Below are 72,089 nucleotides of genomic sequence, written 5' to 3' on the forward strand. Positions count from 1 at the left end.
GAGATCTTCGCCCACCCTGTCCAACGCTTGACGTCTCGTCACCCAATCTGGTCCCCTACGCCTACACTGAACTTCTCTGTTCCAGTCTCTTGGAAACAGAGCTGGCAGTCAGCTGAGGTCAAGAACAAACACCTCATCACAGACCCCTGCAAGCGTCAACCCGGCTTTGACCTAGCACGTTATGATCGGGCCCTCCTCAATCGCTATCGAACAGGCCATGGCCGGTGCGCCACTATGCTCCATCGCTGGGGAGCCAGAGATGACCCGAACTGCCCCTGTGGCTCCAGACAGACTATGACCCACATAGTCAACGACTGCCACCTCTCCAGATTCAAAGGAGGTCTCGAAACTTTACATCAGGCTCAACCTGACGCTGTTGACTGGCTACAGAAGAAGGGCAAATGCTAGAAGAAGAAGTGGATTTATACATGTTGAATTTATACATAGCTGATTGTGAACATTAGAAAAAATGTTTTTTCTGACTTTATTATTAGTATTATTATTACTCAGAGGATAAAGTAGGTATGGAATTAACATTGTAGACTGGCTGAATGATGTAAATTCATTTAACATGATATGATAAAAAATCTGTAAGAGCTGAATAAGTAGAATGTGAACATTCCCACTTATAGTTTTAGTGGTCTAGATATCTTTGCATTACTTTGTAAAGATGACTTTAGATTTTGCAGAAGTTATGTTCTTATGGAAGAAAATAACAAGAATCTGCTAGATAAATTATACATAATAACTTAATTTTTCTTTATTATGCTTTCCTTAGACTTAATATAAAAACTGCACCTACATTTTTTCCGATAGCAGATGAGCATTAGAGGAGAGAGAGGCAGGAGTGACACCGGAGAACCAGCCGACCACCTCTGAAATGTTTCTTTCCTGCATGACACACATGTGGTCATGAAGACTCAAACCCATGTCCTGCAAGGTGAGCTGTTTCCTGGTCCCATAGACCCCTGTCTTTAGAAGCAGCCCTGGTTCCAAATGCAACATCCAGACATTGTCTTACAGATAGCTCGATGTTTTTATCTATTCAAACATTAAAGTAATAGCTATCTGTTGTTTTTATGTGATAGTAACGTTTAGGATTTGACTAGGACATGAGTGCATGGCACACACATGTATACACACAATCACTTTTGGTGTATTTATTTATTTAACCAGAGCACTGTTCAGCTCTGGCTTATGGTGGTGTGAGGGATTGAACCTGGGACTTTGGAGCCTCAGGCATGAGAGTCCGTTTGCATTACCATTATGCTGTCTACCCTCCGCCCCTGGTGTATTTGTTTATACAGTAAATAAGAACTTCTGGAAGCCCAACAACAGTAGTGACAATAATGGCATGCACATGGCATTAACCCTACCTCAGGCACCTTTCAGATACTTTACTTCTATTTGCCATTTTAACTTTGTAAGTAGTCCTTTAAGACAGGATTCACACCTTTCAGAGGGAAGTAGCAGTTGAAGAGAGTGCTCACAACCACAGCAACTACCAAGGCAGGGGGTATATTGGGTCTCCACCCCGGGATTCACAGCATAGTTTGCTGAGTTTTCTTCTGGCATTGTACTCATCTACTTTTTTTTTAATATTTATTTATTGACTCCCTCTTGTTGTCCTTGTTGTTTTATTGTTGTAGTAATTATTGTTGTCGTTGTTGGATAGGACAGAGAGAAATGGAGAGAGGAGGGGAAGACAGAGAGGGGGAGAGAAAGACAGACACCTGCAGACCTGCTTCACTACCTGTGAAGCGACTCCCCTGCAGGTGAGGAGCTGGGGGCTCGAACCCGGATCCTTATGCCGGTCCTTGCCCTTTGCACCATATGCACTTAACCCACTGTGCTACCGCCTGACTCCTGTCATCTACCTTTTTTTTTTCCCTACCATGGGGCTGGGCGCTGGCACTACCAATCCATTGCTTCTGGCAGCCATTTATTTCCTTAATTGGGTAGACAAAAATAAATTGAGAGAGAAGGAGAAGATGAAAAGGGAGAGAGAAACACAGATACCTGCAGACCTGCTTCGCCACTTGAGAAGTGTCCCACCTGCATCTTTATTTCTTTCGTTCTTTATTTATTTTACAAAGGAGACATTAGCAAAACCGTAGGATAGGAGGAGTACAACTCCACACACCCACCTACATCTTTAAAGAAGATGAAGGAGAGATGCCACAGCAGGAGCCCTCCACCCAGCTCCACAGAATCTCCCTGTAGGACAGGGCTTTGAACTTAGGCCAGCGGCATGGCAAACCTGCCTGCCTCACCTATCCTCACAGACTTCTCTTTCAATCTTTGTGTTCTGTTTCATTTATGTACAAAATGAGGTGAATATGTGAATTTCTGACTGAATTTGCTGAATATTTTCTTCTTCTTTCTTCTGAATACATAAAATATACTAGAAACAAAATGTAGTTCATATATGAAAGCACGATTAAGAAAAACAGGATCTTCTGAAAGCGTAGCACTAGTGACCCTGAAATCATTCTAGGTGAGTTACCCAAATGACCCGCTGGAAACTATCCATACTATACTGTCTTCAGATACAGTGCCTAACTATTGTTCCAGATTTCATCTGAGAGAACATTTTCTGGAATCGTTTTCATCATATGATGAGTAATAATATTTAGATAGTCATGACAACAACAATAAAGTCAAAGGCTTCCTGTCAGATTCATCTACTGGTGGTCTTCCAGAGTCATAAATAACCAGGGAGTAACATTAACTTCTTTATAGAAAAAAAAAAAATCACCAATCTCTTACAGCTGAGAATTCTGAAGGAACTACACAGTCAGAGGAGAAGGGTACATTGTTTGTGGCCACTGAGTGGAAAGGGGGTCGGGAGAGTCCGTGTATTGAGGAAAGTTTGCTTGTCAGCTTGTGGCACTACCTTTAAGGATATGTCGTGGCTCACAGTGACATGCCAGCATAAAGACTCTCTGGGCTCTTAATCTCCGACTTCAAGAGAATCATGTGCCTACTTGTTCAAAAGACTTACATCTGTATGCCACACAACTAACTTGACCAAAAAATACCAATGAAGTCATGCAGTCAGGAAACTGTGCCCATGCAGTGACCAGGAAAGTGAACCTTGCGTCTTCATCAACTACACGGGAATAAAAATAAATTAATAAATAAATATTTAAAAATTTTTTTACACAGCAAGTCCATAGAAGTCTGGGTGCAAACCCCATACTTGTCAGATATCAACACAGTCAATCTACCTTGCTAGTAACACCCCTACCATCCCCCCCTCCCCACCCTCCTATGTTCAGAGTAGTATAGCTGTATAGACATAGTGCCCACTACAACTTTAATAAGGAAAATATGACTTTCTGAAATTATCCTAGGACTAACTCCATAGAAAGAATGGCTAAAGAGAATTCCAGGAATATACAGAAGTCGAAGACTTAGCACAGAGACGAATTTTAGGAAATATATTATGAGGACGATTCACGAATCTCAATTTGAAGAGGAGATGTAGTCAGGACTTAAGTGACTCAGTAAGGCCATAGAAAATATGCAAAAAAAATGCAAACTGAATTACATGGACACTTGGAATGCCTATCAGACTCAAATCACAAGCCTTAGAAGTACAGTCATTGAGACAGAGGAGAAAGTATCAGAACTAAAGTGTACACTGAATACATTCTGTGAGTTCAGAGATGATGGAGAAGGAAAGCTCAGGAAAATGAGGCAACACTAAAGGAAACAGAAGATTCCACTTGGACGATGAATAGGGAGTGACAGGTTACCAGAGGGAGAAGAGACCATTTTATTTAAGAAATCATAGCAGAAAAGTTTCCACACCTGGGAAATGTTCAAAAAATAAATATACAGGAATCTAAGAGAATACCTAAATTCCTGAGCTGAAAGTGGCCTACAGTAAGACAAATCACCTTAAAAGTATTAAAGCTCAAAATAAAAGAAAACATATTGTAGGCTGTCCGGAAAAAGAAAAACTAAGTGACACAGGACTACCAGGTTTTCTATAGAGAGTGGAGGGACTAAAAGATTTCTCCCATGAATACTCTATTTTGCAAAAGTTGAATTCAAGTCTGAGGGGAAAATACAGGTTTTCTTTAGTCCAGAAAAACTAAAGGAATGTTCCAACACCAGCTTGACCTGGAAAAAACTACTGAAAGATGCCTCTCAAGAAAAACGCAGCTAGACCACTATTTAGCACCATACACAAAACATTTAATTCAAAAGTGATTTACAATCTGGATACTAAACCTGAAACTATAAAAATACACACAAGAATGCCAGCAAAACACTTAGCAACCTTAATAGCAAAGATGGATTTGCAGACTCATTCCTGTGGGCAAGTCCAACTAAAGCAAGATTAAATAAAAGGGACACTGAATTGTAAATCTTCTAAGCTTCTGAAGAAAACTCCACAAAATAAACAGACAGCCCAATAATTGGGAGAACATGTTTGCACATAACGTGTCTGATAAGAGAATGGCATCAAACATCTATAGGGAAATCATATGACTTAACAACAAACAATAACAAATAGCTAAAATAAAAAGTGGGCAAAATATCTGAGTAGACATAAATTTCTGAGTAGTCTTTCTAAAGAAGACTCACAGGTATATGAAAAAAATGCTTCCTATCATTGGAGAAATACAAATGAAAAGCACAATGAGATACCACCTCACATCTGTGAGAATGACCGACCTCAACAAAACAGGGTCCATTAAGGGAAGAATTTAGAACTATGAAGGTTATTGTTGAGGAGGGGAGGGTACAGAACTTTGGCGAGGGGCGTTAAGAACTGTAGCCATATTATCTTATAATCTTCTAAATCACTATTAGAACACCACTAAGATAAATAATAATACAAATGTGAAGAAAAAACAGTACAATTAATCCTTAAATAAATCAAAATGAAAATGCTTTATGATCCAACATTACAACTCAGACATTTTTTGCAAAGGACGTGAAAATACTAAATTCAAGGGACATACGCACCACTGTGGTGACAGCAGCCTTATTCACAGTAGTCCAATATGGAAGCCACATAAATGCCCATTGACAGATGGCTGGATAGCCAAGCTATGGAACTTACACACAATAGAATGCTACTCTGTGGGGCCAGGTGGTGGTGCACCTGGTTGAGCACATGTGTTATCATGCATAAGGACCCAGGTTCAAACACCTGGTCCCCACCTGTGGGGAGGGGCACTTCACAAATGGTGAAACAGTGTTGCAGGTGTCTCTCTCTCCCTCTTAATCTCAAGTTCTCTGTGTCTCTATCCAAAATAAAGAGAAGGAGAAAGAAATAAAGGAAGGAAGGGAGGGAAGGAGGAAGGAAAAAATAAAGAATGCTATTCTGCAATTTAAAAAGTTGATATTGGAAGTCGGGCGGTGGCGCAGTGGGTTAAGCGCATGTGGCGCAAAGCGCAGGGACCGGCGTAAGGATCCCGGTTCGAGCCCCCGGTACCCCACCTGCAGGGGAGTCGCTTCACGGGGAGTCGCTTCACCGAGCCCAGCAATAACCCTGGAGGAAAAAAAAAGTTGATATTGTATCTTTTAGAACGAAATGAATAGAAGTGGAGGCAATGATGCCTAGTGAGGCAAATCAAGAAGTGAAAGGCAACTACTGAATGTTTTTGTTGTTGTTGTTAAATATTTTTTATTAATTTACTTTTTGGATAGGGACAGAGAAATTAAGAGGGAAGAGGGAGATAGAGAGGGAAAGAGACAGAGAGAGACACCTGCAGGCCTGCTTCACCACTCATGAAGTTTCCCCCTGCAGTTGGGGAGCGGGGCTTGAACCTGGTCCTTCTGCACTGTAATGTGAGTGCTTAACCAGGTGAACCACTGCCTGGCCCCCGAATGGTTTTAATCATATGTGGACTATAAGTAATTGACACTTAAGAACTTACCACAAACAGTGATGGAATTGTCTCTAAGTCTTTGTGAGAATGAACTACAGTGGTTTTTATTGGAGATAAGAAGACAGAACTTTGGTGATAGTGGGTCATGAAACTGTACTCCTGTATAATTATAGTCTTGTAAACCATCGTTAACTCACTATTAAAAATGAAAAAAGCAATCCAGTGTTGTTTATTCCCCAACCACAGCAATCACTTAAGACAGGAGCATACGATTTTAGGCCTACCATACTTTAGAAATTTCACAGTAGCCTTTTTTAATGAATTCTCTAGTTTAACTAGATGGAGAAGGTAGGGGATAATAACAGAGGGAAAAAAAAAAAACAGGAGATAAGTAAGGTTCATTATACTAACCATTCAGAAAATGAAATAAAAGTTTACAAATTAATAATGAAGTCTAGCAAATAGAGATTTACTCCTTTCTTTGAAAAAGAGAGAAAGAGGACACAGATGATTGAACTTCAGCAAGAAAGAAAATAACTGCACAATACCAGAGAGAATATTGTCACAAGGGCTGGAGGCAGAAATCTGAAAGTTTGAGTCCAGGTGGTGGTCCACCTGGTTGAGTGGACCCAGGTTCAAGTCCCCAGTCCACACCTGCTGGGGGAAAGCTTCACAATTGGTGAAACAATGATGCAGGTGTCTCTCTTTCTCTTTCCCTCTCTATCTTTCCCTTTCTTCCTGATTTCTCTCTCTGTTCTATCAAATAAATAAAATTTATATTATAAAGAAATCAATCTCCCCCCACACACACACACACACGGTGAATCTGGGCATTTATCCTCACCCTCCACCCAGAGGCTTTTACTTTGGTGCAATACTCCAGAATCAGTCAGATTCTGCTTTGAGTTTCCTTTTCTGTTCTTCTTTCTCAACTTCTGTTTAGGAGATCCAGCTTTCTAGTCCTATTTCTAACTCTGACGACATCTTCCTAGATAATACCTTTGGTCCACCTGCATGTTAGCTGTCAGGCTCAGGCAAAACTTAGTCAAGCCATGAGCCCCTTGGAATAGACCTAAACTAGACCTACTAGCATTTTTCAAAATGGAGGCCCCAAATCTCACCTGCTCTATTCTTTCCTTTAGGTTCCTGATTATTAAACAATTTGTTCTGCTTTTTATCTTAATGCTTTTTCAGCCACCAAGTGGCAGATGCTACCATGACACCAACCTGTCTTTCCTGGGCAGACGACCCCACCAGTATGTCCTGGAATCCCACCTCCCCAGAGCTCTGCCCCACTAGGGAAAGAGAGACAGGCTGGGAGTATGGATCAACCTGCCAACACTCATGTTCAACAGAGAAGCAATTATAGGAACCGACCTTCCACGTTCTGCACCCCATAATGATCCTGAATCCATGCTCCCAGAGGGATAAAGAATAGGAAAGCTTGCAAGGGAGAAGATGGGATACAGAGCTCTGGTGGTAGGAATTGTGTGGAACTGTACTCCTCTCATCTATGGTTTTCTCAATATTTCCATTTTATAAATAAAATTTATAAAAAAGGAAATCTAAAAGTTTTCTTACCTGTGTAGTATGAGTACCTTTTCCATGTTGTAAAAGTAGATGGTGTACGAAGTATGTTAAATGGATTTCAAATAATATTTCAATTTCTTTTTAGACTCCATCTGGAAGTAAAATCATTTAGAGCAAATACTAAATGTTATTGAACATTTGAACATGCTATATGGAAACTCAAGGCCTTAATTCCCTTTGAAACTTAGGAGCTTGAGAAAACAAATGAGTCTTCATAGAAAATAATTTTGAATAATAGCTTTCTGGTCATTCATTAGGGGAAAGTGCTTAATGAACAATACCGCATATAAATTCAGGTCAGAGTGTGACTAAGCCTTCCTTGCTGTTTTTGATGACATAAGCCAGACAACACTTAAGTCTTGTCATTATCATGGCTCCTAAACTCATAGCATCAAAGGTTATAAATATCAAAACAGCAAGTATTTTAGAATCTCACCCCCTTACTAGGTTGACAGAAAAAAAACAAATCTTACAAGTAGACCTACAGCTAACAGGCCAAGATGAATCAAAGAGTAGACATCCCTAGAAGTGGCATCTGACACAGAAACGAAGCCCGAGCATGAAGGCTAACGGGAATGGAAAAACCAGCAACTCTCATCACCCTTCAAACGGACAGCAATGTCTCTATCAATACAACAGGCACTTCGCTCTGTCAGTTTCCCCCCATGTCCACTGGGGGGAAGACTTATCTGTACAATTCCTTCAACCCTTTTTCTTTATTAATTATTTTAAAAAGGAGATATTAACAAAACCGTAAGCGGGGTACAACTCCACACAATTCCCACCACCAGATCTCCATATCTCACCCCCTCCCCTGATAGCTTTCCTCTTCTTTATCCCTCTGGGAGCATGGACCCAGGGTCATTGTGGGGTGCAGAAGGTGGGAGGTCTGGCTTCTGTAATTGCTTCCCCACTGAACATGGGCATTGACTGGTCTCATTCGACACTTTTTTTTTCCCCCTCCAGTCACTGGGGCTTGGTGCTAGCGCTACGAATCCACCCCTCCTGGTGGACATATTTTTATATTTTTATTGGATAGGACAGAGAGAAATTGAGAGAGGATGGGGAGACATAGTGGGAGAAAGACACCTGCAGACCTGCTTCACTGCCTGTGAAGCATCCAGATGGGGATATTGGGGTTTGAACCTGGATTCTTGTGAGGGTCCTTGCACTTAGTACTATGTGCCATTAACCTGGGGCACCACTGTTTGGTCCCCTCCAACACTCTTTATTCCTTCTCTTTAATAGTAATGAGCTCATTTCATCACTTGGATCACAAATGAAGCTCTCTCATCACTTTGCAAATCACTAGAATAATCTATGTATAAGAGAAACTACCCTGCTTTTCATGGAAACCAGGTACTTAATGTAAAAGCTGTAAACAAAGGTCTTTGGTATTCAGTCTTCTAGGCAATGAAGAAACCAATATTTAATGGGGGCTGCCACTTGGGAGCACAGAATGTAAGCACTTGTCTTTCTAAGAAGCTTCAAGCTCAGACTGATAGAACTCAGGTCACACAGGCTCCAGTGATAAAGATGAATGGGTATGGGTCCTAGGTCAGATTTGTAGGGATAACAGTCAATGGTATTTGTGTGCTTTCCTCATATCTGGGAGCTACTCTCTGCCTTAATTCAGATTTTTAGGCCTATTCTCAGCTCTGACACTGTCTTCCCAGACAATACTTTTAGTCCACCTGCATGTTAGCTATTGGGCTCAGGCAAAAATTACTAAAGTCATGGGCCACATAGAACATATCTAAAATAGACTTCCTAGCTCCTTTCCACGTGAAGACTCCTACTTTCATTTGCTCTATTCCTACCTTTGGACTCCTGGTTGTTTTTTTTTTAAATTTTTTATTATCTTTAATAATTTATTTATTGGATAGAGACAGCCAGAAATTGAGAGGAAAGGGGGACATAGAGAGACACACCTGCAGCCCTGCTTCACCACTCATGAATCTTTCCCCCTGCAGGTGGGGGCCAGGAGCTCGAACCTGGGTCCTTGTGTACTATAACATGTACACTCAACCAGGTGTGTCACCACCTGGCCCCTGAGCTCCTGTTTATTGAACAAACTGCTTTATATCTGACAGCCCTTCACCCATCAAGTTGCAGACACTACCATAATGCCATCCCAGGCAGACAACCTCACCAATATGTCCCAGAACCCCACCTCTCCAGATCCTCACCCCACTAGGGAAAGAGAGAAACAGGTTGGGGGTATGGGTAGACCTGCCATTGTCTATGTCCAACAGAGAAGCAATTACAGAAGCCAGACCTTCCACCGTCTGCATCCCATAAATAATTTTGGTTTATACTCGCAGAGAGAGATAAAGAATGGGGAAGCTTCCAACGGAGGAGATGGGACATGGGTCTCCTGTGGTGGGAAGTGTGTGGAATTGTTATCTTAAAATCTTGTTAATTATTATTAAATCACTAATAATTTTTTTAAAAAGACACTAACAAAATAACTGAACAAAGCAATAACAATTACAAAACAAAAAATAAAGCAATGACACAAATGAAGTGAAAATAATAAATAAGAGGAAGCAAAAGTCTTAAGAGGTTTGCTCAAGGTCACCAGGTGACTCAACAAGGAAGCCTTTAATCCAGGAACTTTTCATGGGCTCTGATAAGTTAAAATTTTGTAGGATAGGTGATCATTAATTTAATTTGTGTCTCCTTTTTCAAAATCCCTTTAACTTACTGCCTCCCTAGATGGTGTTTATATAAGACTGATTATGTTACTTATTTTTTTCTGAAATTATTTTCTTATTTTTTTAAATATTCTTACTATTAAAGACATGCATGATAATATGCAAAAATGCAGCTGAGAGATAACTCAACTGGTAGAATGTTGAATTCACACATCTGAGCCTTCAGGTTCAATACCCAGAGTCAGATTACCAGAGTGATGCTCCGGCTTCTCCTTCTCCCTCTCTCATCTGAAACTCACACTCTGTCTCTCTACCTCATAAGTAAAGGAAGTAAATCTTAAAACATAAAAGTTTGGGGGCTGGGTGGTAGTGCACCAGGTTAAGCACACATTGTGTGAAGCACAAGGACCAGCACAAAGATCCAGGTTCAAGCCCCTGGTTCCTCACCTGGGCGGGGGCGGGGGGGGGGGTCGGTTCACAGGCGGCGAAGCAGGTCTGCAGGTGTCTGTCTTTCTCTATCCCTCTCTGTCTTCCCCTCTTCTTTCAATCTCTCTCTGTTCTATGCAAGAACAGCAACAGCAGCAACAACAACATGGATATACATATATTTATATTTATATGTGACTTTCAGGAGCAGTGGCTTCGTAGTGCAGGCACAGAGCCCCAGCAATAACTCTGGAAGTGAAATAAATAAAGTAAACTATTATGAAAGATTAATAAAATTCATTTTTCTTTTCTTGTTTTATTTTATTTATTTGATAGAGACAGAGAGAAATCAAGGAGGAGAGAGAGATAGAGAGGGAGAAAGACAGAGACTCACTTGCAATACAACTTCACTGTTGTGAGGCTTCCCTCCTGCAGGTGGGGAGTGGGGGATTGAACCCTGGTCTCTGTGCACTGTAACATGTACACTCAACCAGGTGTACCACCACCCAGCCCCCAAATTCATTTTTCTTAGGACTATTTGGAGAATTAAACTAGATAGCAGCTGTAGAAAACATGGTCTGTTGCTTAAGTCATGGAACAAATTTTTGCTAAACATGAGCTCCCTACCATCACTCTTTGGGTGTGGGTGACAAAGATGTCTTAAAGTAATGCAAGTGTAGATTACAATTCACTTAAACAGAGAATAAGAGGGAGGATAAACTAGGGACTTAAGTTTAACCTGATCACTTCACATCCTTGATAAGTAGGCTTATTTAATTGAAAATTAATTAAACAATTATAACTTCATCTCCACTTGTATTAGCATGACGTAGGCAAGATATTTCTGCTTATTTCCAACTCATCACTCTGACCTTCTGCTGTTTTGCTTGACCTTCATGATTACAAGTGATGGGACCCATGAGAATTCCCACCTAGGAGCCACCTAGTGGCTCTCCCTGTCTTTCTCTCTATATATATCTGAAAACAAAACAAAACAAAACAAACAAACAAAAAGACAGCCTGGAGCTATGAAGCCAAAGCAAAGACAATAAAACAAAAGAAACAACAGAAATGGATCACGACTCTCCCTGATCTCTGACTCAGTGTTTATATATCATCATAGGAGAAGACAACCATAGCTCTCTGGTACGTCAGCTTTAAGAACCCTCATGCAATTCTGATGGTCTTGTCATGAATAAATACAAGAAAGAAACTGGCAAGCGAAGGGCCTGGATAGGTAATGAACAGACCACTAACTCAACCATAATCTGATAGCCAGAGTGCTTAAACTTATCAGTTATTACATCAAATCACATTCAGAATTAAACTTTCATAGAGACTCTCCAACATTCCACGTGAATAGTGGAAGAGGCTGAGGAAAAAAGGAAAAAAAAAAAACTTCCCTGAATACCTTCCAAATAGGAAAAGAGAAATAGCATCTTGCAGGGAAACAAAATGTTACTACGCATTTTGATTTGGTATAAAACGCTTTCAGAGAGGCCTAATTTGTGCAAGCTGTCCATTTAGAACATGAATCAACACAGCTTAATGTGAAAACCCTGAGTTCTTATACGACAACTGTCTTACTCAGAACCAGGCATCACCCCCATCCTTGTTCCCACAGTGTCTGGCCTTTGTAGATGCAAAAAGGGTACCATTAAAGAGTCACAGAATCAAATAAAGTAATCTCTCAGCAGAAATACAAAATAATATAAAATAACAACTCTGGATAAAACCAACTAATGTTTCCCTTTATTCATGTGGCGATAGTCCTCTGAATAAGAAATCATTCAAAAGCTTACAGTAAAACTGGGAACATTTAAGCCTTTCCTAAAATATCTTGATCGACATCCACTTCCTTTGACAAGACTAAAAATATAGCATGAGAACACGTGTTCCAGAAAGAAAATTGTGCCAGTGATTTCTTTTTTTCTTTTCCTCTTTTTCTTTTTTCTGTCAGACTGCATAGACCACAGCACTATGTTATCAGCATTGCCAGACTCATTCAGTGGGCAGGCAGGTTCTCTCACACATGTGCTTATCAGTTTCCTGTAAGAAGTTTGTCAATTTAGGACACTATGGGTATTAGGATTGATTTCCTAGGAATAAATTCTACCAAGAATAAGAATTTAAAAATCAGCCTATAAAAGAAGAATGTTTTGATAGCTTCAAAATCCAAATGGTAAACATACAACTATAATCAGCCAGTGGTACTTTTTACAAATATATTTCACTGATTTATTTATTCACTAGTGACAGAGAGATATTGAGAGGGGAGGAGGAGGCGAGGAGAAAGGGAGACACTGCAACACTTCTTTGCCATGGGTGAAAATCTCCACCTACATGTGGGGCTCAGGGGCTTGAACCTGGATCCTTGCACACTGTAGTATGTCTGCTTCACAAAGTGCAGCAGCACTGGTCCCAGGAGGGGATTCTTTAAAAGGAACTGAGACGGGGCCTGGAAGACCTCATGCCTCAGTAAGCGTGAAGCCCTGGGTCTGGGCCTGGAAGCACATGAGAGCATCAGCGACAGACCAGGTAGAGCTGCATGGGTGATGATGCAGTCCGGGATGCTGCTTTCTTTCTGCACTTGGCAAATTCCATGTTTATCATTTCTATGAATCACTTTACTAGGGAAAACATCACATAGCAGTGTTGTCACATGTGCACCGTGTGCGTTTAACCTGCTGCATGACGGCCCGGCCCTGTCACATGTGTATAGTTACCTCCCACCAACGGCTGATACGTCTTCTCCCTAGGTCCCTGATGTAACCAGCCATCTCTTGTCCCTTCTTGCCTCCTCATTTCAAAGTCCTTCAGCTCCGATGCAACAGACCACAGTTAATCTGAGTTTCACTCAGTCACCTCCCGTCTTTGTGCCCTAAGTCCCTAAGTCCCACTTACAAGTCCGTTCATTCAGATTTGTCTTGTTCCTTCTGCTTTCTCTCTCTCATTATAATTCTCTCTCTCTCTCTCTCTTATAATTCTCTCTCATTATAATTCTCTCTCTTATTATAATTCTCTCTCTCTCTCTCTTATAATTCTCTCTCATTATAATTCTCTCTCTCTCTTATAATTCTCTCTCATTATAATTCTCTCTCTCTCTCTTATAATTCTCTCTCTTATTATAATTCTCTCTCTCTCTCTCTTATAATTCTCTCTCATTATAATTCTCTCTCTCTCTCTTATAATTCTCTCTCATTATAATTCTCTCTCTTATTATAATTCTCTCTTATAATTCTCTCTCTTATTATAATTCTCTCTCTCTCTCTTCTGCTGAAGCTCTAAGAAAATACTGAAAAACCTCAACAGGGGATACTGGTAAGGATGGGAATGAGAGGAGGAGGGCCCTTGCTGGAGGTACCCTGCCTGATGCCCTGCCTCTTCATAGCTAGGTCTTCATAGCTGCCTATCCTACGGTGCTAAATTTCAAGATATCAGCATCACGTTGAACCAAATCAATCATTCTGTTGATACCCGGAATGTCTAAACTGGATGGCACTTCTAGCTTGTGCGGTTTAAATATGATTATTTAATGTATCGTTTGTCAGTAAATGAAGACGGTGCCAAGTAGTCTAGATCTGAATGTGATAAAAGTTACATAAGTACATGAAGACAGAATATCAGAGAATCTGATCTGGGTGAGGGTAAGGAGCATCATATAGCTTTGGAATAAAATTTAACAAAGCATCAGACAGCTCAGTAATAAAATAAAATACTTTAATAGACTTTTAGAAAGAGTCTAAAATAAGGCCAAAAGAAAACCCAAATGAAGAAAAGATTAAGCATGTAAAGACAGACTGAATCTACTGACCCCCTCACTGCCTCAGGTGCTGAGACGGTGTGACACAGCAAGAACAATGGTTCAACATGGATTCGTGGCCTCATACTTTTAAAATACTACATTAAATAGTATTTGTCCTGACCACAGTTTTATTAGTTAACATTCCCTTAAATTTTGAGGCCCTCACCCCACCACAATCTGGTCTCAGATGCACATGTGAGCTCCAAGCTTCTGGTTTCAGACTAACTTCTTCCCACAGCTCAGGGAGAGGAGAATCGTGAAAAATGAGGGCTCCAGTATTGAAGAAACATCCCAAATCATCTAACGATTTAAGAGGGCAGTTAGAATGCGAACTCCGGCTTAGCCATGCCTGAGCCCCACAGCAAGTTGGTCTACTGCACTGTCACCCCCATTCTGCCCAGAGCTATCACTGCATCCATTCAATTCAACACCTAGTGCCTTCTCCACTTCAAGACACTGCGAGAAACTTTAAGACGCATAGGACACGTCTGCATCAGTTTATTCAGGACTTACTGAAGTATATTATAAACTTATTTGACTACACTAAATGTGATAGCTGCCTTTTTTCCCTGTCAAGACTTCATTCACATAAATTCAGACTGAGTAACAATTTCGTTAAAAGTTAACGTTTCTTTGGAGAAAGAGATGTTCACAACAACAGTGTTGAGCACATGGAGTATACTGTGTGCTGTGCTGGCAAGTGGGAGCTTTTTCTTTTTTTACTTATGTATTCATTTCACCGTCATAAAATTCTTGAATTATTTTGATGATCCTAATATTCTAATGAATAGGTTCTTGACCTCCTCAACATCACAAACATGAATGATGGGACTGAGAAACAAATTCAGCTCTCTCTGACTCCCCACACATTTTTTTTTTTTTGTCTCCAGGGTTATTGCTGGGGCTTAGTGCCTGTACCACAAATCCACTCCTAGAGGCTACTGTTTTTTTCCCTTTTATTGCTTTTTTTTTTTATCATTGTTGTGGCTATTATTATTTTTGTCACTGATGTCATTGTTGATGGATAGGACAGAGAGAAATTGAGAGAAGAGGGTAAGACAGAGAGGGGGAGAGAAAGACAGACACCTGCAGACCTGCTTCACCACCTGTGAAGCGACTCCCCTTCAGGTGGGGAGCCGGGGGCTCAAACCAGGATCCTTGCACCAGTCCTTGTGCTTAACCCGCCGCGCTACCACCCAACCCCCTCTTTGACTCTCCTTTTCCAAGCTTTCTCACAAAGAAATTTACAAGTTGCCCCCAAGTACTAAATGTAGCCCTACTGATTGGTCTGGAAAAGGCCAGGCCAGGCCACTGCGTTCTGAGCATCCTGTGCCTGTTAATGGCGTGACCAGACATGCTTTGGCAGTATAACAAAGCCCCTCAAAAAGCTCGAGAGAACAGCACTTCTCTGAAGGAGTTTCTCTTGCTTCAAAGTTCATTGTTTCCTTTGGCATATTTCAGATTTTAAACATATACAATTCACAGCAAATGGAATATATTGCCTCTGGCACAAATTATTCAAAAGACTTTTAATCAAACATTTTGTTCTCATTCCCAGTGTCCTGAAACCACATACCCAGTCTTGTCTGTACATTATCTCTGAATCTATCTACGCTGGACCATCCATGAGAAAAACAACTTTTGAATACCTCCCACTGTGCAAAAACTATGATCTGGAACTGTACAGCATCCGTGGTGACAGCATAATAAGACCATTTAGACTTTTTCTGTTTGATAATGCATAAAACCAACTTGCATCTAAGTAATTTTTTTAGCATTAAGCTTTTCCATGTCTGTGGTCATATGCTAATAAATGAAATGAACAGATTTCTTTTTGTATAAATAAACCTTATCTATTAAACCAGAAAAAGATTCCCAATCTAAATCTCCAAATACATTTTCCCAAGACATGTGAAGCAATTTATTGTGTTATTTTAGAAATTATGCAGCCAAAATAAACAGAAAAGACAAATTTACACTATTTAAGTCTAGTAACATAGCATAGTGAATTGTGCATATATTTATATTTATCCTTGCCTAATCTCACACTGAATGAAAGCTAGGAAAAAGGAAAGTATTAATATATAAGGATAAAGAATTAAGGGAGGAAATAATACATACATTATGTCAATTCATTTCTGGAAGATAAAGAAATAATGGAGGACTGGCCCAGGCGGTAGTGCAGCAGATTAAGCGCAGGTGGTGCAAAGCTCAAGGATCGGCATAAGGATCCCGGTTTGAGCCTCTGACTCCCCACCTGCAAGGGAGTTGCTTCACAGGCAGTGAAGCATGTCTGCAGGTGTCTTTCTCTCCCCTTCCCTGTCTTCCCCTCCTCTCTCCATTTCTCTCTGTCCTATCCAACAATGACAACAACAATAACAACAATAATAACTACGACAATAAAACAAGGGTGACAAAAGGGAATAAATATTAAAATATATATATTTTTTTAATATTTCCTTCCATGAGCCCCCCCACTCAAAAAAAAACCACCCTATTTACCTGAAAACTGAGTAGGAACATTCACTTTTACCTAGCACACCACACATAATTCACTTTTACCTAGCACACCACATTCCACACATGATTTGATTACAGGATATCAGATGCTCCTTCTCAGGAGAGACAGAATTCAAGAAACTATCATTCAGATGGGGACACTTCATAAACTGCCAAAAAAAGGCCAGCTTTTCACCCACCCACTCTGCACTGAAAGTCACTAACCCAAACTCTTTCATCAGCTTTTTAACACCTCATTCTAAAATATGAATGAGTAGGAAAAGCACTGTGTATTTGAAGAAGTTTTCCATCATTAAAAAAAAAAAAAAAGATGCCACAATAATTTAGGTAGAGTCCAAAGAGAGAGAGAGAGAGAGAGAGAGAGAGAACAGAAGGATCAAAAGAGATACCTTGTTTGTCAAGAACATAAGTGAGTGATCTCAGCAAAGTAGGAGTTAACATAACACCAAGTTTAAAAAAAAATGCCACAAAAAGGAGAAACCAGATAAAAAGAGCCCTATGAGACTTAGATTGTGATGAGACTAATCAAATATTCAATAGGAACACTGGAAGACCAAGTCTGAGGTATTTTCTGAAGAGTAGATTTACAAACACAACTTGGTAAGTGAAAGAGAATTGATAACAAATTGAAAAAAATCTGAGCAACACTCTTTGATAACTGTGTAGCAAGAGAGCTAGAAATTCAACACAGAATTTGGAGGGGGAAAAAAAACCACTAAACCAAAAAAACCAAAACCCTAAAAAGAAGGACATGTATCCGGATAGATGGTGATGCAAAGAGACTGTCATGCCTGAGGCTCCTAAGTCCCAGGTTCAATCCCCCGCACCACTATAAACCAGAGCTGAGCAGTGCTTTGGTGTTTCTCTGTGTCTTTCTCTCTCTGCATCTCTCTCAAAAATAAATAAAATACTTAAAAAAAAATGAGGGAGGAGGCAGGAGCTTCACTAAAGCAAATAATGCAAACATGAGACACCAATTTCATTTTTTTTTTTCAATTGTCCTCCCTTTCTACTCTTTCTTGTCATCACAGAAGATATTTCACTCATGGGAGGAAATACTAATGTTATAGGGAACATGCAATCCAGGAAGCAGAAGTCATGAGCTCTATCCGCTGCCAGGAGTTTGGAAATGTCCCTGGGGACAGTCAGGGGAGGCTGCTTGAAAACAGCTGCACGGAGGCCAAGTAGTTTGTTGGAATAGATGACAGCAGGAAGTCAAGAGGAGGGCTAGGACAAAAGGCACAGGCATGGGGAGCAGCTCCACTGGTACAGCAGGCTTTGACGGCGGGGGTTTCAGGTTCTATTCCCAGTACCACCACGACTGGAGTAGTTCTCTAACTTCTCAGTCCTTCTCTCTGTCTCACGGGAAACTCTTTTATATATGTAATAAATAAAATAGACCTTAAAGAAAAAAACAAAGTGGACCAGGTAGAGTATCTTACTGACTACACTATGTGCTGTAATGCAAAGTGTAGAAAGGGTGTCCAGGATGCCCTAGGTGGAAACAAATTAAAACAATATGCAATTCATACAAAAACTAACAGAATTTAAAATGAATGCAATTACAACCCATTACATGGCTTCATCACGAACACTATGTCCACAGGCATAATAAAGAAAACACAAAATACTGATTTAACTAAATCCATAATAAGATGATCTCTGGGGAATGCGAGAAGATATGCAATCTAGCTTATAAATTGAAAACACTGTCTAAAACTCTACATAAACCAGGAGCAATAACATCATATTATTTGTAAACAAAATAAAAGATCGAACCTGGAGGGAATATAAAGGAAGACTGCAAGGGAAAGACTCTGTGAAAAGAGCACGGCCACATGTCCGTGGGAAGAATTAGAGCAGAATGCTGGTCTGGTTGTTATTTGGTCTTGTAAAGCACTATCTGACTTTCAAACTATGGGCCTGTGTTTATTCGTAAAAGATAACAGACTAGTGAAAACGTTACTAAGTGCCTCTTAGCTGCGTCATTCCAAATGAATCTTCCTGAAGAGTAAGTAGCGTTAGCTATTACTGATCTTAAAATATCAGTATTTTTAGAATTTTTTAGGATGCCTTGTACTAGAATATTCTAAATTTGCATACTGGTGTGTTAAAAAGAGGAAAACAAAATAATAAAACAGTAACTAAGTTAGGGAGTCGGGTGGTAGCGCAGTGGGTTAAGTGCGCGTGGTGCAAAGCACAAGGACTGGCATAAGGATCCAGGTTCGAGCCCCCAGCTCCCCACCTGCAGGGGAGTCGCTTCACAGGCGGTGAAGCAGGTCTGCAGGTATCTATCTTTCTCTCCCCCTCTCTGACTTCCTCTCCTCTCTCCATTTCTCTCTATCCTAGCCAACAACGATGACGCCAATAACAACAACAACAACAATAATAACCACAACAATGTTAAACAATAAGGGCAACAAAAGGGAAAATTCATAAATATAAAAAAAGTTTTAAAAGTAACTAAATTAAATACTAAGGAAAACAATTAACAGGGATAAGGCAATCATTCCAGCTCTGCTGCATTCTTACCTATAGTGTAAGCAAAGATCACGTGTCTGTGATGAGTATCCTGGGACCTTTGCTTGTCTGACTATTTGACATCTTCTAATGTCGGTGATGTCTGAAGGCGGCAGGAGGACAGGCAAGGGGACTCAGAGTTCTACAGCTGCAAACAAGCTGGGTATAGGCAGTTCTTACATCGAAATGGTTTGAAACAGTTACTAGGCTGAAATTAATCCATGTGGGAATAAAAATCTCTCCTAATTATAAAGCATATGAAGATACACAAAGTGGCATGCATGCTTCCTGGGGCTCCTGCAGGACACAGTGTGGACACAGTGCTCACAGAGGAGAGGGCGGCGTCCTCAGGCTGGGCCTCCTGCTTTAACACTCCTGGAAGCAGGCACTCCGCACACAACATTTATATTTGCAGATGCACAGGAGGAGAGAGAAAGAGCCAGATGTCACTCTGGTACATGTGCTGCCGGGGATTGAACTCAGGACCTCATGCTTGGGAGTCTGATGCTTTATCCACTGCACCACCTCCCGGACCACTGGTCACTAAATTTCTTACTGTTTGACCTCTCAGGAAGAAATCTTATGCAGAAGTTGACTTATATTTCATTTTAAATGCTTCTGTATTATGACTTTTTGTAAACTTAGAGACATAGAAGACTTACATTCAAGAAAGAGTGGCTCTTGAAAGATAAATAAGGGCGGGGTAGATAGTATAATGGTTATGCAAAGAGACTCTCATGCTTGAGGCTCAGAAGTTCCAGGTTCAATCCCCCTGCATGACCACAAACCAGAGCTGATCAGTTGTTCTGGTAAAAAAAAAAAAAAAAAGAAAAGAAAGAAAGAAAGAAAATAATAATAATACTAAGATAAATAAAACATCAATGCCTATCATGTTGCTGTTAAAATAGATGGTTTGAAAAAAATAAAAATACAGGTAAAGTTATACAAAGGAGAAAGGAAATCTGCTCTTATTTATGCAAAACTAACATACAAAGTGTTCTGTAGGTTACAGAATTTGGGATGATTGCTGTTTAGAATTTTTCCAGTTCATAATTTTTATACAGTTATGTTTCTTTTTGAATTTTTTTATTATCTTTATTTATTTATTGAATAGAGACAGCCAGAAATTGAGAGGGAAGGGAGGGAGAGAGAGTGAGAGAGACAGAGAGATGCCTGCAGCCCTGCTTCACCACTTGGGAAGCTTTCCCCCAGCAGGTGGAGACTGGGGACTCAAACCTGGGTCCCTGCGCATTGTAATGTGTGCACTCAACCGGGTGCGCCACCACCCCACCCCTCCAGTTATGTTTCTGGTAAAATGAGAAAAAAATATTAAAAAGAAGAGAAGGAAATATCACTCTTCTGTCAATTCCCCAGGGCACTGAAGATGTGCAGTCAGCAAGCGGATTTTTTTCTGGAAGGGAGGGTGAGCATCTGGGTATCACATTTGCAGATGGACTTCATGCAAAGCATATGGTAGGTTTTCTCAAGGAAATTTGTTGCTGTAGAGGCACAAGTTGCTATTTAAACCTTGGCAGGCAGACTAGGCCTTTTTATACTTGACTTTTTTCTTTTTTGAGAGTATGTGAATGAGACATCTGTTCAGATTGTTATAAGTAGTTTTCTCCATTATCAAAATCATTTCTTCTCTGTAAAGATTACAAATTATAGAATGTGAAGCTTTGATAGCTTGGGCTGATGGAGAGGATATTTTTTAGCGTGCCCTCTTTTTTTTTTTTTTTTCCTGCTTCCTGAATTCCCATATATGTTAAGAAAGGATTAAGGGAAAAGAAACCAAAATATCAGAAAGCAATAAGATAGTCACAGAACCAGTCACACTTGAGATAGCAAGGAGAGAACTATTTCAGAATAGTAAGTGCTTCCTTCTCAATTTACCAGAGGTTATAGCTCAAAAAAAAAATCACAAGTACTTTTCATGGAAAGTAAATGTCTTTATAAAGGTCAATACAGAACGTGTCACTTTATTGCATGTTTTCTGTCCGTTTCTTATGTATGCAAAAGGAACACAATAGAAGGCATTTTTGTTTTGTTTTGTTTTGTTTTTTTGTGACAGGATCAGGTCGAGCAATGGCTTTGCTTCTAACTCAGCAAGTTGTTTTAATCTCATGTTGCTCCATTTTTAACAATAAGCAAACATTCCTTCAATGACTCAAACTAAGAAACAGACATAAGATGCGCAGTGGTGTGTGAGAGTCAGGAGGGAAGAGTGAACATTTACCCAGGAGAAACAGTGACAAATGTGGGAGCACAGAAATAATTTGCCCAGCAGATAAGTGACTCTTCAAGTCTGGGTTGTTCAGCTGATAGCTTGAAGGGAAACTCCTTCTCCCCAGAAGAAATATAGTTTCATAAAAATTCCATCCTGCCCACTCTGGGAAGTGGTGCTGTGGCTGGATTCCTGGACTTTCAGGTATGAGGTTCTGGGTTCTGTCTATGACACTGCATGTGTCAGAATGATGCTCAGGTCCTCTCTCTCTCTCTCTCTCTTCCCTTGCTCTCTGTCAGCTTAATGGATAAATAAATCTTTAAATATTTTTCCATCCTCTTTTGGGGGCAAAGATCTGGAGCTCTGCCAATGCTTACAGTCCCCCAGGAAATATTTTACAAAACATTAGGAACTCTAACGGTTTCTAACATTATGCATCTGAGTGAAAACTAAAGCAAAACTTTTTTTAAAAAAATTAGAATTAGAAAGTATTAACAATGTATAGTCTTCATACTACTGACCATGACTTGAATCATTCTCTTATTTGTTGGCCTTTACTCCAATTTTTTTTTTTTTTTTTTTGATAATCAAAGGTCAGGAGCTCAAAATTTTAAGTTTCTTTCATCTTCAAGTTGTATTGTTCTGATCAATCGGCCTCCCTGGGCCTTGAATGCTCATGATGTAATGAGGCTGATAAATTCTGAAGTCCCTCCTGATGCTGAAATTCAGTGATGCACCTGTGCCTTCTCCAGAATACTTTTGCCCTCTCCACTTAAAACACCAAAAATGTACAGAGCCGTGGCAGTCACCTTCTAGCTATTAATATAGACAGTGATAACTTTTACTCACCGGCAGTAATTGGACAGTTAACTCTTCTTATAGCTAAACTGTTACTGCAACACAATTCTGCCCACGTGCTTGCTTACTGCTTGCTTGTTTTAGCCAATAGTGATGCACCTGAAGGCCTGGTGCACCTGCCTCTCCTTTCCTAGGCTCTGCCACCAAACGCAACCTGCCAGTTAAATAAATAAGAGAGTGGGGGTGGGGTGGGGAGGTGTGTTAAACCAAGGAGAGCTTAAGCTGAGAGGGGGAACGGAACGGGCACAGGGTTTAGACCATGAGGAACTTGTGCTCAAATTAAGTTCACTGGAGATTCCAGAGGCTTCTGGGTTCCCAGGCATCTCTCTTGACAGCTCGACGTACCGGGATGCCCCTCAAAGGGCAGAGAACAAAAAGTAAATGGAGGAACTTCACTTAATCTTTGAAGTAAACGCTATAATGCTTTCTTTTCCTCTGGGGCTTTGTATATATATATACATGATGCCACAACTCAGCTCCTGGTGGACTTTTTAATTTTTTTCTTAATTTTTTTCAATCTTAAAGGAAAACAGAGAGGTAGAGAAAGGCTGAGGAGGGGAGAAGGAAAGGCAGCACAGTGTGCCCCACCGTTTCTAAAACTCTCCTGGTGCATGATACCCCTGTGGGTGCCTAGTCCTCGTGACTGGCTTAGTGTGCGTTTCACCAGATGAACTATTCCCTGGCCACCAGGAAAGGCAGATTCTAGGTGATAAGGTTATATAGCAGATTGAAGGAGCATCAGTGACTCAAAGTAGAAGCTCAAACCAGGGATACTGTTGGGTAAATTTTAGGAATTGAACTGAGACATTTTTTAATATATATTTTTTTATCTCTCAGAACCCTAAGTACTGCATGTGGGAATGGAAGAGTGACTAACTTACCCAAGTGCAGATAACATCACAAATGTATAACCTTTGAAGCTGCTTTTGCTGCTCACTGAGGGGTTTGGAATAAGAAGGCTGAATTTGAACCTGAGACATGCTACTTGCCAGGGCATATGATATTATGTTTCACGTCAGTCAACCTTTCTGAGCTTCATTTAAAGACAGAGAAATGATGCCGCATAGCACATTTTTCAAGGCCTTCAGGGTTACAGTGCTGGCATTAGGGACCCACTGCTCTTGGTGGCCATGCTTTCCATTTTCTTAGACAGGACAGAGAGAAATTGAGAGAGGGGAGGGGAAACAGAAAGAAGAGAAAGACACCTGCAGACCTGCTTTGTGGTTTGTAAAGCATCCCTGGGACTCGAACCCAGATCCGGACCCTTGCTTGGCTCCTTGTGCTTAGTATACTGTGCACTTCACTGGGAGCATCAATGCCCATCCCCATCAAAGAATGTTTTTCTGACAACTCAGTGAAATGATGACTGAAATGTTGACACATTGTGTGTGGATAATGATACAGCATTCCTTCATCTCCCTTTTCCTCTAAGGCTCAATTTGTGAGTTCATATCTGCATAGTATCCACTGTGTGCTGAGTATTATATCAAATGACTCATTTATGACACATGATTATAATTAAAAGAAATGGCTTTCTTAAAATAGCCTAATGCTTAGGTTTGAGTGTTGCAGCCCGCGTTGTCCTCAGCTTGGCCTTTAGGCTCACTTATGTAACCACAGAAATATCCTGCTGTAGGATCGCCCGGTGTGAATGGGAAACCCATCAGAGTTCTTCATGTAGTTATGTTCACAGTCGCTGCAGACCTCAGGGGCCCCATTGGTCCTCCAATCACAGAGGAGCCTGGCAAGTCTGTACCACCGCGGATCACAGCCCTGACAGACTGTGGACTCACTGTGGTAACAGATGGCTTTCTTAGTGGCCAGACACTTGGCTGAGGGTGGAGCCCGTGACTCAGAATCCTTTCCGCTTTGGTGAAGTGGTAGCTGTGTGCACAAGGTCACTGGGTTTGAAAATAATTGATAGTGATGGAAACAATGCACTCCTGATGTCACCCAAGGAGAAAAGTTGAAAGAAATAATTAAATCTTTCCCCTCGGCTCATGAAACAGTAAATCCGAATTATTATTTCCATGGAAGAAGAATGGTAGACTGTGTTCTAGTTGGGAGGGGGCACAACAGAAAAAAAAAAAAAAAAGATGGCCAGTGATGTTTCATACTCAATGAATGAATTTGTGAGGAAAAAATTCTGATTCTAGATACTTGACAAACAAAGGAGAACGAGAACTCTTAGCTATTTACTACTTCCTCAAATCTAGCTACTCAAATAAAGTGAGGGGGTGATTATCAGACAGCAAATGAGAAGAAAGACATGTTTTATCTTCTTTTCACAAAAGCCCTATCCAAGATCTAGAATTTAAAATCTTCTAGTTTTCAGAAAATTAGGGCCTTTAAGGTCTATAGCTATCCACTCAAACCAAAGTCGATACGCAGCAGAATCAATACACCAGAGTTTTGCTAAGTTTCTTCCTCCCCCCCCACTGGCATTTGGATATAAATAAAAGCACATGAACAAAACACAATTTCTGATAAAACTGCCTTCATCTTTCGAGTTTTCAGAGAGTCAGAGTTTAATAGACATGTCTACTATTTTTCTCAATTTCCTACTTCTGTGTGAAGAATTACTGCACATTGAAAAGCATAAAAGAGGGCAAATGTATTACCTTATAGTTGCATGGGTAAAACTGTTACACAGGTCAGATAGTTTTTCTGCTCTGGATGTGCTGGTTTAGAGTTCAGACACCGACTAGACCTACTGTCTCTGAGATCAGCGTTTCCCTTTCACGCCCAAGGGTTGTTGGCAGAATTCAAACACTCACGTCCACATGAGATCCTCATTATTTTGCTAGCTCTAGGTGAGGGACTGGCCATTCATTCTCAGACCCTGGAGGACATCCTTACCACATGGCCCCCTCCTCTTTCATCACAACAGCTCAATTCTTCAAGGCTAGCAAATTATCTACTGCAGCAATGTGGCGTTTTGAATAGGGCACCCATTAGATAAGGCCCACCCAGGATAATCTTTTTATCTAAATATGAACTAGTTAGGGACCTTAATTACATCTGTAAAATGCCTTTACTCTTGGCACATTAATGCAGCCTAATTGTGGGTATGGGATGTAATCATATACACAGGTTATGCTAGCACTCCATGCAAGAGAGTCTTACAAAATATGCATTGTCAGAGAATAGGACCCTAGGTGGCACCACGAGCTTTGAATTCTGTGTGTCGGTTGATACTACATTTTTTAATTTGAGGGAAAATTCACATAATATAAAATTAACCACCTGTAGTGTGTAGTCCAGTAGCATTTATTATATTTATAATGATGTTCAAGAATCACCTCTATCTAGTTCTGAAATATTTTTGTCATCTCAAAAGGAACACTATACCCATTAAGCAGTCACACACTTATCCTCTTTCCTCACCCTTGGAAAAAAATAAATCTTTGTTTCTGTGCCTTATGGATTAACTTATCCTGGATATATTGCATAAATGGAGTCACATAATGTGTTATCTTTTGTGTCTAGTTTGATGAACTTTTGGGTTGCTTGGATCTTTGGGGACTGGCAATAGTGCTGCTATGAGCATTTCTGCACAAGTCTTTTGTACATCTGTTATCAGTTCCTTGGAGAATATACCTAGGAGTAAAAATTTCATATCATATGGTAACTGCCAAACTATTTTCCACAGCAGCTGCAACATTTCACATTCCTACCAGTGATATCTGAATGTTCCAACTTCTCTACATCCTCTACAAAATTTGAAATTTGGGGTATATAAAAAATTATAGTCATCTCAGTGTGTAAAAAGTGACATGGCTTTGTGATTTTGATTTCCGTAACAACTTAACAATGTTGATATTTTTATCTGCTTTTGGGTCATTTTGTTATCTTCTTTATTTAGATATATCTAACCAGCAAGTCCATTGACCACTTTTCAAGTTTTGCTTTTTTTATTATTGAATTAAAAAGACTCTTCATTTAGACTGAATACTATAGTCTTATAAACATATGTGCATATATACATATATACATGGCCTGCATATATAATCTCCTATTCATCTTCTCATTATGTTATTTGATGTATATTTTAAAAAATATTTCACAAAATAAAATTTTATAAAACTTACATATTTCCCCATGTATGCTTGTGTGCATGTATGCACATTTAAGTGTCTTATCTAAAATTTAAAATTTTGTTGTCAAATCTGTGATCAAGATCTGCCACTATGATTTTCCCTAAGAGTTTAGTATTCATAATTAGCTTTTTTATTGATTTTTGAGTAGGCTTTACATATGGTATAAGACAGAGTTAGTACTAACAATTTTATATAAGAATTTACAAATGAATATTTGATTTTTCTCAAGTTTGTTGAAAAAACATACTGTAAAATGGTACTCTGCCTTACAGGAAGTTCTATGGGGAGTTTTATAAAAGCAAACATATATAAGAACATTCCAGAACCACATAAAATAATGGGACTAAAAAACCCCAAATCTGTAAGTACATTAAATGTTAATGGTCTGAACTCACCCATCAAAAGACACAGAGTTGGAATGTGGATCAAAAAACATGATCCTACCATATGCTGTCTGCAAAAGACATACTTGATATAAAAAGACAAAAAATAGACTCAAGTGAAAAGATGGAAAACTATCATACAAGTCATAGAAGCTAAGGGATATAAAAAATAAATAAAATAGGGACAGCCATGGTCATATTTGATACACTGGACTTCAAAATAATTGACAGTGAAAGTCAAAGATGATCACTATATCGTGCTTTGGAGATCAGTCAACCAAGAGCTCAAAAGAGTCAACATATATCCCCCAAATGAGGGGAGAGCAAAATATGTAAGACAGCCACCCAGACACTTAGAGAAGTTCACTGACACAATACAATAATAACAGAGAAGTCCACTGATACAATAATAATAGAGAAGTCTACTGATACAATACAATAATAATAGAGAAGTCCACTGATACAATAATAATAATAGAGCACTTTAACTCCCCATTCTCTGAAACTGATAGGCCAACCAGGCAGAAAATGCATAAAGAAATAAGATAATTAAATGAAGCAGTGAATAGGCTAGACTTACTAAACATCTTTACAGCTCTTTATCCTAAAAGAGTGGAACATTCTTCTCCAATCCACATGAGGCAGTCTCACAGACAGATCATAAGCTAGGCTACAAAGACAGTAGCAACAAATTCAGGAACATTAAAATCATCCCAAGTATCTTCTCAAACCACAGTGAAATTAAACTAACATTCAGCAGCAAACAGATGGCTAGAACAATCCCCCCCACCAAAAAAAAAAAAAAAAAAAAACCAATACACTACTTAATACCTATTGAGTGAAAGAGAAAATTAAAGTGTAAATCAAAATACTCCTGGAAACAAATGAAAATAAAGACACAGGCTATCAAAGTGTCTGGGACACAGATAAAGCAGTGATAAGAGGTAAATTCAGAGCCAAACAGGCACACACTAGGAAACAAGAAAAATCTCAAATAAGCAAACTGACTTCACATATGAAGGACTTAGGAAAAGAAAAGCAAAGGAATCCCAAAGCAGCAGAAGGAATGAAATAACAAAAAATCTGAGCAGAAATTAACACCACTGAAAACAAAAGAAATGAAGCTAAGAGCTGGTTCTTTGAAAGGGTAAATAAAATCTACAAACCTTTGAACAGACTCCCTAAAAAGACAAAGGGGAAAGACCCAAATAAATCATACTATAAACAAAAGCAGAGAGATCACCACAGACGCACAGAAATCCAAAGCATCCTGCCAGGATTCTATGAAGAATTATACACTATCAAACCAGACAATATAGAGCAGATAGAGAAATTTCTAGACCCATAAGCCCTCCCAAGCTTAAAGGAAGAAGTTCAAAACATGAATAGACCACTTATAGCCAAAGAAACTGTAATCGTAATAATAATGATAATAATAATAATAATCCCCCCAAACCAGGCCCAGATGGTTTTACAAATGAATTCTACAAGACCTTTATGAAGGAGCTACTTTGTACACAACTCAGCCTCCATCAGAGAGCTTTCTAGTCCTATTCCCAACGTTGGCACTGTCTTCACAGACAATACCTTTAGCCCACCTGCACGTTAGCTGTCGGGATCAGGCAAAAATTACTAAGGCCCCTTGGAATATACCTAAAATAGACTTCTTAGTTTCTTCCAACATAAAGACCCCAAATCTCATCTGCTATTTTCTTTCCTTTGGTTCTTGATTATTAAGCAATTTGTTCTTTTTTGTATCTTAATGCTTTTCAGCCAGCAACTTGCAGATACTAACATGACATCAACCTGACTTCCTTGTGCAGATGACCTCATCAATGAGTTCCGGAACCCCACCTCCCCAGAGCCCTACCCCACTAGGGAAAAACAGAAACAGGCTGGGAGCCTGGGGGTGGGGGGCGGAGGGTATGGTTGGACCTGTCAGCACCCATGTGCAGTGAGTGGAGAAGCAATTACAGAAACCAGAACTTCCACCTTCTGCACCCTAGAAAGATCTTTGGTTCGTACTCCCAGAGGGATAAAGAACAGGGAAGTTTCCACTGGAGGAAATGATATGTGGAACTAAATAAGACAGAAGAGAAATGGCTGCCCCCAAATAATAAATTGTCTTCCAGGATATGGGTGTAGCAAGAGTGCCCACAATAACTTCTGTTTCTACTCTGATTTTCTTTCTTTTAACATTTTTCAACAACACTTTTGTATGTATTCCTGTTTAAGAGTGGAGATAGTCATAGTTACTTAAAATAGGAAGCATATTTTAGAGTCACTGAATACTTCTCTAGATGGCACAAAATCCAAAAATTTCATAATAATATAGCTTCTCAAACTATCTGCATCTCAGCTTAGTTTCATAATAAGTAAAAAAAAAGTTATTGTTTTAAACTAGGTAGGATGAATGTGGAAACAATTCAAGGATGTGTTCACATTTGTTTTAGTAATAAAAGGCACATGTACCTCCCTGTCCTAATTCAAATAAAACATAACTTACCTGACAGCACATCAGAAAACAAAAGCACATGTCTCAGTCTTCCCCATTTTTAATAACTTACTGAAAAATTCAAGTAGTTTTCAAATATTTTCATAGAAGATATGGTTTGTATAGAACCACTTATTCCAAGTGACTTGGAAAGCAACTGGTAGATAAGAAAAATGCTTCCACAGGTCCCCATGGGGTAATGAATCATTGCTCATTTTTGGAACTGTGCTGAGAGTCTCCAGCACCATAATCTGAGAACGAGAAATTCAGTGAGCTCCAACCTTGCTGAGTATTGTCAAGAGTCTTCATACTTAGACAGTGAAGGATCTTTTCTTGGAGCATTTCAACTCTTTGAAAACCAAAGTGAGGCATTTTATACAAGTATGAATCATCTCAGTTGAGAAATTAGCACTATCATAGGGCAAATTAAAGTGAATATACTTTTTTATTATTCATAGTGAAACTAACGGGTTATTGGAAAAATCATGATGCACTTTTGTTTTGGAAAACATTTTAAAATATGTCATAACTTGCCTACAACCCAGTACCTGTAGATAATTATGACTGAAGTCAATGTTTTTGATGTGGTGAGTTTAGCTTACAGAAGAATTTTATATCCTATGCCAATAATTCACAATTATTGTTCTCTATATGGATCTTTAATTTATTCTTTTATACAGTGAGATGTAATTTTATCTCAAACTTAAAAAGCTAAATAGGTCTCTATTTGTAAGCTGCAATTAAAATGAATACACATGTGGTGATGGCAGCTACCAGTGGAGAGTAAAGCTTTCAAGAAGTCATTCCGATGAAAAATTAAGCAAATCTATAACATAAAAGAGCTTCAGTTTCCTCAGAGAATTCAGAGTAACTATGAATAAGGGATGAATCAAAAGTACAAGTACTAATATTTCCTTTCCCGTTATCAAATCTTACCACGAATAAAGAAAACCATCAGTGTGTAAAAAGTGCAAAGAAACAATCAGAAGATAAGGGTTCAAATTCTTTTTTTTTCCTGCAGAGGTGTTTATCCCTTGGGAATTCATTTTAGACCATTTTTTCCTCTTTATATACACACACACACACACCACACACACACACACACACACACATTTAAACCAGAGCACTGATCAGCTCTGATTTGTGGTGGTGTGGGGGATTGAACCTGGGACTTAGGAGCCCCAGGCATGAGAGCCTGTTTGCATAACCATTATGCTATCTACCCCTGCCCTCCTCTTGATATTTTTGATAGTTGATTTAGCCTAATTTGTTTTAAATTTTCATTTATATTACTTAATTAATTTTATCCTATTTATTTCTATCACTTTATTATTAGAAAGAAGATGAACTGAAAAAAATCAAAGGAGGGAAAATTAATGGGAATTATTAAATTTTCATCCTTAAGATAGATTCTTCAATGCAAGTACTTATTCAGCCACTGGACATATCTAAGGATTTAAGCTTAAACACATTCACATTTAACATTAACTTCTCTTCTTCTTTTATATTAGTGGAGAGCAGAACACTTTACAACAGATGTGGTGCTGGGATTGAATTGGACTCCACACATACAAGTTCTGAGCATTTGCCCAGCGAGTCACCCCCTAACTGATATACACAAGTTCACTTTTTCTTTTTTTTGCCTCCAGAATTATCGATGGGGCTTGGTGCCAACACTACAAATTCACTGCTCCTGGCAGCCATCCCACCCACCCACCCCCATTTTATTGGATAAGACAGAGAGAAATTGAGAAAGGAGAGAGACAGAAAGAGATGTTTGTAGACCTGCTTCGTTGCTTACAAAGCATCCCCCTCCTGAAAGTGGAGAGTCAGGGGTCAAACCAAGATCCTTGTGTGGGTCCCTGTGAGCTTAAGCAGGTGTGCCACTGCCTGGGCCCCCATAACTTCACTTTTCAAAGTAGAATGTCTTAATACATTAGGCTTATTTTATCCGAGTACTAGAGAAACAGTATTTTCCAAGAAGCTATGAGATGGCATTATGCTAGGATCCACTGCCCTACCCTAGGCACGACATTTTACTTTATAATCATATGGAAATAAATGGTCATCATTGAAGTACTGTGTTAGGTATCTGATGAAACGGAAGTCCCCTTGCCTAGGAGTAAATAAATCGAGATCACCTAGATAGGAATCTGCTTTTTCATGTGCAGACCCAGTTGTGACATTGGACCCACCACCCTGGAGGAAGGTCCCTGCTGTGGTGACTTTGGCTCTTCTCTTCTCTCTGTACTACTGGATTTCAAAAAGGCAGCCACAGTTTGGAATGGTCAAGTCCCGATGATAACAGCAACAGTAACAACACAAAAGATGTGTAAGCAGACACTTCCTGTTACTTGAGAAACCAAGAAGAGAGTGTTAGAACTTAAGCAAGAAGCAATTCAGAAGGGAGGCGGGTGGTAGCGCAGCGGGTTAAGCGCTCATGGTGCAAAGCGCAAGGACCGGCTTAAGGATCCCCGTTCAAGCCCCCGGCTCCCCACCTGCAGGGGAGTCACTTCACAGGCGGTGAAGCAGGTCTGCAGGTGTCTGTCTTTCTCTCCCCCTCTCTGTCTTTTCCTCTTCTCTCCATTTCTCTCTGTCCTACCCAACAACAATGATGACAATAATAACTACAACAATAAAACAACAAGGAAGGGAATAAATAAATAAGTATTTAAAAAAATTTTTTTAAAGAAGAGATTCAGAGACTTTATTTGGCAAACGCTAGAAGAAGAAGAGACTTTATCAACAAGAACTCAAGCAAGTAAGAATGCAGACATTAACACACTCTATGATTATGAGATTTCCCTCCTTTTACTGATATTTGTTAATTTTATAGAAAAAGAAAAAAATATTATCAAAATGAGGGCCATCTTAGATGTAACAATTTGATTCTTTTATTTATTATGATTTTAGTCATCCCCATGGCTTCACCTTGCTAGGCAAGGAAGAGAGAGAGGGAGAAAATGAGAGAGAGACAGAGACAGAAAGAGAGGGATGCACTAGAGGACAGGGAAGCTTTCCACAGTTTCATGGTGTCCCATGTGCTGAGCCAGGGGTCCTGTGCACAGCAGAGCAGGCACTGCCACAGGTCAGCTAATGCCAGCCACACCAGTTTGATTCCTACTGTTGCCTGAATAGCACTGAGGTGGGTTCTATCTCTAAGTGTACTTTTATTTTCAAGCTGTTGAGAGAATCTAGTCACTAGTTGGTAGCATCTTGAATAAGCTCTTTCTATTTCTATGAACACTGTGGGGTAGCAGTGCCAGATGGAGAGAAGAGAAGAACATGCTGTCTGTTGAGTGGCAGTGAACACTGAATAAGCTACCTAGAGAATAGCCATCATGACAATAACTATGACAATTACAATAATAATAATTATTGTTGTTGCTGCTGTCTTTACCAGAACACTGCTGAGTGCTGGCTTATTTACTTATTGGATAGAAACAGAGAGAAATTGAGAGGGAAGGAGAAGATAAAGAAGGAAAGAAAAAGACACCTGTAGCATGGCTTTGCTGTTTGTGGAGCTCTCTCCTTGAAGTTAGGGGTCAGCTCTGATTAGCAGTGGTGGCAGGGGAGTCTGGGAACTCAAAAGCTTCAGGCAAAAACATCATTTGCATAACCATTAAACAATCTCCCCAACCCAGAGTTATCTAAACTAAATCAATTCAAATATGGGTCTTTCTCCTTCTTTTTCCTCTGTCTGTCTGTGTCAGTGTGTCTGAGTGTATACAGGAAAGGAAGCGGGAGAAACTGTGCTCCTCTAAATCGAAGAACTATGGTGTGTGTTCTACTCCCCCCAAAGACGCAATTAAACTTACACTTCATTGCGAACCTAGGTGTAAAATTGCAGGTGCACAGAAAAGGAAACAAATTGCCTTAAATTTTCACTATATTTAAGCAGATATAAATTAGACTTTGAAACTGTTAACTTTTTAAAAAAGAATTGTATATTTATTTATTTTCCCTTTTGTTGCCCTTGTTTTTCATAGTTGTTGTAGTTATTATTGTTGTTGTTGTTGTTGTACAGGGCAGAGAGAAATGGAGAGAGGAGGGGAAGACAGAGAGGGGGAGAGAAAGACAGACACCTGCAGGCCTGCTTCACCACCTGTGAAGAGACTCCCCTGCAGATGGGGAGCTGGGGGCTGGAACCGGGATCATTATGCTGGTCCTTGCGCTTTGTGCCTCATGCGCTTAACTGCCCAACTCCAGAAACTGTTAACTTAAATAACATTTCTGTGTTCCAGAGGTTTGTCTCTGAGCATCTAGCCTTGATCTGCGGCACCGACAAAGCTCATTTTATTGACATTAATGCTCCCCAACCACCACAAAGTCTCAGAGTATATGAGTACTGACAAGAAACGGGTTTGACTTCCCCTCACACACATGTCTATCAAGTAGACACATGAATTACAAGTGATACGGCCATTCCACAGACTGGGAGAAAGAATGGGAGCTGCTTAGAGCCTGATACCTCACAGAAAATGACACATTTCCCCGGAATACTCGGCATTTGGCTGAAATGCTGTCTGCCTGTCTCTTCTCCTCATCTCCTTAGACCATGAGATGGATGTCTAGGAGAGGTTATTTTTCAACAGATTCTGGAAACCATAGGAAACACAGTGTTGATAAATGTGGGGTATTGTAATAAGGAGTCTTGCCATATACTTTTTTCTTCATTTGCCCTGAGCAATGTGGAATAAATGGCAAAAAAAAAAAAGTATATATTTGTTCAAGACTCAAGTCTTCCATTCTTTCTACCTCTCGCCCCAGTCCTTCATTCTTTTTCTAATCTCCCTTCCTTTCTATTCTTTCTTTTGTCATTTATTATGCAAATTTAAGGCTCATTTAGCACTTAATGACTAAAAAGCCAATATACTTTTATTTATGTATTACAAAGTGTTTTTTAGTATATTTACTTATTTTCCCTTTTGTTGTCCTTGTTGCTTTTTTTTAATTATTGTTGTAGTTGTTATTGATGTCGTTGTTGTTGGATAGGACAGAGGGAATGGAGAGAGGAGGGGAAGACAGAGAGGGGGAGAGAAAGACAGACACCTGCAGACCTGCTTCACCGCCTGTGAAGTGACTCCCCTGCAGGTGGGGAGCCGGGGGCTCGAACGGGGATCCTTACGCCGGTCCTTGCTCTTTGTGCCACGTGCGCTTAACCCACTGCGCCACCTCCTGATTCCGTATTACAGGGTTTTTAACTGTGTCATTTGAGAGAAAGGGGAAAAAAGGATAAAGACAACAGAGCATTGCTGCAACATTTTTTTTTCTTTTGTAGAAATGTTGTATTACTTTATGAGAAAGACAGGAGAAGAGAGAGCAAGAACCAGATATCACTCTGGCACGTGCACTGCTGAGGATCAAACTCGGGACCTCTTGTTTGAGAATCTAATGTTTTATCCACTGTGCCACCTCCCAGACCACCAGGTGTTTAGCCACATTTTATGTAGTTTCAGCAACAGATCCTAGGGCTTCATGCTCTACTACTAAGCCGCATCCACATCTCTTTCAGCATTATTCTGTCAATATAGCTGCTAGCTGCCTTTCTGAACTACAGCCAGACTATGAACACCCTCTTCAAGAACTTCTGCTTGCTTAGGGTTCTTCATCAGACATTTTATTTCCGAAAACTTATTTTATTACACATAGCAATACTGTTCTACCCTAGGGTAATTAGAGCCAAATGGAGCAACATGGACAAAAGATAGTTTGTGTTAATGGTTAGCTGAAGTAAGATAAAAGTCTATACGGGGGAGTCGGGCTGTAGCGCAGCGGGTTAAGCACAGGTGGCACAAAGCACAAAGACCGGCATAAGGATCCTGGTTCGAACCCGGGCTCCCCACCTGCAGGGGAGTCGCTTCACAGGCGGTGAAGCAGGTCTGCAGGTGTCTGTCTTTCTCTCCTCCTCTCTGTCTTCCCCTCCTCTCTCCATTTCTCTCTGTCCTATCCAACAACGACAACAACAATAATAACAGCAACAATAAAACAACAAGGGCAACAAAAGGGAATAAATAAATAAAATAAATATTTAAAAAAAAGTCTATATGGAATTAACACTACTTTTGACAGACAACACAACACAATGTTCTTCTAGAATTTCCCTCTCTAAATCAGGCATGCCTAATTATAGAATATTCAGTAATGCAAGCATATATGTTGAATAGGCATTAAATTTAACTTTCAAAATGACTAAAATATTTATGTTTGTATCATCTCCTACTAATGGCTTCCCAATTTTGCTAATCAGAAAACTTACTGGAAGCTTTTGTTAAAAATGTGGACATTAAAACCTTTTCTCACCTGGAATGTAAATTTCAAGGAAAGAATGTCAGGTGTCTGCATAGGCAGCATTAACAATGATTCTTACAATGAGAACTTAGTCTGTAAACCACTAGCTTATTTCCAGATTTCATTGTATATGTATGATTTGTCAGAAACTAAAATCAATCTTCCATATATTATTCCTTAAGCTTTTCAAAGTATCAACTTGTGTTTTCAATTGAAAATCCAAAATACACTGACTTTTAGCAAGGACCCACTAATAACTATGGTTTGAAAATACAGTAAAATACTCTCAAAGCTCTTAAAAATATTTAATCTGCATATGGAATGTTTGGAAATAAGGCCCAGTTCATCCATACACAATTATTTTATTTAAATAAAGTTAGACTATATACTGAGTCAAATATTATTATAGGGACTCCACAGTCAGTCCATTTCTTTGTTAATAGAGACTGATCTGTTCTCTGAGTTAGACAAAGTCATAAGAAATGCATTAAGGTTACAGTTACCTACTGACTTACTCAAGTTCAAAATCTACACTATGTTGAGGTTATAAATTTAAATGACAGAAAAAGTAGTTTCCTGAGCATTTATGTTGTGCAAATAATTCACCTCTTAATTCTGCATATATAGATATAACTTCAGGCAAAATGAGCTTAGTAGAGATTTTATTTTTTACATTTCCTCCTTGAGCCACAATAAAGGTACAGTAGTGTTCCTCTCTGGTTTTCTATCTGAAATATATACATAGTAGGCTGCAGTACAGAGGCTCCAGGTCTGCCAAACGGGAGAGAAATCAGGGCTGGGTAAAGGCACACCTGACTGAGCACACATTGCTTTGTGCTGTGTGATGAACTGGGTTCAAGGCCCTGCTCCCCACCTGCAGAGAGGCAGCTTCACAAGCAGTATTTCAGGACTCTCTCTTTATCTCTGTCTTTCACCTTCCTCCCACCCCCACATTTCTCTCCGACTCTATCAAGTAAAAGAAAAAAAAAAAGGAGAAAAAAGATGGTCACTGGAAGTAGTGGAGGAGTCACTGAGCAGGTACAATGTCCCAGTGATAACTCTGATGATAAAAAATAAATAAATGTACAGTGCCCAGTATCTGGTATACAGCTGTGCTATTGGTTGCTTCTGATCTACTTGGTCTAGGCTTTTGAGAGAGTCCACATATCAAATACACAGATGCCGGCCAGGTTTCCCTGGACTTAAGACCCCACCAATGTGGCCTGGAGCTCTGCTTCCACAGAGACCCACCCTACTAGGGAAAGAGAGAGGCAGACTGGGAGTATGGACCGACCAGTCAATATCCATGTTCAGCGGGGAAGCAATTACAGAAGCCAGACCTTCCACCTTCTGCAACCCACAATGACCCTGGGTCCATGCTCCCAGAGGGATAGAGAATGGGAAAGCTGTCAGGGGAAGGGATGGGATATGGAGATTAGGTGGTGGGAACTGTGTGGAGTTGTACCCCTCCTACCCTATGGTTTTGTTAATTAATCCTTTCTTAAATAATAAATAAATAAATAAATAAATAAATAAATGAAATTGCAGAAGCAAGGTTAAGAAGAAAAAGACTAAAATCAATTTCAACTAAAAAATTATATGCCGAAAGAATAGTGGCTGATATTTTCCTGCCTTTGTTGCGTAGGAATTCGCTATCTGACTCTTCTGTGTGCATACCTGCATTTTGTAATAAGGACACACAGCTGTAAGTCTCCGGGCATCTTAGATGTACACAGATGTGTGTGTGTACGTGTGCGTATGTGTGTGTTCAGATACTTATATGAACACAGTGCTTTTCTCGTTCTAGCCTTTTACTCTCCTTAGCAAACAGAATTCAATTTCAGTTGGAATGTCAGTGTTTCCCAGTTTACCTTTAACTTAAGGATTCCCAAGTACTAATGACAATTAACTAAATGCAGACAAAAGTCTCTGTGGGGTTTAGTCATGACTTTTTACCATTGAAAAGACCTAGTTAGTCCACCTCTTATTTCATTACCCTCCACATTTCCACATTTCCTCTTGTATCTGGAGACAAAGAATCTCCTGGATCTTCAGATTCAATGGCATTTAGTACTGAATTGGCTTAAAGATGGTAAGATAAAAAACAGAATAAATATTAGTATTTAATGAAATCGTGAATCACTTTTTTCTGTAACAGCCTCAAACTACCCATCTCTAGGTAAGGAAATAAAAGTATCAACAAAAGTGTCTCTCTAAAAATCCAGTGAGTGTGGAAGTTTCAGATTTGGGAAAGTAATTCCACTATGGAAAATTGTTGGAATTTAGTGCATATGACTATATCATATAGTAAATAATACTCTGGCATATTTTACCTAAAATTATTAATGTTTCCTAAAAATAGTCCTTGAAAAAAATTAAAAACTCTTCTAAATATACTAGCAATATTGTGACCTTTCAGAAGGAAGAGGTGGTTCAATATTTTCTCCTCTTTATAAACTGTCTTTAGTAGTAAAAATATAAAAGGCTGCCTGATATCTAAATATTTTATTACTAGCATACACATACCTAGAAACATTGACATGTGCCTTATTAACAGATATCACGGTGAAATTATGGGTAAAAATCAATGGCTGGAAAGACAGTTTTGTCAACTTTGCTCATAGAGATTATACATATAAATGGGGTCATCTCGACTTTGCAAAGAACTGAGTCGAGAAAACAAGAAAGCAGTTCACTTTGACTCTGAATGTCTCCGAACGCTGTCAGAAACTTCCTACAGTGTCCACAGACAGGAGCTGCATCATGCTGATAAGAAACAGAAAGTAATTTCTTACTCATAATAGATCAACTCTTTGAATTGATTTTTAAATCTGCTCTTTCCAAACCGTCTATTGCATAGCTCAGCCTGACATCCGTGTTACCTAGAAAGTCGAGTGTGATGGCCACTCTGTGCCAGACACAAACTCCGCCTTCCCTGGACTTCGAATAAAATATACTTCTGTCCATCTGCTTCAGATGAAAAAGTTTTATCCAATGTCTGATCCATAAGGAAGACGAGAGATGTTGTCAGCTATCAATTTTTAATATGTATTATCTAAAGTCGGCTTTTAGGACAACCTACTAGGTGTCTTGCCAAAATAAAGCATGCATGTTATAGATATCATTTATGAGTGAGGATAAAAATTGCAAAAATTTAGGAAATTTAGAAATTAGAAAGACAAGCAGATAATTAAGGAAGTACAGTTAATGTGTAATAAAATGTGAGGCCATGTGTTCTATAGGAAAACACTAAGCACACATCACAGTGCACAGGGACCCAGGTTCAAGCCCCTGATCCCCACCTGCAGGGGGAAAGCTTCACAAGTGGTGAAGCAGGACTGCAGGTGTCTCTCTGTCTCTCTCCCTCACTATCTCCCCCCTCCTCTCTCAATTGTTCTCTGTCCCTATCCAATAAATAAAGTTTTTTAAATTTTTAAAAAAAATTTATTTATTCCCTTTTGTTGCCCTTGTTGTTTATTGTTGTAGTTGTTATTGGTGTTGTCGTTGTTGGATAGGACAGAGAGAAATGGAGAGAGGAGGGGAAGACAGAGAGGGGGAGAGAAAGACAGACACCTGCAGACCTGCTTCACCACCTGTGAAGTGACTCCCCTGTAGGTGGGAAGCCAGGGGCTCAAACCGGGATCCTTACACTGGTCTTGTGCTTTGCGCCACATGTGCTTAACCCACTGCGCTACCACCTGAATCCCATAAACCAAAGTTTTAAAAAGAAGAAAAAAAAAAACACTAAGCAGAACATGGACTGGAGTTGGTGTCCTGCACCAAAGTCAAAGACTCTGGGGTGGGGGGAAGGGCTCAGGTCCTAGAACAGGATGGCAGAGGAGGACCTAGTGGGGGTTGAATTGTTATGTGGAAAACATGGAAGTGTTACTCATGTACAAATTATTGTATTTTACTGTCGACTGTAAACCATTAATCCAAAATAAATAAATTTAAAGAAATCTATTTTCTTATGAGTTATGTAAGTGATATATTAAATTATAATGTGGTTATATTCATATATGAACAGACATGAAGTGTATTCTGTGTGTGATTATTAGAACTGGTGTTTAATGGGGCCAGGCGGTGGCCCACCTGGTTGAGTGCACACAGTAAAGTGTGCAAAGACCTGGGTTCAAGTCCCCAGTCCCCACCTGCAGGGAAAAGCTTCACGAGTGGTGAAGCAAGGCTGTGGTCTCTCCTCTCTCTCTCTCTCTCTCTCTCTCTCTCTCTCTCCCTCCCTCCCTTCCTTCTTAATGTCTCTCTGTCTCTATCCAATAATAAATAAAATTTTAAAAAAAGAACTTGTGTTTAAGATTTACATACATATATAGCATAATGAAGTGCTATAAAACAGTAAAAATGAAAAATAACTATTGCTTAGATAGTTTAAATGGCAATAAAGACATGTAGTCAAAGAACTTACTAAGAAGTTAAATTCCTAAATTAAACAGACAAAATGCTCACTAAATATATAAAATAAAATTGATCAAGTTAAACAAGTACTGTTCACAAGAATAGCTTATTTGTAGAACTGCATTGAACTGCATTAAACAAATAATACAAGAAAGTTGTTTTAGAAAGTCAAGCCACATAACATCATACACTCTTTACAAAAAAAACCAAAAATCTGAAAGATGAAATCCTTTTGAATATACCTCCCCTACTCAGCCAAATGCCAGAAACCAGGACACCCTACCCAGGACTCTATATTATAGCTTCAGACACTTTAGGAAGTAGCCTGTTGACCTCCCAGCCTGTGTTCAGTCACTGGAGGCACAGAGGATAGCAGCTACAGAGACTGTGGACTGCACCCTGTGGACTACCTTCACTCTGCCCTAATGTAAGGACCTTCCACTTCTTCCCTGTACAGCCTACGGGAAGTGGACCATTTTCAACTATCTATCTCTTGTCTCAAGTTAATGACAGTCAGTGAGGTAATTCCCAGCCAAAGAGTTGGAGATTATGAAAAGGACTGACGGGAATAAATCAAAAGAAATTAGTGTCAGGGAGTCAGGCGGTGGCGCAGTGGGTTAAGCGCACGTGGCACAAAGCGCAGGGACTGGTGTAAGGATCCCGGTTCGAGCCCCCGGCTCCCCACCTGCAGGGGAGTCGCTTCACGGGCGGTGAAGCAGGTCTGCAGGTGTCTATCTTTCTCTCCCCTCTCTCTCTGTCTTCCCCTCCTCTCTCCATTTCTCTCTGTCCTATCCAACAATGAACAGCATCAACAATGGCAATAATAATATCCACAAGGCTACAACAACAAGGGCAACAAAGGGGAAAAAATGGCCTCCAGGAGCAGTGGATTCATGGTGCAGGCACCGAGCCCAGCAATAACCCTGGAGGGAAAAAAAAAAAAAAAAAGAAACTAGTGTCAGCAGTCCCAAGATACATCCAGGAGCAGCCAATGCTTGGTGTACGTCTTGAAAATTAACCCATGTTGGAACATTACCTGAGTCTCAGATTCCCACGTGGGTACCAAAGAGAGGGTGGATTAGCATAAATAGCACTGCAAAAAACAATTAAAATAAAACTAAAGTGACATTTGAACCACAGTTAACAAGTGACAAATACTCGTCAATGGGTTGTCTGTAAGCTCTAACAACATTTAGCTAGGCATTAGAGTCACTTAACATAAAATGTCCAGGGTATTATGTACAATTACTTACTCTTTATGAATGGGAATAGGAACAGTTTATCGGGATAAAAACAGGTCTCTTGAGAAAACAGTGGCATTGCCGATTTCTTGACTTGTACTGGGTCAGCGGTTACCCCCGCCTCTCCCACCGCACGGGAACTTGTTGCTCTACCCCCAGACTACAATTCTCACGGATCAGAGTCGGTGACTTCATCTTATCAGTTCATCTCCAGCTGCGCTGGGACACCACAAGGACAAGTCTCCGCTGCCCTCACAGTCCACACCATTTTTCAGCTGAATTAATTCCAGGTTGACAAGACAACAGGACCTGTGCACCCATCAGCCACTGCTAGCCAGATAATAAATAGGCTATCCGTTAATCTGTACTTTTTATCAGCTGAGACACTTTCACTTTCTCAAAGAAAGTGAAACCAAAGAAAGACCCAACACTGGCCGCCAGCAATAGACCAATTTCTCTCCTCTCCGTGTGTTACAAACTCCTTGAGAGGCTGCTTCTGTCACGAATTTCTCCTCTTACAGAGAAATTCCTATGACCCGCCCAGGCTGGTTTCCGCCCAGGAAGATCTACCTGCGAACAAGCCCTGGCCCTCTCAACTTACATTGAAAATGGATTCCAGAAGAATTTAAAGACGGGTGCTGTCTTTGTTGATCTCACAGCAGCCTATGACACGGTCTGGCACCGTGGTCTCCTAGTCAAGATCTCAAGATGCCTGCCTCCATGGTGGCCAACACTATATCATTTCTTCTCCAAAACAGAAGATTCTGGGTGCATCTGGGTGACAAGTCTAGCAGATGGAGACTTGTCTCAAGTGGCCTCCCCCAGGGCTCTGTTCTGGCTCCTACGCTATTCAATATTTACATCAATGACCTCCCAGAAACTTCTTCAAGGAAGTTCATCTACGCCGATGACATCTGCTGTGCCACTCAGGAATCCAAGTTCGACATCCTCGAGGAAACACTCACGAAAGACATGTCTCTGATATCTGATTACTGTAAAAAATGGCGACTAATTCCTAGCACTGCAAAAACGGTATCATCTGTTTTCCATCTACACCATGCCTCGGCCTCGCATGAGCTTAATGTGCAGCTTGATGATACAAGAATTCAGCACTAAGCCCAGCCAGTCTATCTTGGCGTTACTATCGATCGCACCCTGTCATTTCACGAACATCTCATAAAAACTGCAGCAAAGGTGGGCGCGAGGAATCACATCATTGCAAGACTGGCCAGCTCCTCATGGGGCGCGAGCGCTTCCACACTACAATCATCATCTCTGGCATTATGCTATTCCACTGCAGAATACTGTGCCCCAGTATGGTTCCGTAGCCCCCATGTCCACTTGGTCGATTCCAAATTATACTCCTCCATGAGGATAATTTCTGGAACCATCCGTCCCACCCCAGTTCCATGGCTGCCAGTTCTTAGCAACATCGCCCCGCCAGATATTCGTCAGGATGCGGCATCATCTAAGTTCATTTCCCACGTCTACGCTCGACCAGACCTGCCAATATACGCGGAGATCTTCGCCCACCCTGTCCAACGCTTGACGTCTCATCACCCAATCTGGTCTCCTACACCTACACTGAACTTCTCTGTTCCAGACTCTTGGAAACAGAGTTGGCAGTCAGCTGAGGTAAAGAACAAACACCTCATCACAGAGCCCTGCAAGTGTCAACCCGGCTTTGACCTAGCACGTTATGATTGGGCCCTCCTCAATTGCTATAGAACAGGCCATTGCCGGTGCGCCGCTATGTTCCATCGCTGGGGAGCCAGAGATGACCCGAACCGCCCCTGCGGCTCCAGACAGACTATGACCCACATAGTCAACGACTGCCACCTCTCCAGATTCAAAGGAGGCCTCGAAACTTTACATCAGGCTCAACCTGACACTGTTGACTGGCTACGGAAGAAGGGCAAACACTAGAAGAAGAAAATGCAACAGGACCCAGGACCACACTCCTCATCTCTCCCCTCTTCCGCACTCAGGGGATGTCAGAATTGATATATCACAAATAAAGGGATGTATTTGCCTAAAGGGAAGAACAGAATAAGGCATAGAGACAGGAAATTGAAGTTGCATTCTCTGAACAAATCTTACTTGAAAATGTGGCTTTCTACTCCTTTAAATGTTTTGGATAATCATTTAACAAAATGAGGAAAATAAAAGGGTTGTATATCAAGTTGTAATAAGAATGATTTATTTTGAGTGAAATTAAACTACTTTGAATGGGCATTCCTCTATAATATTTTGAAAAACAAAATAAATTGCAAAATTAACATAAACGGTAACCACATTATTATCTACATTAATGTGAAGGAGAAACTTAAGTTCAAGGTTTTCAATAATCTGATTTTATAATGTCAGAAAAAAATAATATATAATAAGTAGACAAATGCAAAAATCAAAGAAATTTATAAAATAGCTTGAAATCCTTTTTAAAAGTTTTCTCCAATAAATTCAGTTTTAATTTTTAAATATTTGTTTACTTACTTTGGATAAAGACAAAAAGAAACTGAGAGGGATGCGAAACGGAGTGAGAACCACTAACAGTTCTGCTCTGAGGCTTCCCCGGGTACAGGTCGCAGGTGGAGGCTGGGAGCTTGAACCCATGTTTGTGTTACTGTCCAGATACACCACCTCCCAACCCATGAAATCTTCAGTTTTAATTAAAATACAGGTACAAATTTATTTTATTCTGTTTGACATAAATTCTGTTTCTTAGCTTATAACATGAAATATTCAGCAAGCAATGACAAATGTAGTAACAGTGAACAACTTAATCACTGAGATTATGGTCTTTAAGTAATATCTCATATACTTAGGAGTAGTCAGAACTTCCTGGGGAAAATTTTGATTCTCAAGTCTGGGAAAAGAAATATTAAAGGATGAGACCAGAATGTATTTTTACATTAGAAAGCAAGAAAGCTATCACAGACTGCTGTGGTCATATCAAAAGGCTCTGAGTCAGTAATAGAGGCTCTGACTTCTCAAGAGGGCAGAATGTTAGCAACAAAAAGAATAGTGAATGTGATTTACTGACTGTATAAAATTACAGGGATGTGTAAAAACTCGGTAAAAATTGCATAAAGTGCAACATCGACATGTTTCTAGGTCACTAATGTATGGTAATAGTTGATTACTCTTAAAGACTCATGAGGGGAAGAAGGCTTTCTATGTGTATACACTATATGCCAAGGAATCAGACAATGGGGAAAGAGCGTTAATTTCAGCTAATTAATGAAAAATAAATGATAAGAATAGAATATTGCCATTTTTGCAGATTAATGAAATTATATCCCTAGTCAATAATTATTAATTTCAGATCATTTAGTAGAAAGTTGATTGGTTATAATGAATCGATTAGAAATTCTAAAATCAAACGGTAAACCCAGTCAGGAAATACTGAAGTACTAGCAAGATCTTTACTAGACACTCAAAGCAAGATAAACAAAAATCCTGAGAGTAAAGAGTTGAGAAAATGGGAGTCCGGCGGTAGTGCAGCATGTGGCACAAAGTGCAAGGACCAGCATAAGGATCCCGGTTCGAGCCCCCGGCTCCCCACTTGCAGGGGAGTTACTTCACAGGCGGTGAAGCAGGTCTGCAGGTGTCTGTCTTTCTCTCCCCCTCTTTGTCTACCCCTCCTCTCTCCATTTCACTCTTTCCTATCCAACAACAACATCAATGGCATCCTGTAACAATAATGACAACAAGGGCAACAAAATGGGTAAAAATAGGCCCCAGGAGCAATGGATTCATAGTGCAGGCACTGGGCACCAACAATAACCCTGGAGGCAAATAAATAAGTAAATAATAGTGTAAGCATATAAAACCAGTCGGTACATAGAATATGCTAATAATGTATTTAAAATGCTTTATCTAGTGACATATTTATAGCAATTTATTTCCAAGTTGTACAATGAACATACTTTTTTATTTATTACTTACTTATTTTTAATTAAAAAGAGGTGTATAGAAATAGATAGGGAGTCGGGCTGTAGCGCAGCGGGTTAAGCGCAGGTGGAGCAAAGCACAAGGACCTGCATAAGGATCCCGGTTCAAACCCCGGCTCCCCACCTGCAGGGGAGTCGCTTCACAGGCAGTGAAGCAGGTCTGCAGGTGTCTATCTTTCTCTCCTCCTCTCTGTCTTCCCCTCCTCTCTCCATTTCTCTCTGTCCTATCCAACAACGACAACAACAATAATAACTACAACAATAAAACAACAAGGGCAACAAAAGGGAATAAATAAATAAAATAAATATTTTTTTAAAAAAAGAAATAGACAGAAGGCCCTGGCTTACGGTGTTTCTGGAGTTGAATCTGGAACCTGAGAGGCTCAGGCATGAATGCCTTTTGCATAACCATTATGCTCTCTCCCCAGCTTTACTATGCATTATTTTCAAATACTATTGGAAAATTTACCTACACTGACTCTGTAGTCATATTTCATAGGAAATGATGAATTTTCTTTTGCTACATCTAGACAGAACCTGAAGGAATCATTTTAAGTGAGAGAAGCAGGTGAATACCAGATGACCACACACTTATAGGTGGAATGTAAGCAGTGAAGAGAAAACCAAAGATGCAGCTTAGGCAGCTGTGGTCTCTTGGAGCACAGTCCAGGACTCCAAGGGGAAGAGGTGTGAAGGGACTGAGAGGCCTTGGGGACTCAGTGCTGACACCAGAGGAAGCATTCAATGGGTGCTGAGTGTGGTATGCAGACACCTACCATAGGGAACTAAGAAACTGTACTCAATCTTCTTGTAATTTATTATGTTCTCTAAATAAGTGATGAAAAGTAGTATGTGATTCAGTAAACTAGAAGCAAAAAATTAAGATTTTTATTGGGAGGTTAATAATTTATAGTTTAGTTGTTGGCACCTGGGGACAATTTCCCATCTTAGCATGATAGGTGTCTGCAAAACACTCTCATCCCCAGTTTTGGTCCTTCTCCCTCAGCAGTTCCAGGGCCTGAAAGCAGCCCCCGCCCCACCCCAGGCCCCTACTCTTCCTGTCTTCAATCTACAGAATTCTTTAGTTTGGTGCAGTACATCCAAGTTTTATTGGTGTTTTTCCTCTTTCTATTGTTTCTGCCTATAAGTGAGATCATTGCAAAGTCATCCTTCTCTTTCTGGCTAATCTTGCTTCCCAGGAGTCCTTCAAACTCCATCCAAGATACAGTGGAGAAGGCAACAGCATTATTTTGTGGAATACCATTCCACTGTGTATGTAGACCACAACTATCTTAGCTGCTCATCTGTCCTCACCAACTAGGGTGCTTCCGAATTTGGACACGGTTTGTCATACCCTAAATTGGAAAGAATAACTCTAAAAATGAAACAGAAAGTAATGCTTAGTTCTTTCAGAGGATTAATATAATCTAAAAACTCTTTGAAAAAAAGTCAGCATATATCAATAGTATTAAGTGGATGAAAACTCAGATTACAAGTCTAACTTCAATTAAATAAATTTATATGTGTAAATATTAAAACATTATTATAAAAATCCAGAGAAATCCTCAGTAAGGTCATATTAATAAACTAACTGCAATCAATAAATAGCTTGAAATATTTCAATAGGCACAGGTGATTTCTTAGATATGTTTTATCAGACTTCAATTAATACATAAATTCAATCAAATAAATTGTATTCTTACATACAATGTTACCTCAAATAAAGTTACATATAATCATTTTAGTAACTGGGAATTATTTACAGATTTGACTTTAAAATGCTTTCATGATTGCAAAATGAATGTCTCCAACTTAATAAAAATTGCCTTTTACCAATAGATATTAATAATAATTTTAAAAATATCTATATCAAAAATCATATTTAACAATAAAATATAAAATCTGCCAGGTGTGGTAGTGTGCACCTGTAGTCCCAGCTACGTGGGAAGCTGAGGCTGGAGGATTGAGAATTAACCCAGACCTAAAGACACCAAGACATAGCATACTTAGAATGGAAAGGAATAAGGATAAAGAAAGGTTCCTGAAGGCTGCAAGAGAAAAAGAGTCACCTACAAAGGAAAACCCATAAGATTAGCAGCAGACTTCTCTGTACAAACACTACAGGCCAGAAGAGAATGGCAAGATATCTATCGAGGGCTCAATGAGAAAGGCTTTCAACCAAGAATACTATATCTTGCTAGACTGTCATTCAGACTAGATGGAGGCATCAAAGCTTCTCAGACAAGCAAGAGTTGAAGGAATCAACAATCACCAAGCCTGCCCTGAAAGAAGTTCTGAAAGGTCTCCTATAAACATTCAGACCACCATAAATAGGACATATATCAGAACACTCTAAAACTCTACAAGAATGGCATTAAAATATCTTCAATCTTTGGTATCAATAAATGTCAATGGCCTGAATTCACCTATTAAAAGACACAGAGTAGGAAGATGGATCAGAAAATACAACCCAATAATATGCTTTCTACAGGAAACCCACCTAACTCAACAAGACGAACACAGACTTAAAGTGAAAGGATGGAAAATTACCATACAAGCCAATACCCACAAAAAAGGGCAAGAACAGCTATTCTCATATCTGACATGATAGACTTTAAAATATATAAGATTAAAAAAGATAGGAATAGACACTACATAATGCTCACAGGATCAGTCAATCAAGAGGACTTAACAATTATTAAAATCTATGCACCCAATGAGAATCCATTTAAATACATCCAATGTCTACTGAAAGAGCTACAGCCGTATATAAACAGCAACACAATCATAGTAGGGGACTTCAACACCCCACTCTCTCAACTTGACAGATCATCCAGGCAGAAAATCAATAAAGACATAAGGGAGCAAAATGAAGAGATAGATAAACCGGAACTATTGGACATTTTCAGAGTGATTCATCCCAAGAAACTGGAATATACATTTTACTCAAATACACATGGGTCATTCTCAAGGATAGACCATACCTTAGGCCACAAAGACAGCATCAGCAAATTCAAGAGCATTGAAATCATCCCAAGCATCTTCTCAGACCACAGTGGAATTAAGCTAACACTTAACAATCCAAAAAAGATTAGTCAGAGTCCCAAACCATGGAAATTCAACAGTACACTTCTTAACAACTTCTGGATCAAAGAGGAAATAAAGGAAGAAATCAAAATGTTTTGAGACTTCAATGAAAATGAAGACACAAGCTATCAAAATATTTGGGACACAGCCAAAGCAGTACTAAGAGGGAAGTTCATAGCTATACAAGCACACATTAGGAAACAAGAAAAAGCACAAAAAAACAGCCTGAATGCACATCTTAAAGACCTAGAAGAAGAAGAACAAAGGAACCCTAAAGCAACCAGAAGGACAGAAATCACTAAAGTTAGGGTGGAAATAAATAACACTGAGAATAAGAAAACCATACAAAAGATCAACAAAAGTAAATGTTGGTTCTTTGAAAGAGTGAACAAAATCAACAAACCTTCAGCCAGACTCACAAAACAAAAAATGGAGAAGACCCAAATAAATCGGATACTAAATGAAAAAGAAGTTATCACAACAGACACTGCAGAAATTCAACATATCATAAAAGGCTTCTATGAACAACTATATGCCACCAAACTAAAGAACCTGGAAGAAACGGACGATTTCCTAGATACCTACCAACTTCCAAAACTAAGTAAAGAGGAAGTGGGTAACATGAACAGGCCCATCACAGCTAATGAAATTGAAACAGTTATCAAAAATCTCCCCAAAAATAAAATTCCTGGACCAGATGGTTTTACAAATGAATTCTACAAAACCTTCAAAGAAGAACTAATACCTCTAACTTTTAAAAGTCTTCCAGAAGATTGAAGAATACTGGAATACTCCCTGCCAGCTTCTATGAAGCTAACATCACTCTGATACCAAAAGCAAACAGGGACACGACCAAAAAAGAAAACTACAGACCAATATCTCTGATGAACATAGATGATAAAATACTGAACAAAATTCTAGCCAACCGGATACAGCAGTATATCAAAAAGATTGTTCATCATGACCAAGTGGGGTTTATCCCAGGCATGCAAGGTTGGTTTAATATACGTAAATCAATCAATGTGATCCACCACATCAACAAAAGCAAAACCAAAAACTACATGGTCACATCAGTAGATGCAGAGAAAGCCTTTGACAAAATACAACAACCCTTTATGATCAAAACACTACAAAAAAATGGGAATAGATGAAAAATTCCTGAAGATAGTGGCGTCTATATATAGCAAACCTACAGCCAACATCATACTCTATGGTGAAAAACTGGAAGCATTTCCACTCAGATCAGGTACTAGACAGGGCTGCCCACTATCACCATTATTATTCAACATAGTGTTGGAAGCTCTTGCCATAGCAATCAGGCAGGAGCAAGGAATTAAAGGGATACAGATTGGAAGAGAAGAAGTCAAACTCTCCCTATTTGCAGATGACATGATAGTATACATGGAAAAACCTAAGGTCTCCAGAAAGAAGCTTTTGGAAATCATCAGGCAATACAGTAAGGTATAAGGCTATAAAATTAACAATCAAATTCAGTAGCATTCCTCTATGCAAACACTAAGAAGAAATTGAAATCCAGAAATAAATTCCTTTTACTATAGCAACAAAAACAATAAAATATCCAGGAGTAAATCTAAGCAAAGAAGTGAAAGACTTGTATACTGAAAATTATGAGTCACTACTCAAAGAAATTGAAAAAGACACAAAGTAGAAAGATACTCCATGTTCATGAGTTGGAAGAATTAACATCATCAAAAATGAATATACTACCCAGAGCCATCTACAAATTTAATGCTATCCCCATCAAGATCCCAAGCACATTTTTTAGGAGAATAGAACCAATGCTACAAATGTTTATCTGGAACCAGAAAAGACCTAGAATTGCCAAAACAATCTTGAGAAAAAAGAACAGAACTGGAGGCATCATACTCCCAGATTTCAAACTGTATTATAGGGCATTGTCATCAAAACTGCTTGGTACTGGAACATGAATAGACACACTGATCAGTGGAATAGAATTGAGAGCCCATAAGTGAGCCCCCACACCTATGGACATCTAATCTTTGACAAAGGTGCCCAGCCTATTAAATGGAGAAAGCAAAGTCTCTTCAACAAATGGTGTTGGAAACAATGGGTTGAAACATGAAGAAGAATAAAACTGAATCATTGTATTTCACCAAATACAAAAGTAAATTCCAAGTGGATCAAGGACTTGGATTTTAGACCAAAAACTATCAGACACTTAGAAGAAAATATTGGCAGAACTCTTTTCTGCATACATTTCAAAGACATCTTCAATGAGACAAATCCAATTACAAAGAAGACTAAGGCAAGTATAAACCTATGGGACTACATCAAATTAAAAAGCTTCTTCACAGCACAAGAAACCACTACCCAAACCAAGAGACCCCTCACAGAATGGGAGAAGATCTTTACATGCCATACATCAGATAAGAGTTTAATAACCAACATATATAAAGAGCTTGCCAAACTCAACAACAAGACAACAAATAGCCCCATCCAAAAATGGGAGGAGGACATGGACAGAATATTCACCACAGAAGGATAATAGAGGACCTAGTGGGGGTTGTATTGTTATATGGGAAAATGGGGAATGTTATGCATGTACAAACTATTGTATTTACTGTGGAATGTAAAACATTAATTCCCCAATAAATAAATTAATACATATATATTTATATATATAATATTTTATAAAATATATAAATATATAGTATTTATATATATTTTTATGTATTATATATATAAAATCGATTCACTTTAAAATCAGAAATTAAAATGCTGAACAGCTCAATGACTATTTTACAGATCTCACTGACTCAGAAGAGAAAAAACTGAATTACCCCCGTGCTCGTGAAAATATGTTCAATCTTACTAGTGATCAGGAAGATATAAATTAAAAATTAAATATGATGTCACTCTATATGCACTAGACTGTAAAATCTAAGAGTTGAATAAACCCAAATGTTGGTGAATTGAGACAATCTCAGATTTTGCTGGTGTGCATATAAATTTGTATAAGGAGTTTCCAAAAACAATTTGCCACTTACTAGAAAAGTTATATAAACATATGTCATATAAGCCAGTGAATTTCTTCATCTATCTGTGTAAGAAAGCTGACTATGACTTCATTATGAGCACAGACTTGGGAAATGTTCTGTGTACAGCTGCAGTGAAATAATGAATTGAAGTCTACCTATAAACTAAAGACACAGAAAAAAGGAGGAGGGAGTACACTTGAGTGTGATGACATGAATCAGTCTGGATGAATCTCAGAAACAACACTGAGTGAAAACAGCAAGAGACAAAAGAATAAGGAATTCTACACTTACAAACAAACAAAAAGTAGATGGACAAAGCTTCATGGGATGCTGTGTAGAGATACAGGCCTATGGGGGGTTGGGCGGTAGTGCAGTGGGTTAAGCGCACGTGGTACAAAGAGCAAGGACCGGCATAAGGATCCTGGTTTGAGCCCCTGGCTCCCCACCTGCAGGGGGGGGTCACTTCACAGGCGGTGAAGCAGGTCTGCAGGTGTCTTTCTCTCCCCCTCTCTGTTTTCCCCTCCTCTCTCCACTCTCTGTCCTGTCCAGCAATGACAAATCAACATCAACAACAACAACAATAATAACCGCAACAAGGCTACAATAAAAAGGGCAACAAAAGGGGGAAAAAATGGCCTCCAGGAGCAGTGGATTCACGGTGCAGGCACTGAGCCCCAGCAATAACCCTGGAGGCAAAAAAGAAAAAAAAAAGAAGAAAAGAAATGCATGCCTATGCTATAAAGCCATGAAGGAAAGGAATGAGTCATTGATAATTCAATTTGCATCTGAGAAAGGAAATAAAAGTGATGGAATTTGCACTCAAAATGGAGAAAACAGGAGACCTTAAGGATATTATGATTTTTAACTTCTCAAGGCTCAGTGTAGACACAGTGTCCCTTATTTTAATTCTTCAACTGTCTACACACATTATATATTTTCCTACCATAATTATGTGTCACATAAAAACCTTCAAAGGGAATAGAAATTTTAATATCACTGTTTATGCAGTTGGCTTATTCATAACAAATCCAATGACATATAAAATGATATCATTTGGAACAATTTATATGATTAAATTATTGCAGCCAAATCTTCACTAAGGTCATTTTCTGGATATTGGCGATTTCTACTTGTATCCTAGAAACTAGTTCTCTGTGTGAATAATGCATAAATAATGTATCCAGTGCCTATGTCCCTTCATTTAGACCCACCCCCCACTATACCAAGCATACATAGTTTGTATACATAGCACATAAATACATTGTTTTAAGTCACTTCTATTCTTCAGATTCTCTGGGGGATGAAGTCAAGTGTTGCTATGTTTAGATGAATTTTCTGGCCCAAGGAGATAATTTTGCACAGTCAATAGCAATATCCCCAAAGTGAACCAGAAAACTCAACCAGTGAAATAAAATTCAATAGCAATATCAGAGCAGAAAACTCCTTAGCCACAGAGGGTATGTTTTTAAAAGAACACAGCAGTAAATGTAAATGGAGCAGGCAGTCCTTACATCTGATTCCAGCTGATTGTGCCAAGGCGCCAGATAAAGTTGCAACAGGGGGAGGAAATCTGTCTCTGTAACTCCCAAGGGGTCTGTCCTGCTGAGGTTTACTGCAAGTCAATTTAAGTTAATAGATTGCACAGAGCTGTGCATCATACTTGAGGTGAAGCTGTCACTTTATTGAGAAATCATTAAATTATTACACTACTTAATGATCCATGAACACAAAATGCAATTGTGAAGAAAAGCATTTTGGGTATAGGCTCTGTGCTTTAGCCATGCAGAATGGTGCATTTCTGTCAGTCTCCCAGACACAGCAGGGCCATCTGTGCAAACCTAAGACTGAGAGGAGCTGACCAGAGGTGACTGATTAGAACACGATCTCTTTTATGATTCATTCTATCACAGTACAGCACACCGCCCGGGGCCTCTGAGACTTGTGAGCAAAACAATGAAGGCTCTTGGCCCTCATAGCTCATGCTGTTTACATTAACTTCATATTAAAAAAAAAAAACTTTGACTTTGGGAATTCTTATTTAACAAACTATGCAGCAATGGTGCTTTTAGAAAAACAACTGTTGGAACCACATTTATGCACACGTATGGTTATAACAAGAATATGCATTTGTAAAAAAAAAAACTACCACCACTGGTATGTAAAATAAGTAAAAAATGAACTTTTTATTAATAAATAAGATCACACACATATGTTACTGTAGATACTTATATTCATTTATCCTTATGTATTAATATACATGCTACACATAAACATGAATATATGAATAGACACAGAAATGTATTTCATGAGATTCAACTGACCTCTACATTTTATGTACCACATCATATATGCATGTGTATCTACATATAAAGTGCTATGTAAATACATAGTTACAGCTATATAATCCTACAGGATAATACACAGAGGTATAACCATGGACCTGGAGACACAGCCTACATTTTCTTTAAGAAATAGGTTGCAAAATTGTGGTAAATGTTTAAACCATTAATCCCCCCAATTAAAAATATTTTTAATCATGGAAAATATAAATCATTATAAAATTGTTGGATGAGAAGACCTGAGAACAATTTTTACCCCACAAGGACATGGTAGGGAAATGCTGGGATAGTGCTTCTGCACCTGCATGAAAATTATATCTATAATTTCAATCAAAATTACTTTAATATAACCAATATAATTTTGACAGAATGCCATCTGATGTGTTACATATAGATAACTTCACAATTTTAATACACAAGGACATTAAGTTGGTAACTGAACCTCCCATATCACTTAAATATATCTATTTGAAGTTTTTCAGTGTTTGTATGTATCAGAAACACAGAAGTCATTTATGAAGATAATTTCTTCCTAATACTTAGGTTTTCTCCAGATTCCATTTAGTGAGTATACACCTCAATGAAAACAAGGAAAAGAGCATAACCGGATTTTCCCTAAAGAATATGAGTGGGGGGCTGGGGAGGCAGCATAATGATTATTCAAAGAAATTCATGCCTGAGGCTCCCAAGTCCCAGGTTCAATCTCCAGCACCAGTACAAGCCAGAGCTGAGCAGTGCTCTGGTCTCTCCCTCTAGCTCACTATATCCTTCACATTAAAATAAATAGAAATTAGAAGAATGTGAGTAGGTGAGATGCTCAGTGTTGCGGCACAGAACATGAAAGGCTGAGGGACCAGGGCCACTGGGTTTAATCCTGACACTACCTTATACCAGAGATGAATGGTATCTTTCATGAATTGGTACCTTTCCTAAAAACAAATAAATCTTATTTTTCTCTTCAGTACACATCACTTGCTTTCTTTTCAGATAACTTCTAGTGTATGTGTGTTTTATTTCCCCACATCAAGCAAATGTGCTTTAGTTTCAAGAAATGATAAAATTTGGGAAAACATTATATAAAATTTTCAACTAACAAAAGATGTACAATTAGATTGTTCCAGGATTGTCTCCACAACTTACAGCACTCAAGAAAGATATAGGCTCTTTGATTTTTCACTCTGTATTCTTTGGCTCTTAATGTTGTTTTTTTCTCACGGTCACAAAATGGTAGCGACTTAAAAATCAAGTTTTCAAAGTGTAAAGTTTATGAGCAGGACAGAAGGAAATGACGAGAAATGGGATAAAGGAGAACGAGTTCCATTTAAATCATCCAAGTTAATTTTTCCCAGTAGCTCTCCAAAAGGATTTTCCTTATGCTTTTTTGACAAGAAATATAAATCACACAATAATTTTGAGCAAATGAAGCTAGGAAAATAAACACCTGAATGTTAGAATCTGCATCCTGGAAGACTGACTGTAAACAGAAGATGGAAGTGAGAAATGTCCAGTGGGCAGAGAGCAGCCAGTCGATAAGCAAGTTGTCCGGCAGACTTGGACCAAATTACACATTTACTTCTGTTTCCAGAGGATGAACAACGTAATGCTGGTCACAAAATAAACTAAACACTGCTGGGGAGAAAAGTTCTTGTAGGTGAAAGTAGTCAAATGGCTATTTGATAGGGCGCACAGGGATTATGTAATCATGAGTATCTAGATATGGCACGAGACAGAGGAGAGGCACCGCTTGTAGGTCACTTGCATATGACTCTCTTCAGAAAATTTGAGTGATCAACATAAGTTGTGTCACCTTTCAATTAAATGGAAAATTTAGCAAAGTTGGAGACATAGATAGCAAATGTTTTACAGAATAAGAGCTATAATGGGTATGAGGAATGTACTCCTTAAGTCCCAGAATCTTAAAAACTTAATTATGCTTCATATGGAGATGGTCTCTTGATCACTAAACAATTACAGGGAGGTGTATCATTCCATGTAATTAATATGAATCGAGAAGAAAGGAAAAGACAAGGAAAACACCAAGAGAGCTATGGAAACCTTGCCTGTAATGAGCATGTCAGTGCTCTCAGTGAACTCTTGTGGGTATCTGAATGGCACAGTGTGGAATATAGGCTTCTCTGCACCAAAGTAAATACTCTGGGTGGAGGGGGAGGAGGAAGTTTCAGCTTCACTATGGGGGGCTAGGGGTTAGGGACACAGACCTTTAGTGGCAGGAATGGCACTAATACACACTTCTATTAATTTATAGTCTTATAAATCACTATTTAATCTATATGAGAGGGGGGAAATAGATTGAATGTCTTGAACTTTCTGATGCATAGGCTCTATGAGTATATATTCCTTCAATCTAAGCACTTAAGGTTTCAAATTAACTTTAAGTAACCTGATTGAATTTGGGATTACATTGTTAATACATTTCTAATAATGAGTATTTCTTTAAATCACCTATAATCTTAGACCAGGGAGACCAAAAGCAACTAGTTGTGTCACTGTATCAGATGCAGCTAGATGTAAATAGCACTAAATGACATAAATCTTGGTGAGGTTTTGTATGATATACCAAATCCTAACCATGGGATTTTCAAAGTAAACCAAGTTCCCAAATAACTTAGTTACAACAAAAAACTATCTACTTTCTTCTTAAATTCTAAGAGAGCAAAGATGTTCCCCTTTCTCTATAAAACTCATATTTCTCCCAGTTTTGGAGCCTCTAGGGTGGAGCTCATTTTCCTGCACACCATTTGATCCCACATCTGCTGAACTCAACCGAGTCAGCGCAGCCAGGGCCACCTGGACACATTTCACTTCAGCTGTGTTCAGAGACACCAGGGGCGGAATGTCAGCCCTTCAGCTCCAGCACTTCGGCAAGACTGTTCCCAGCTCATAGGACTTCTTAATTCCATTTTGGGTGGTGCACTATGGAATTAACTTGCTATATTCCAATCTTTTAGTTCCTGATTATTAAACAATTTGTTCTGCTTTATATATTAATGCTTTTTCAACAACCAAGTTGCAGATGCTACCATGATGCTAATCTGACTTCCCTGGGCAAATGACTCCAGCAATGTGTCCTGGAATCCTAACTCCCCAGAGCGCTGCCCCACTAGGGCTAGAGAGAAACAGGCTGGGAGTATGGATCCACCTGCCAACACCCATGTCTAGCAGACAAGTAGTTACAGAAGCCAGACCTTCCACCTTCTGCACCCCATAATGATCCTGGGTCCATGCTCCCAGAGGGGTAAAAAACAGGAAAGCTTCCAATGGAGGGAATGGGGTACGGAACTCTGGTGGTGGGAACTGTATGGAATTGTACCCCTCTTATCCTGCGTTCTTATTGATCATTATTAAGTCAATAACAATAATAGTAAAAGAGTATAGGTTTCATGGTCATTGTCTTTGCACAGAATTTTGCTTGTGTCACTTTGTATACCATCTAGATTTTTATCAATTCAATCTCTATCTGCTTCCACACCTCTGTAGTGGGAATTTTAATAATACCACTCTTGAGTGGTAATTGTGCAGTAATGGGAACACTCCGAACACTGGCCATCACACTACAAGTACTCGATCTTCATTACTCTCAGTCATCCTCATTAATACACTTAAGCCATCGCTGACTCAGTGATCAACAGTACTTCAGGAAGACATTTGAACTCAATACTGCGCTCATCCAGAAGATAGCTCATTTTATATTGTTTTATCTTTGAATCAGTTGTTGTGAGAACTGAGTATAACACTCACAATCATATTTAACTGGATTTTTTTTTTAGAACCCAGTTGAAGCCGCATGAATAGTAAAGGTACTATATTATTCTTTTCTTTCCACCTTTTCTCTGGGCTTTTACAGTACAGATGTTGTCACATGGGTAAAATTCCTTATCTTCTTATGACAGGTGTCTGCAAATCACTCTTACCCCCAGCTTGGGTCCTTTTACACCATCACGCACCAGGACCCCAAGGCCCTTCAGCCCCCTTTCCCAAGAATTCTTTGCTTTGGTACAATATGCCAAACCCAGACTAAGCTTCACTTTGTGTCCCCCTTCCTGTTCTTACTTCTTAAGTTTTGCCTATGAGTGAGATCATCCCAGAACATCCTTCCCTTTCTGCTTTATCTCACGTAACTTTAAACTGAACTGTTTTAAGCTCTCTACAAGCTCCAGGGTCCCAGCCGGCAGGTGGTACACCAGGCTAAGCTCACATTCTACCAAAGGCAAGGGCCCAAGTTTGAGCCCCACTCCCCACCTACAGGGGGTCTGCTTCACAAATGGTGAAACAGGGTCTGCAGATGTTAATCTGTCTCTCTCCCTCTCCATCTCTACTGCACCCTCAATTCTTCTTTGTCCTTTCAAATAATAAGAGAAGAGAAAAAAGGAAAGAAAAAAAAGGAAACAATGGCTTCTGGGAGCAGTGGATTGTAGTGATAACCCTGGAGGCAAAAACTAAACCAAAGCAAAGAAACACAAAACTCCAGGGTCCTGGCTTAGAAGGGTTTCTCCAAGTCTTTTTTCTTTTTTTAATACTTATTTATTGATTCCCTTTTGTTGCCCTTGTTGTTTTATTGTTGTAGTTATTATTGATGTCATTGTTGTTGGATAGGACAGATAGAAATGGAGAGAGGAGGGAAAGACAGACACCTGCAGACCTGCTTCACAGCCTGTGAAGTGACTCCCCTGCAGGTGGGGAGCCGGGGGTTCAAACCCGGACCCTTATGCCGGCCCTTGCACTTTGTACCACCTGCACTTAACCCACTGCATAACCGCCCGACTCCCTCCTCCAAGTATTTTTAAAGCATCAGCTGGCACTGTGGGTAAACTGTGTTCCTTATGCTTAGCTCAGTTTACTTCTCTTCTGCAATCTCATGTGCTTTTGATGTGAAAGCTACACAGGGCTGAGCACTGGGCATGAGGTATCAAGCTTGAACTCCACCATTGGCTCTGCCACATTGATACTCAGGTTCTCATTTACTCTCTTTCAGATAAAAAGATGCTCTGGCTACACTAGCTAGGCAAAATCACCTGAACTCAGTTTACTTACTACACAGTTCATATTTCATCCAGATTTCATATTGTGAGGAGATCAGTAATCACACTGGTGACTTTCTTATATTAACATAGTGGAGTGTTTCTATTTTGAATCATTGCAAGTATTCTGGGAATGCTGAGAGATGACAAATTACAAAAAGAATAATTCTATTGGGAGTTAAAGCTCTAGAAAAGAAGTCTTAAAAATATGAATGACATTTGGCTCTTCATTTTAATGCAATTTCTGACTCTTTTGATGTTTGCAGTTCACTAGTAACACATACAGTATCTAGTGCAGGAAGGAAGACATTGAACGTGAGGCATGTATTTCTACATTCGAGTATTGATAAAATGCTTAACTTAACAAAGACAATTTATCTTCAGCTTATTTTGCTGGGTAAATGCCAGTATGAGTCAGCTGCATTGGACAGTAGGGAAAACTTGAGTTATCATTTATCCATTTTCTTCTAATTACTTTTTCTTTTCTATCCTGTACTAACAGTTAAACCCATAGGAATATGATAGCAGCAAACTTATGAGAAGTATGTCTCATATATATGTATACACACGTATATGTATATAGAATATAAACCAATCCGATGGAGAATCTATATCTATGCAACAGACAGAAAGTACATTTTTACAAAGGACACGCCTGTACATACCAAGATTTGCTTTAATTTTTAACAGCCAGAGCCAAATTTCCAAGAGAAATCTTTCCCTGTATGTAACCTGCTCATCTGTGCTGAGAAATCTGTGGCTATGAAGTCACTTACACCCATCTTTACTTTGTTATCTGCAAGGATCAGTTCCAAAGAAAATAATCACAAAAGTGTTCAAAGGAAATTTTCAGTAAACTTTGATTTGGTGTGGGCCATATTTAAAACATCTTCTGAATAATAGAATGAACACATTCAACCATATTTTGCTATCCAACAGAAATAGAATGGGAGAGATTTGATGATTCTCTCTTTAGTAAATAAGGTTTAAGACTATAGTCTTACTCCTATAAAAATAGGGAGTCGGGCTGTAGTGCAGCGGGCTAAGCGTAGGTGGCGCAAAGCACAAGGACCGGCATAAGGATCCCGGTTTGAACCCCGGCTCCCCACCTGCAGGGGAGTCGCTTCACAGGCGGTGAATCAGGTCTGCAGGTGTCTATCTTTCTCTCCTCCTCTCTGTCTTCCCCTCCCTCTCTCCATTTCTCTCTTTCTGTCCTATCCAACGACAACAACAATAATAACTACAACAATAAAACAACAAGGGCAACAAAAGGGAGTAAATAAATAAAATAAATATTAAAAAATTTTTTTAAAAAAAGACTATAGTCTTACTCCTATAAAAATCTAAATCATTTGGGCTTTCATGTTTTCCCATTAAAAAAAAAAGGGCACATTGCTTACTTCGTTCATTCTCAAAGTATTGATTAACTATTCACTACATGTTACACGGGTATGGACAAATAGGTACATTCTGAAAGGAACAAAATAAGCTCTATTTATTGTGTAATGCTGAACTAAAAGATTACCATGAACTTAGTGGCTTTCGACAAAAACTGTCTTATAGCTGTGGAAAAGAAATGTCTGAATTAGATCTCACTGGACAAAATTCTACATCATCTCAATGTGAGTTTCTCTGGAGAATCCAACAGAATGCCAATGTGTAAGACTTGTTACTTTTACAGACTCATCTTTTATCATATTGTCCCTTTATATTTTTTATTTTTTTAATATTTTATTTATTTATTACTGGATAGAGACAGAGAAATTGAGAGAGGATGGGACATAGAGAGGGAAAGAGACAGAGAGATATCTGCAGCCCTGCTTCTCCACTTGAGAAGTTTCTCCCCTACAGGTGGGGACCAGGGACTTGAACCTGGGTCATTGCACACTATAATGTATAGTGTGTATAACCAGATGCATCACTGCCTGGCCCCTATTTCTTGCTTTATCTTCAAAATATCTTCCAGGAGCCAGGCAGTAATGCAGTGGATTAAGCACATGTGGCGCAAAGAGCAAGGACCTGCACAAACATCCCAGTCCGAGTCCTAGGCTCCCCATCTGCAGGGGCGTCACTTCACAGGTGATGAAGCAGGTCTGCAGGTGTCTGTCTTTCTCTCCCTCTCTGTCTTCCCCTCCCCTCTCCATTTCTTTCTGTCCTATCAGGCAACAATGACAGGAAAAACAATGACAGTAGTGACAAAATCAAGGATAAACAACAAGACCAACAAAGGGAAAAGGATGGCCTCCAGGAAGAGCAGAAGACTTGTATACTGAAAATTATGAGTCACTACTCAAAGAAATTGAAAAAGACACAAAGAAGTGGAAAGATATTCCATGTTCATGGGTTGGAAGAATTAACATCATCAAAATGAATATACTACCCAGAGCCATCTACAAATTTAATGCTATCCCCATCAAGATCCCAAGCACATTTTTTAGAAGAATAGAACAAATGCTACAAAGGTTTATCTGGAAGCAGAAAAGACCTAGAATTGCCAAATCAATCTTGAGAAAAAAGAACAGAACCAGAGGCATCACACTCCCAGATCTCAAATTGTATTATAGGGCCATTGTCATCAAAACTGCTTGGTACTGGAACATGAATAGACATACTAACCAGTGGAATAGAACTGAGAGTCCAGAAGTGAGCCCCCACACCTATGGACATCTAATCTTTGACAAAGGTGCCCAGCCTATTAAATGGAGAAAGCAAAGTCTCTTCAACAAATGGTGTTGGAAACAATGGGTTGAAACATGCAGAAGAATGAAACTGAACCACTTTAGTTCACCAAATACAAAAGTATTTCCAGGTGGATCAAGGACTTGGATGTTAGTCCAAAAACTATCAGATACTTAGAGGAAAATATTGGCAGAACTCTTTTCCACATAAATTTTAAAGACATCTTCAATGAAACGATCCAATTACAAAGAAGACTGCTTTTTATTTAACTGCGTGGATCCACTATTTAGCCGAATTGATGAGCCTGACCTGTTAGTTTAGCAATACTGATAGAACTGTCACCATCTCTAGGGTACCTTACTACCTACATTTATATTTCTTTGATACTTATCAAACTAAAACTACTTATAATCATCCTGGCCATTTGGAAAATTCTTTTAAAGATATTTTTATTTACTTTATTTCAGTAAGAGAGGCATGGAGAGAAAGATATGCAGAGAGAACATAACACCACTCAGCTCTGGTTTATGGTGATGGTGGTGCTGGGGACTAAACCTGGGACTTGAGAGTCTCAGACAAGAAAGTCTTTTTGCTGACCCATCACCCTGTTTTCAGAGTTTTTTTTTTTTTAACACAGTTTTTATGGTTGGTTATTCAATGTCAAGTTGAATCTATAGCTAAAACTACATTCACTTAAAAATTCTAACACAGTTTGTTTTTTTTTTGTTTTTTTTTTTTTGCTTTTCTCATCTAGGATGAGACAAACAAGCCTGCATCTTGCTCACAAGATCTTTATTAGTACAATTGTGAAGTGTGCTTGCCAAATATTAGGTAGATGTCCTACACTTGAGATTTATTTTCCCTAGCCAAGATTTCTGTCCCAACATGCTGCTTACAGTTTACTGAGAAAACTTGTACTGCTGGGGAAAAAGAAACAAGGTCATATCTGCCATTGTCTTGGGATAGACAGAAATCCTGGAATGCATCTGGAGGAAAACATTGTATCAATGAGCTCATCTACTCACTCAAGTTGATGGAGAGGGTGCTGTGTCCTAAACTGGCTTTGAAAGCGTATGCATATATGTGGGAGACAGCAACTCGGTTTACAGACTCTCCTGCAGCAGACTTTCAGATCCCAGGTTCAATCGCTAGTGCAAGGACTTTTTCTTTCCGTGTCTCAAATAAGCAAACAAATAGATAAATCTTATGTATGAAGCAATTCTGTTGAAACTAGTATCTGGGTTTTACAAGTCCTTTAAAAAAGTATATTGAATGAGTCACATTCCAGGACGTCAGAACTTCTGTACCCAGCAGTGATACTGGAGACTGAATCTAAGCATCTCCTTTCAAAATAAATCAACACTCAAGGCTGCTTTTAAAGGAACAACTCGATAACTATTAAAAAAAAAAACACAACATTTTGCTTAAAAATTTCCTCTCTTTTGCTACCTGGAATGGTCTTTCTTTTAAATTTTTTTTTAATTTTTTATTTTATTTACTTACTAATGAGAAAGATAGGAGAGAGAGAAAGAACCAGACATCACTCTGGTACATGTGCGCTGGGGATTGAACTCGGGACCTCATACTTGAGAGTCCAATGCTTTATCCATTGTGCCACCTTCCAGACCACTCTTTCTTTTAAATCTTATCTTTTTTTTTTTTTTTTCAAAATTGTACAACTCCAAGATTCTTCCATGATTAACCTCATTTGCAACGGGAGGGGCAGAAATTACAGGTAATTGATGTTATGCTCAAACTATACAGAAAGCAGTGTGGGCAAAACACCAACACAGTAGGTCTCAGAAAGGTTGCTAAGTATTTACAACAAAGCACTGGGTTGTTGGAAAAGTCATTTTCACATAGAAAAAAGACATGGTGACTTTCCTGAGAACCCAACAGGTGAGCACTTCTGTTATTTCAATTCTTTAGGTTTAACTGATTCACTTGCAAAACACTCCTGGTCTGGGAAGACGGGAACTTTAGCTGAGAGCCCCAGGAGGTCAGGCCTTATAGTGCTTATGCTAAAAAGACTTTAAAGCCCCAGGCTGTCAAGTGCTGGGTTCTCTCTCTGGCACCCTGTTACTTCAGAGCTGAGTGGTGATCTGGTTAGCGGGAAAGAGAAGGCTGTTCTCTTCAATCTAATAGTTTTGAATTTAAACCTGGATCTTTCTACGTCAATTCAGAGGTCATCCATTACACAGGGCTGCTTGTTTATTCAATAAATAGTTACTGAACTTCAATCTGATGAAAATAGCCTCTTCTCTCTGAACACACTTGGGAACTATTTTTCTAGCCACTTAGGAAGTAGAAGTGCATTGCTTTCCCCTGTGTGGGGTGGATATGCATAGGATTCCTTCAAAGGTCATATTAGTTCCAACACAGGGCAGAGAAGTGAACATGATAGTTTCTGGATTTTTATCTTGATTTTTACCACACAGAATTTCAGCCATTTCATATAAAACTGCATGACTTTGTGAACACACAAAAGTAACTTATAGTTTAAAAATATTTAAAGATGTCTATATGCATATGTTTATACTTAAATAACTTCTGAGGAATGGAGTAAGTCATATGCTTTAAAAACCTGATCACTTTGACATTAAAATGCTCTATTCCATTCATTACCATAAGTAACACTGTTAAAAATCAACCCAGTGAATTTTCTATACAGTGTTAAGGAATTTATTTTCTGCTTTTTTGTTTTGTCTTCTTCAAGCTCATATGTCTGAGTTTTTCTTTTTATTAAGTTTTACAATACTGAGTATATTAATAAACCATATGTACTTTGTTTACTTTTTTCACATTTACTTTCATTTAAACATGATTTAATAAAGATAGAATCACAATTTTGTAATGTGAAAATATCATACAGCAAATCTACTAATCTCTATAATGTTTCCCTTTTTAGCATTCAGCATGCTAGACTCACATTCCATCAGAACTTTTTTTGGTGTATCTTATATATATATACATATTTCTTGCACTAAATGATTTGAAAATCACTGGTGTTCTGTTCCTACTTCTAGAGCAGACATTAATTTCAACTGAATACAGTGTCTTAACTTTCTATGGGCCAGAAGAGCAAGTCACCTCTCCTGGACACAGAAATTTAAAGTATGAGAAACTACTTTCCTTATGCTAGGAAACTCCAAACACTTAAAGATTACAGCTGTCCCAGAAAATGCCCCATAGGATGGCTTATATACTATATACATTTTATTTTCAAAGTTAGGATCTTGTACATAAAAAGGTTACTGCTCTTGGGTCACATTCTGGTTCAGACAGAGATAAGGCAGGACAAGGACAAACATCTTAGCTCGGAACCTTAGCCTGATGCTGTGGCAGGGCCATGTGGTGCAGCTTTTGAACCTGGGCTACATGCATGATAAAGCACATGCCCTACCTGGTGAGCTCTCTCTCTGTCTCTCAACAATGAGATATCACTTCACTCCTGTGAGAATGTCATACATCAGAAAAGGTAACAGAAGCAAATGCTGGAGAGGGTGTGGGGTCAAAGGAACCCTCCTACACTGCTGGTGGGAATGTCAATGTGTCCAACCTCTGTGGAGAACAGTCTGCAGAACTCTCAGAAGGCTAGAAATGGACCTACCCTATGACCCTGCAATTCCTCTCCTGGGAATATATCCTAAGGAACCCAATACACCCATCCAAAAAGATCTGTGTACACATATGTTCTTGGCAGCACAATTTGTAATAGCCAAAACCTGGAAGCAACCCAGGTGTCCAACAACAGATGAGTGGCTGAGCAAGTTGTGGTCTATATACACAATGGAATACTACTCAGCTGTAAAAAAAAAAAAATGGTGACTTCACCATTTTCAGCTGATCTTGGATGGAGCTTGAAAAATTCATGTTAAGTGAAATAAGTCAGAAACAGAAGGATGAATATGGGATGATGTCACTCTCAGGCAGAAGTTGAAAAACAAGATTAGAAAAGAAAACACAAGTAGAACCTGAAATGGAATTGGCGTATTGCACCAAAGTAAAAGACTCTGGGGTGGGTAGGTGTGGAGAATTCAGGTCCAAGAAGGATGACAGAGGACCTGGTGGGGGTTGTATTGTTATATGGGAAACTGGGGAATGCTATGCATGTACAAACTATTGTATTTACTGTTGAATGTAAAACATTAATTCCCCAATAAATAAATTAAAAAAATAATAATAAAAGCTAGAGGCTTGGGAGCAGTGAGACTTGCAACCTAGTTAAGAGATGAGAGATGCCTTTATGCAAATCATATGACCTTCCTGGCTCTTATCAGACTAATCTGTATAGTGGAAAGAATATTATTTAGCTCCTGATAAATCAATGTTGTACAAGGTAATGTGTGTTTGAATGGCAGGACAAGAGAGAATAAATGTCCAATTATGGCCCATTTAATATGCTAGCCAATAATCATATCAAAATAACACAAAAGTAGTTATGTTAGAGGAATTCTTTAGTTGACATAAAAAGTCATTTTAGTGTTACTTTTGTGGTAATTATAAATAATCATAGCATCACTAGTCTATGATCTCAACCACACTATTAAAAAGCAATAAAATGGGGGGCAGGTGGTAGCACAGCAGGTTAAGCACAGGTGGTGCAAAGCACAAAGACTGGCGTAAGGATCCTGGTGCTAGTCCCCAGCTTTGCACCTGCAGGGGAGTCACTTCACAGGTGGTGAAAAACTCTGCAGGTGTCTGTCTTTTTCTCTCTCCCTCTCTATATTCCCTTCCTCTCTCTATTTCTCACTGTCTTATCTAACAATGGCATCAACAACAACAATAATAACTACACAATATAAAGCAACAAGAGCAACAAAAGGGAATAAATAAATATTAATAAAAAGCAATAAAATAAGGGGTATGGTTGGGCTGGGTGGTGATACACCTGGGGGATATCTCACATACAATGTGGAAGGACCCAGGTTCAAGACCCTGCTCCCCACCATCAGGGGGAAAACTTTATAAGTGTTGAGGAGCTGGGGCCTACGTGGAGTGGCTCCAACGGGGGGGGGGGGGGGGGAGGGTAAGCTTCTGACCCTCCCTCACCAGCTCTAGTGGCTGCGTGAATTATAAAGAGGCATCGGGAGACATTCTGGTATGAACATCCGTTTGTTTATTTGGAGATGGGTACTGGCCTTTCTACTGAGTTAAACAAAGAATATTTTTCACATATGTCAGAAATTACAGGTTTCTTAAAGGTCAGCCTGCCCCCATGGTAGGGGGTTGGTATGACAAGAATTAATGAGATACATAAAGGTCAAGACAATTAGTCTCCATGATGCAGGCAAGTTAATTATCCAAAGGTATTTGAGAGAAGCATAGGGGTTAAACCAGTAAGGTGAGGTAGAGAAGAAGAAAAACAAAGCTTGATGTAAATCACAGATACCAAAGACCACAAGGAAATAGAATATGGGGTCTCACTGCCGGGTACTGGCAGGGCTGTATGATAGAGTGTGTTCTCCTATATGATCAAAAGGTGAACTTATAGTGAACGTGTGAACTTTGAAGGACTATCATGAACTTTGAGTGAACCCTCAAGCAGGCAGCCATTTGGCCTGCTAGCAGGGGGAACTAAGTGTGAGAGGCGTGTAGGCTTTCTGTGAGCTTCAGAGACTAACAATGAGAAACTGAATCTGGGAGACTTTTCCCTCTTGGCTCATCTCTATAAGGAGAGAGGCTAACACGTGGGATGTCTTTCCAGACCTCCATCCAGGGATGGGAGAGCTCCCCTAAGCTCTACCAAGCTTTCACATAGTCCCACAGTGAGGCAGGTCCGCAGGTGTCTTTTTGCCTTTCTTTCTGTCTACCACCCTTAACCTCTGAATTTCTTGGTCTCTATCCAAAATAAATGAATAAATAAATAAGAAATATGATTCATTGTATGTTACCCTAGCTGTAGTGATATTGTGATCTGCTGTCTAACACTGATCCCATTTACTTTTTCTTTTTGACATTCTCTAGCCACACAGACCAGGAAACTCAGAGATGACCCCATCTTCTCATCTGGAGCACTAGGTCAAAGTCACCAACTCTACCTCCCTTACCAAGGATAAACTCAGGAGCTGGAGAGACAGCATAATGATTATGCAAAACAAACAAACAAACAAACTTTCTTGCCTGAGGCTCTGAGATCCCAGGTTCAATCCCCAGCATCGCATCGCCATAAATCAGAGTTGAGCAGTGCTCTGGTATGTAACTCTCTGTCTCTCTGTATCTCTCTTATTAAGATAAATAAAATATTTTTAAAAAGCATTAAATCAGGAACAGATGCACTCAACAATATGAATATAAGAACAAGAGATCTATTTTTGAGGGCCTTTTGTTATTAAAATAATTTAATAATAAAGTTCCTTTTTTGTTTATCTGGGAAAGATTATAGGAAGGTCCTCTTTCACCTAATTCGAATAGAATAAATTCTGCCCTTGAGAACCTACAACCAGTGCGCTCATGCCCGCAGGATGGAGCAATGGTTGCTAATACCATCACAGCTGCTTCTCATCAAATAGCACTGCTGCATCCTGTTTTTACATGCCCAGTTAAATAAGACAACAATAAGAAGAAGTTTTGCTGTTGTTGTTGCCATGGCTTCTCCAGCCTAGACTGCCTTCTGCAGAGATGGGGAGAGAAACTGAGACACAGAGAAGGGAAAGAGAACACAGAATCCAGCACTAAAGCTTCCTCAAGTCAGAGGGGGCCAGGCTCAAACCTCGGCTGGACACATGGAAAAGCAACCACACATACAAGTAATTTCATTTTCTAAAATGTACACATTTTGTCTCCTGAAATGATTTTGAGTTGTAAAATCGGACCTCAAGTACTAGACACTGTTCTGATCCAAAGTAAATCTATTTCTTTATTGACAGATATGTTCCTATATGAATACTTACTGGAATTTGGTTAGCATTTAGATTCAAATCTAATAAAAGTTGTGTCATCTATAAGATCTTACCACAAGACAAGAGATTCTTTTCTTTCTTTTTTTCTTTCTTTCTTTCTTTTTTTTTTTCCTCCAGGGTTATTGCTGGGGCTTGGCACCTACACTGTAACTTGAATCTACTGCTTCTGGAGGCCATTTCCCCCCCATTTTTGTTACCCTTGTTGTTGCCATTATTGTTATTGGATAGGATAGAGAGAAGTTGAGAGATGAGAGGAAGACAGAGGGGGAGAGAAAGATAGATGCCCACAGACCTGCTTCACCATTTGTGAAGTGACTCCCCCCCCCCCCCCCAGTTGGGAGCCAGCAGCTAGAACCAGGATCCTTGCCCAGTCCTTGTGCTTCACGCCATGTGCACTTAACCAGCAGCACCACAGCCAGGCCCCAGACAACAGAATTATCATCAAAACAGCCTGGTACTGGAAAGAAAAATAGACACACAGACCAGTGGAACAGAATTGAAAGCCCAGAACTAAACCGCCATACCTATGGACATCTAATCTTTGATAATGAGGCCCAAAGTATTAATTGGAAGACAGAGGCTCTCTTCAATGAATGGTGCTGGGAAAACTGGATTGAAACATGCAGAAGAATGAAACTGAACTACCTTATCTTACCAGAAACAAAAATCAAATCCAATTGGACCAAGGACCTGGATGTTAGACCTGAAACTATCAAATACTTAGAGGAGAACATTGGTGGAACACTTTCCAACTTAAACCTCAAGGACATCTTTGATGAAACAAACCCAATTGCAAGGAAGACTAAAGCAGAAACAAACCAATGGGACTACATCAAATTGAAAAGCTTCTGCACAGCCAAAGAAACTATCACGCAAACAAAGAGACCCCTCACAGAATGGGAGATCTTCACATGCCATATATAAGACAAGAGACTAATCACCAAAATATACAAAGAGCTCAGCAAACTTAGCAACAAAAAAGCAAATGACTCCATCCAAAAATGTGCAGAGGATATGAACAAAACATTCACTTCAGAGGAGATCCAAAAGGCTAACAAACACATGAAAAATTGATCCAGGTTGCTGATTGTCAGAGAAATGCAAGTAAAGACATTGAGATACCACCTCACTCCTGTGAGATTTCAGGCTCAGGCAAAAACAAACAAACAAACAAACAAACAAACAAAAAAACCCACTAGTATAGCTACAGGACTTTTTAAATGTAATTAAAATATGCCTACTAGCTATCTACAAAATGGAGGACCCCCCCCAACTTTTCATCCGTACTATTCCAGCCTTTAGTTTCATGATTAGTCAACACTTTGTTTGGCTTTGTATGTTAACTCTCTTTTCAGCCACCAGATTCCAGATGCTACCATGATGCCAAACAGACTTTCCTGGACAGACAACCCCAACAATGTGTCCTGGAGCTCCGCTTTCCCAGAGCCCTGGCCCACTAGGGAAAGAGAGAGACAGGCTGGGAGTATGGATCGAACTGGCAATGTCCATGTTCAGCGGGGAAGCAACTACAGAAGCCAGACCTTCCACCTTCTGCATCCCACAATGACCTTGTGTCCATACTCCCAGAGGGATAAAGAATAGGAAAGCTGTCAGGGGAGGGATACTGAGGTCTGGTGGTCTAGTGGTAGGAATTGTGCGAAGCTGTAACCTTCTTATCCTATGGTTTTGTCAATGTTTCCTTTTTATAAATAAAAAATTTAAAAAAAGAGAAGAAGAAGAAGTCTTGCATATTTAGTCCAAGATAACTACACCTCCTTTCCCACCACCACCCTCACCAGAAAGAATGGTTATTTCTGCACAGACAGACCTGTTAGCAGAAGTTGGCTGAGGTCATTCCCAAGATTCCAATGTTCTAATATCAGAGGGACAGTAAAACTTGGGGTGAACAGAGTGTGGTGCAGAGTACATAGCCCAGAGGTGAGCATGATTAAAAGATGCCACCTTTCCATTTTGTCTCTGCCTCCGATGACTTAGTAATCTGAAATAATGGTTTTGCCATTTGGGAAGTGTATTATGCAAACTCCAGGAAGCACTCAAGGCAGACTTAGAAAGTTCTTCCTGCCCAGGCTGTGATCAAGCATGTTGCAGGAGGGGTGAGCTACAAGCTCGCCTGCCTGTCTGTGGCAGCCTTTGAAGAAGCCCAGACTAAACTCCCTCCTGTGCTGCCTCAGCATGCCAACCATCCTCCACCTCCACGGGCTCCTCCTCCACCACCAATGGCATCTTTGCTGGCTGCTCACAAAATCTGACCCCACAAAGGCATGCCAGAGTGAACCATGAAAAAAAAGTTGCACCAGGGAGTTGGGAAGTAGCGCAGCGGGTTAAGCGCACATGCCGCAAGGCACAAGGACCAGTGTAAGGATCCCAGGTTGAGCCCCCGGCTCCCCACCTGCAGGGGAGTCGCATCACAGGTGGTGAAGCAGGTCTGCAGGTGTCTGTCTTTCTCTCCCCCTCTCTGTCTTCCCCTTCTCTCTCCATTTCTCTTTTTCCTATCCAACAACAACAAAAATCACGACAACAATAAAACAACAAGGGCAACAAAAGGGAATAAATAAACACTATTAAAAAAAGATGCACCAGTTAAAGATCTACTGACTGTGAAATAAAAGAAGACAAACAGTTCTGATGAAAGGATGAAGCTGAACCATCACTGAAGGCACCAAATCCATCTATACTGTCTCTGACCTCTAACATGTTAGCCTGAAACCGAATTCCAAAGTCCTACTAACTCAACTTATACATGTCCTGACAAAAAAAAAAAAAAAAAGTATAGCTACTGGTAACTGGTATAGCGCTGTGTTGGAATATAATTAAAATATGCCTACTAGGTATCTACAAAATGGAGCCCTCCCCCCCCCTGACACTTCATATGCTCTACTCCAGCCTTTAGGTTCATGATTGGCTTTGTATGTTAACTCTCTTTTCTCTCTTTGCAGCCACCAGGCTCCAGATGCTAGCATGATGTCAACCTGACTTCCCTGGACAGACGACCTCACCAATGTGTCCTGGAGCTCTGCTTCCCCAGAGCCCTGCCCCACTAGGGAAACAGAGAGACAGGCTGGGAGTATGGATCCACCTGTCAACGTCCATGTTCAGCGGGGAAAGTGATTACAGAAGCCAGTCCTTCCACCCTCTGCATCCCACAATGACCATGGGTCCATACTCCCAGAGGGATAAAGAATAGGAAAGCTATCACGGGAGGGGATGGAATACAGAGATCTGGTGGTGGGAATTGTGTGGAGTTGTACCCCTCTTATGCTATGGTTTAGTCCATGTTTCCTTTTTATAATTAAAAATGAAAAATAAATAAAAATTGAAAACAAACCAACGTCATGACAAGCCCTGGCAGAAAGACACTTACCAATAGAGAAAATATGGAAATGGGAACAGGACTGACCCTAGTAATGACCACGGCCTTAAAAAGAAAGCTTCAGCTCATCATCCCAGAAGTCCAACTCAGACTTTGCCACTTTCTGAAAGCAGCGTTGATGAACACAACTGATGTGAATGCCACTGGAGTCCACCTGGTGATCCATAAGATATACACAGAAAATCTTACTTACTGCTTTAATGTAGTCACATATTTATACAGAAATATAATTAATAAATAATATAAAATTAAAAAAACTCATAGCAATTAAAGATGGTTAAAGTTTGAGGTATTAAGGCTTGTAA

This window comes from Erinaceus europaeus, chromosome 21 (assembly GCF_950295315.1).
Source record: "Erinaceus europaeus chromosome 21, mEriEur2.1, whole genome shotgun sequence".
Classification (NCBI taxonomy): Eukaryota; Metazoa; Chordata; class Mammalia; order Eulipotyphla; family Erinaceidae; genus Erinaceus; species Erinaceus europaeus.